Below are 53,241 nucleotides of genomic sequence, written 5' to 3' on the forward strand. Positions count from 1 at the left end.
CGAGGAGAGGGATTTTTTTTTTTAAATTTCTGATGGGACCTAACCTTTCTGCTTCATAGTCCCCTGCGTTCTGTTGAATAAAATGACACTTGTCGCGGTGAGGAATAAATTAGTGTCTTTTTCGGAAGAAAGGATATGTGTGGGTGCACGGACATTTCCCTTGCACCTTCTGAATCCTTCTATCTAGGCTAATAAATTAACATGAGACGGGTTAGCAGGAGAGAATGTTCAAAGTTTATTATGGAAGTACATGCAGGGAGGCCATAAGAGTGTGAGGCTCCAAGATGCATTGGGCATTTACGGCTTAATATGCCACTTGGGACAAAGGAGAAGGGGGGGGTCGGGTCTGGGATTTCCAAGGGAAAGAGGCAATATACTGGTAGAGGAAAAAGCAAACTCTTGCCGGACCACCCAGAAACTGGTACACAGAATGAAGATCAACAAACAGGCTTTGCTCGATTTCTGTCTGCTACATTTAATTGTATATCATGGTACCAAGGCGAATGCTCCCTTCCTTTAAGCAGTTTTTGTATCTGAACTCCTTTAGGCAGGTAAGGGGGAGGGCCCCCCCCGTCATTTATAACCAGCCTAAAATCAAAATCCCAAAAGGCATATTTTGGGATTGCAAAACTTTGGTCCCCTCCAGATATTTGTGTCGGAAGTTATAGTTTAACCGCTATATTCAGAAGGAGGATTTGATCGTTGTTTTTAGTGCAAAGTGCGTTCTTTTTTTAAAAGGGAAGTCGACAAAGATATGTGTGACTTTTATATGCCACTCCTGCATAGCCATTTTGCAGATGTTTTAGTACTTAGATTGGGATTGCCATCCTCTTCATCACCTCAAAAGCAATCAATCACCTGTTTATTCTAGATGCAATATTTTCTTAATCTCTCCTAAACATCACTGTATTTAAATTTTAAAAATTAAGTTACAGAGTGAGTTTATGTTTTTAAAAGGTCAAGGAGACTACTTAAGCCAGGATAGCCATCAGCTTGTGCTGCAAGTTGGTCTCCCCTAGAACAAAGGAGACAGACAGCCTTCTCTGGATGGTGGATGGAGGTGTTCAACTCTCCCCTGATTTATTTCCAAATAACTTCCCAGTTTTAAGATTAGATGGTACAGGAAAAACATACTTGTACAAACTGTTGCTTAATTAGAGATTGATTTATTCAGCTTTTTAGAAGCTCTCCACAGTTTACCGGTGAATGTGTGTTTTGCATGTTTGTTGTTGTTTTAAAAACTTTAACAACTTCAGCAAATTTTCTGTAAATCCAAAAGTATTCTAAAATTAAATGTTATTTTTAAAATGTGTCAATGAACTTTCATAGGTTATCCTTTAGTCTGTTTTGGTGACTTACTTGTAGATGTCAAAGGCTATATATAGCTAGCTCCTCAACTAGGTGCCAGAGAGGAAATTTAGTGGTAACCTTATGTCGAATTTCCAGTTGCATTCTAGGGCTTCAGTTAATAGTTGCTTATGTTCTGAAGGTTTTTAAAAAAAATCAGCAGCCTGTTTTAGAAATGAAAAATTTTAGGTTATTTTGATCCATTAATAAAGGCAGGCAATATTACATTGCTGTGTGGTTTTATTTTCTTTATTTTTTATTACAAAATATGTCAAGCCTATAAAAAGTTGTAAAGAATACTGCAATAGACATCTGTATATCCATCACCCAGATTTGAAACAAAAATAATCATTAGGGCTGGAGCACCAGTGTATTCATCCCCACTTCCCAACCTTCTTCCTCTACTCCAAGAGTTCAACATTACCCTGAACTTCATGTTTATTATCCCCATAAATTTCAAGCTTTAGCTTAGAGGGGATTTCTTTTACTTTATCACTAATGAAAAGTGCTTAGGTTGTATAGTATAAAGGATGTTTTATCAGATTAGCTTGGATTTTTTGTTTTTGTTTTGTTTCAAGTAGCCTTTCTAGTACAAATATGTCCTCTATCTTTAGTAAAATAACAATTTAAGCCCTAGCCGGTTTGGCTCAGTGAATAGAACCTCGGCCTGTGGACTGAGGGGTTCCAGGTTTGATTCTGGTCAAGGGCACATGCCCAAGTTCCAGGCTGGATTTCAGTAGGGAGCATGCAGGAAGCAGCCAGTCAATGATTCTCTCTCATCATTGATGTTTCTATCTCTCTCTCCCTCTCCCTTCCTTTCTGAAATCAATCAAAATATATTTAAAAAAAAACACCTCAATTTAATAGGCCCTCAAGGTGGTCAAACCTTTTCTGTAAAGGGCCCAGGTAATAAATATTTTAGTCTTTTCAGGCCACATATTATCTCTGTCATATATTATTCTCTATTTTTTTTTCCAGTTTTGAATTTTTAATTCACACAGTTTATTGTACCCTAGGAGGCCAGCAAGATTTCAGGAGAGGAGAGATGACTTCATTACTTGATTATATTGAATACAACCTTTAGGATGTTCTTTACTTGTACAGTAACTATATGAAAAAAGTTTTTATTCTATCTATAAATAGCTCAAGATAAATGTATAAACTTCTAGAGTTGAGGAACTGATAGTATGGAGAAAAATTTTAATAAGGAAATAGCTTTGATACAAAGACACACACATACACAAAACACCCTCTCCCCCTTGTATACTCTACAGGTTGGCAGAAACCCTATTAAAATCATAATATAAAGATTTTAGGATTTAAGTTATTTTTGGCATTTTAATCTAAAGTGCTTAGGCAATTTAGGTCTTAACATATCTGAAGTATTCATATATTTTAAAGTATATCATTGTATTTTTTAATAGGCCCAGACCATCTTTCCTTACACAGTAACCCAATATGACACCAGTTACCAAATGGAAAATAAAATTGTGATTCTGTATTAAATCCATAAAGGATATTTGAGAGACAGGACAACTTGGAAAATAAAGACTTCAGAGTTCATTATTCCAAGTTAAGATCATTTTAGTTATTAGCAGAGGTTACAAATAAGCTGAAGGTAAATCTCTTCGAGTTGCTGCTTATAATTTCCTTTGTTGAGAGAAGACGGTTCCACTAGTCCACTATACTATGGTGCAAGTGTTTTTGTTTTATCCTTGAAAAGGTTTTCTGTAGTTGGTATTTTGTCAGCCAGGCGTCACTCCTGCCATAGTCCTCGCAGTAGGACATGAGGTCCATGGTGCTGCTGAAACCTCGATTCTTTCACTGGAGGCTTCTAATCATAACTGCTGCGCAGTTCTTGCCTGGGTTATATTGTGGGTGTTTGCTGTTGTTTTGCTGGACATCTTTTACCTGAAGTCAGGAAGACGGTGTCGCCCAATGTTTGAGGTTTTAAGTAGAGGAATGAATCTGCCAGTGTACTGTTGCTGCTGCCACCACTGTTGAACACCCAGTATCTGTTTTTTTTTTTTTTTATATGTTTTTATTGATTTCAGAGAGGAAGGGAGAGGGAGAGAGAGATAGACACATCAATGATGAGAGAAATTCATTGATCGGCTGCCTCCTGCACGCTACACACTGGGGATCGAGTCTGCAACCCTTGCATGTGCCCCGACCAGGACTTGAACCTTGACCTCCTGGTTCATAGGTGGATGCTCAACCACTGAGCAACACTGGCCGTGCTGGAAATATTTTTTATTGATTTTTAGAGAGGAAGGGAGAGGGAGAGAAACATCAGTGTGAGTGGAATATCCATCCACTGCTCTCCTGCATGCCCTCTACCTGGAATCGAACTAGCAACCTTTGGTTACATCGGATGATGCCCAACCAACTGAGCCACACTGGCTAGGGCTGGAAAGCTTTTTACACCAAAATAGTTACATGGCTGGCTCTCTCACTTTATATATTTTGCTTAAATATCACCTTTATCAGAGAAGCCTTCCCTGACCACTCTAAAATAACAGCAGCAAATACTTATTTTCCCCATTCATTTCCTATCCCCAGGTCTGCTTTATTTTCATTTCAAATTTGTCAACATCTAATATATTGACTTGATTGTCATCTCTTCCTGACCTCCAACACACACACTTGGATGAAAGCTCCCTGAGAATAGGAACTTTGGATGTTTTGCTTTTTTCCCCCTGAAACTTGGCTATGATCACTGCTATATCCCAAATACCTAGAAAAGTATCTATCACATAATAAATGCTTGCTGAATGTTTATGGGATAAATGAATAAATTTAACACTTTTCCACAAGACCACTTTTACTCCCCTTTTAAATTTTTTTTTTCAATTACAGTTGACATTTAATATACTAGTTTTAGGTATACAGCATAGTAGTTAGACATTTATATGACTTATGAAGTATCCCCCCATAAATCTAGTACCCATACATAGATTTATAACAATATTATTGACTAGAGGCCCGGTGCATGAAATTCATGCATGGGTAGGGTCCCTAGGCCTGGCCGGTGATCAGGGCAGATCAGGGCCTCTCTTCCCCAGCTGCCGGCCAGGGCCTTCCTTTGTTCCACGCCACCCCCTGGTGGTCAGCGCACATCATAGTGAGTGATTGAACTTCCTGTCTCCCCTCAAACTCTCAAGGGGACACTTTGCATATTAGCGCTATAAACCTATGCTGAACTCTCCATCTTCCTGCTATTTTATAACTGCCAATTTGTACTTGTTTATTTTGTTTGTTTGTTTTAATTCTGACCTGAGGGTTATTTTCATTGATTTTTAGAGAAAGGAAGGGAGAGTGAAACATCTATTAGTTGCCTCTTGTTCTTGCTCCAACTGGGCATTGAACCTGCATCTTAGTTATGTGCCCTGACTGGGAATCAAACCCAAAACCTTTTGTGTACAGGACAACAGTCCAACCAACCAAACTACCTGGCTAGGGCGACTGTTTGAATTTTAATAGAACACTAGTGAGGCCAGGGAATCGATGGGTTTATTAATGTCATCAGCAGAAACCCTGCAGTTTCTAATCAGAATAGGAAAATAGTGGCTTGGTAGTACTCTTTTTTTGTAATACAATGAGTCCCTAAAGCTCCTCTGGGAGTTTTGATAACTTTTGGGAATGTGTGATCTGTGTGAATTTTTACTACTCTGTCCTGACAGCCTGAATGTATCCATTTGGTAACTTAATCACATGCAAGAGATTCAAGGTTGCTAAGAATAGTAGACTAATTGGAAAAGCTTTAAGCACATGAGAATTCACGCTACTTTATACTCTTTGGCCTCTCAGTATAAATTGGTTTTGACTTAGTTTTGTTGAACTTCTAATGATGCATGCTGTGGATTACGCGTGCATTGTTTAGGTTTCAGTACATTTGGCAAATGACAGCATTACCAAATATTACCTGGGAGTTGCTAAGTTAAATTTCCTAGGATCACACATTTGGTCTTCTGATCAGTCAAAAATATGCTAGGGAGCCCTAGCCAGTTCGGCTCAATGGTGGGTAGAGTGTCGGCCCACAGACTGATGGGTCCCAGGTTTCATTCTGGTCAAGGGTACTTACCTCAGTTGCAGGCTCGATCCCCGCCTGGGTCAGGGTGTGTGCAGGAAGCAACCAATCGATGTGTTTCTCTCTGTCTCTCCCTTCCACTGTCTCTAAAAGTCAATGGAAAAATATCCTCGATTGAGGATTAACAACAACAAAAAATATGCTAGGGAGTGGGGCATGCCAGAGTACATTGCGGTATCCTTAAAATAAAGCAACTTGGCTTGTCTAGTGATGAGGGGAAAGACAATTTCTTATTTGGCATGTCCTTCCATAATATGTGATACTTATTGGGAAAAATGAACTCAGGTCAAGAGTACATCTCTCCCTTTTGCCCAGATGTGTGTTAAATATCTTATGGGTGCTACTATGTGGACTATGGGTGTTTTTTGTTTTTAGCTTTCCCATCATTCCTCTTAGGGTGACATTTATTAAGCAATGTAATTTAATATATTTGAGTGCCTACTGGTTGCTAAGCATAGTAGCAGACTCTGGGGAAACAGTAAACTAAGAATTTCTTGCCCTACACTGCTGGTTGGTTGGTACTATAATGGTTGGCGGTATTACTAGGCCCACTTTTCAAATGAGGAAACAGACGCAAAGTGCTACATTGCCCAAGCAGACTGGCTCCGAGTCCTCACTGTACTGAAATGCCTAAGGAGGAATTAGCTTAGAAGATTACTTCCTCAGGAAGTCTTTGCCATCACCCATGCCTCCTCCATCCTGCCCTGTCCCAATCAGGACCACATGAAATCTTTGCTCTATGTTCCTAACAGTGCCTTTTACATACCCTTTCTAAACATCACCTCGTTTATAATCATTTGTTTTATGTCACCATTCTCCACTAGACCTCACTGTAAGGACAAACTGAGTTTTACCACATATAACACTTCGAACAGTGAGTGCCTGACACATAGTAAGGACTCTATGCATTAGTCATTTTTTTGTATCTATTTTTTATTTTGTTCAGTTACCCACTGGCCGGTTCGTATTTTGAACACAAATTTGGCATGTTCTTTCTACTACATCATAACCTAACTTGATCAGATGCTAAGAATAGTGGAAATGGAATTCTGAAAAATATGTGTGACATTTTTTACAAGTTAATTCTGTTAGCATCTACTCTAAGAAACTGTCAGAATTGTAATGTTTTACATAACTTTGAAAATTTAAAAAGCTAATTTTATTTCTGGGAATTGAAACCCTTAAAATTCTGTTTGCTTTAGCAGTATCACTTAGCTCCCATTTAGTCCCTATCACCAGTGTGCAGTCAAAATGTCACATTGTTCTTGTCTAAGGTATTAATGAAAAGTTCATCAGTAACATGATAACTAAAAGCTCTTGAATAACATTGTGTATTTCTTTTTATAGACCATTTAATTTGGCAGAGCGGAAAGCTAGCGCCCATTCTGTAGTAGAATGTGATCACGTACGAAAAGAAGTCAGTGTACGAACTGGAGGATTGGCTGACAAGAGCTCAAGGAAAACATACACTTTTGATATGGTACTTCTTAAGATGCTGCTACTTCTCTATTATTCACTAATGTAAAGTTAACCTAGTATACATATTTCCTCTAGGTTCTCGTGTACAATGATAAATTTCAGTTGACTTAGAGTTGTCAGTGGTTTCTAGTGAGCTGAATGAGTTAATATATTAAAAATAAAATTATTAAAGTGGGTAATTAAGAATTTTTTTATTGAAGAAATGCTTTGATTTTTTTTTAAAGTTTATTTTTATTGTTGACACTATTACAGATGTTCTCCCCTACCCCTCTTGCCCACCTTCAGCTTGATTTTTTTCCTTTATAGGTTTTTGGCGCATCTACTAAACAAATAGATGTTTATCGAAGTATTGTTTGTCCAATTCTGGATGAAGTTATTATGGGCTATAATTGCACTATTTTTGCGTGAGTGAAACTTTATTTTTCACATTGATGAAAAGGTTTAGATGTATATGTTTGGTTTTTATTTAACATTTTTGTTCATCTTGACAGATATGGCCAAACTGGCACTGGAAAAACCTTTACGATGGAAGGGGAAAGGTCACCTAATGAAGAATATACTTGGGAGGAGGTATTTGTTGCTTATAACAGACTCTGTCTCTAAAGTAGCTGAAATATAACTGAATAAAACTCGGTTGAAGGACTTTGTCTTCAAATAGAGAAGGAGTACCCATGTTAAGTGGGAATTTAGGATTAACTACTACTCTAGTAAAATTAAAGTATATGGTATGGCTTCTGTTTAAGAAACATATTGTCTCATTGGGAGAGACTGGGCCAATACATATGGTACAGTTAAGTGCTCAAGAGAGGGGGCAGAGTAGTTGGAGCAGAATATTGTGGAAAAGTGAAATGTGAGTGTGGCTTGAAGGGGAAGACCTTGCAACGAGGGAATGAATCTCATAAAGTTAACATAGCAAGGGCAGTATGGTACTTTATTAATGATCACCTTGTGTGTTCAAGAAATTAAGATTACTGCATTGTCGAATATAGTAGAGAACAAATAGTACATTTCACAACGATTTTCACCAAATGTTTCAATTGATTTAATGACTAAGTCACTTTTCAAATTATTAACATTTGGGTAGGTCCTTTTTTCCTAGAGGTTACATAGTTGAGGCATTAACTTTATATATACATGGAATTGTAACTGTAGGAGATATGGAATAGGCGTAAGGCATAGTTTCAAAATTTAGGGATTCTTAACTATTGTATTAAGGATACTTACACATTTGAGAAACAATCCTGTTTATGTCAGAATTAGGGAATATACTTTTAATGGGCCCTTTTTTCTGATTAAAATGGTGGTGGTATATATTCATGAGAAAAGTTGGAAAGGATTATTGAACTTGGCTTTATAAGCAGCTCAGTTCAGTTGGTTTTTGTGTAAAGCTCAGGCATAAAGTCTGGGAGGCATGGCAGATTAGTGGAAGGTGTGAAGAATAATTACTCTTAAATAGACTGTTGTAAATGACTTGGCTTTTCTAACATTAGGTTAGCTTTTTTTTTTTTTTAACAGTTTTAATTCCACATAAAATAAATTCCATTTATTTTAGTCCTTATTAATATTACAATTTCAGGATCCTTTGGCTGGTATAATTCCACGTACTCTTCATCAGATTTTTGAGAAACTTACTGCTAATGGTACTGAATTTTCAGTCAAAGTGTCTCTGTTGGAAATCTATAATGAAGAACTTTTTGATCTCCTTAATCCATCTTCTGATGTTTCTGAGAGACTACAGATGTTTGATGATCCACGTAACAAGGTAACTCAGTCTTTGAGAATGAAATATTTGCAAATTTTACTGTGTGATGCTTTGAGAAGTGTGTGTGTATGTGTGTGTGTGTGTGTGTGTTAAGCAATCTAATGGGTGCTTTTTAAAAATATTCTGTCAGAGAGGAGTGATAATCAAAGGTTTAGAAGAAATTACAGTACACAACAAGGATGAAGTTTATCAAATTTTGGAGAAGGGAGCAGCAAAAAGGACAACTGCAGCAACATTGATGAATGCATACTCTAGGTAAGAAAGCCATTGTCTTCCTCATTCTCCATTTTCTTTTTAGGAAAAATTACAAACTTGGGGAAGTCAAATTGGGGTGGTCAAAGTATGTGAATCACATACCTAGATTTTATGCTAGATTGCATGCCTTAGTAATTGGTTTGAGATTTATAGGGAAGCCCCAATATTGGAAGAATGCTGAAAGGAGAACAAGGACAAGTTGAACTAGAGCCGAAGCATTAAACTATTTTAAAGTAGATTTTTTTAATCCGCTAAATGAAATTGTACATGGGAGCCCAGATTAAAATATGGCTGCTATAGTTGAATTTGGGATGGAACGCTCAGAGGCTTAGATCTTCAGCCTTAAGAAGGTTTACTCTGAGTACTTTTCTGAAGCCACTGTGTATATTTAGAACACAGTTTGAAAAACCTTGGTTTGAGGAAGGATTAGAAGAAAGTCAAGTGACTTTATTTTCTTTTTTTCAACTTTATTTAGGTATGATTAACAAATTTGTATATATTTAGATTGTACAACATGATTTTTTTCCCCCAAATGGCTTCTTATTAATGTAGGAAGACGGATGATCACTAACTGACTTTCAAGGGGACAAAAGGCCATATTTGATAGCGCCCTCTATAGGATAAATCCCAAATTCTACAAATGCAGTTTACCAAGTTAGAAGTGAGTTTTTTCCTGTTGGTCTTTGAAGGAAACATCAGAGTGTAATTGAAAGTTGTGGGTTGGGAATTAGGTATTTGTGTTTAGTTCCAGTTCTGCAGTTAGTTAAATATGTGGCTTTGGGTAAATAAGTGAACTTATCTGAATATCTGTTTCCTTGAGCTACAAAATGATTATTAGGACTAGATCTCTTATTTCTTTGCTCCCTTATTGAAAATTTCTACAGTTATAACTGCAATTTTATAAGCAATTATAATTGAAACTATATAAAAATATGTATGCATTTAAAGAAAAAAAGGCATGAAAGTAATTAATATCCCAATTTTAAATTTACATTTTCCTATGATAGCTTTCCATTTTTAAAACTTAAGCTATAAATCAATCATAAAATGAAATTTCCATTCTGATTGGCTTGTAACTTAATTTTATATAGAATTTGGAGAGAAAGAGAGGGAAGGAGAGAGAGAGAAAGAGAGAGAGAAGTATTGATTTGTTCCTCTTATTTGTACACTCATGGGTTGATTCTTGTATGAGCCCTGACAGGGATCGAACCTACAACCTTGCCACATCCAGACGATGCTCTAACCAGCTGAGCTACTCAGCCAGGGCAGATACTATCTTTCTTTACTTTTGTGGATTTAGATCTTTCTTGGCTGTTTTTAATATTTTATAGAAAGCAGATAATATTTTGTATTATAATGACTTTGTAACTTGATCTTTTCTAGTCGTTCCCACTCAGTTTTCTCTGTTACAATACATATGAAAGAAACTACAATTGATGGAGAGGAGCTTGTTAAAATTGGAAAGTTGAACTTGGTAAGCATCTACCTAAATACCACTGTTTCATTCTTGTATTTTTACTCCAGCTTTATTGACAGATAAAATTATATATTTAAAGTGGACAGTGTGATGATTTGATATACATATTCTTTGTAAAATGATTACCACAATCAAATTAACACATTAATTACCTCACATTATTATCATTATTATTATCATTATTTTAGTGACAAAACTGAGGATCTACTCTCAGCAAATTTCAGTATAGTATTATTAACTGTACTAGTGTATATCAGATCCCGAGAACTTACTCACCTTAACACTGAAGGTCTTTATCCTTTGACCAGCATCTTCTCCCTATCTCCCCGACCTCTCTGCTTCCGATAACCATTATTCTACTCTCCATTTCTATGAGTTCGACTTTCTCCCCCTCCTTGCCGATTCCACATATAAGTGAGATCATACAGTATTTGTCTTGCTCTGTCTGTTTTTTTTCCAATTAGCATAATGTCCTCTAAGTTCCTCCATGTAGAATTTTCTTTCTCATGGCTGAATAATATTTCATTGTGTGTATATACCACATTTTTATCTATTCATCCATTGACAGACCCTTAGGTTGTTTCCACATCTAGGCTATTCTGAATAATGCAATGGACATGAGAGTGCAGATATCTCTTTGACATACTGATTTCATTCCCTTAAGATATTTACCCAGAAGCGGGATTGGTAGTTCTCTTCTATTACTTTATTTTTGATCCCTTCAGAGAGCAGCCTGAAATTTTGTACTTCTAGACAATATTTTTATAGTCATTGGGTTATTAGCTTTGTAGTGGGTTGTTATTATTATAGAAAACTTACTTTGCTGGTTATTTAATATATTATGTATAATATGAGAATGAAAGTCTTCGAGTCCAAATCCAGTAGAATGACAACCTTTTTTTTTTTTTTTTTTTTTTAAAATTCAAGGTTGATCTTGCAGGAAGTGAAAACATTGGCCGTTCTGGAGCAGTGGATAAGAGAGCTCGGGAAGCTGGAAATATCAACCAATCCCTGTTGACTTTGGGAAGAGTTATTACTGCTCTTGTAGAAAGAACACCTCATGTTCCTTACCGAGAATCTAAACTAACCAGAATCCTCCAGGATTCTCTTGGGGGACGTACAAGAACATCTATAATTGCTACAATTTCTCCTGCATCTCTTAATCTTGAGGTAAGCCCTTTGAACAGTATCTGCCAGTGAGGTAGCTGTAATTCTTATTTAGCTATCACATTATTTTATTTTCTTTATTCTTTTTTTAAATGTTTTTATTGTTGTTTTTTTTTTTCTTAGAGAGCAAGGAAGGAAGAGAGAGAGAGAGATAGAAACATGGATGAAAGAGAAACATCCACTGGCTGCCTCCTGCATGCCCCCTATTGGGGATTGAACCTACAACCCAGGCTTGTGCCCTGGCCAGGGATCAAAACAGTGACCTCTTGGTGCATGGGTCAATGCTCAATCACTGAGCCACATCAGCCAGGCTCTTTATTTATTTTTTAAAATTTTCTTAGAGAGCAACATCAATTGGCTGCCTCTCATACACACCCTGACTGGGTATTGAACCTGCACCCTAGGTATGTGCTCTGACCAGGAATTGAAACTGCAACCTTTTTGGTGCATGGGACAACACTCCAATTATACGAGCCACCTGGCCAGGGTGCTGTCTCGTTTTAAAAGTTCATCAATTGGCTGAATTAATTCTGTACTATAATAAAAAGAATCTGGACATTGCATGTGGACACATTTAGGAGGACACCACTGAAAAAAATGTCTTTCTCCTTCCTGACAAGAGTTTTTAATCTTAAAAAGCCAGTTGCTTACTGGCTTTTCCCACACAGTCTTCAAAGAAAATTGCTGTGGTCATTAGCAGTGTATGGTTACATGGGATTTATAGAGATTTAATTGAGGACTTAGAAGTTAAGTGAATGTTAGTGTTTAGACTGCTTAGAGAGCCGTGAAGGTGGGGTTGGGTGTGTTGGAATAGGTGGGAAAACCAAAAGAAGCAACAAAGATGGCAAAATTGACTCTTACTTTATTGTAATAATCATCTACTTTGAATGGAATTAGAAAAACTTTATAACATCTCTAACTCTCCTATCCTTAAAAAAATAATTTTATTGAGATATGATTCACATACCATAAAATTCACCCATTATTACTATGTTCACAGAGCTGTGCAATCATTACCAAAATCTAAGTTTAGAATATTTCATCACCCCAGTCTGCCCCAACTCCCAGCTTTTGGTTACTACTAATCTACTTTTCTTAATCTATTAGATTTGCCTACTCTGAATATTTCATATACATGTAATCATACAATAAGTGTTCTTTTGTAACCAGCTTCTTTCACTTACCATCATGTTTTCAATGTTCACCCATATTGTAGCATGTATCAGTACTTCATTTCTTTTGGTGGATGAGTAATATTCCATTGTATAGATATAGGACATTTTGTTTATTCATCAGTTGATTGAATTCAAAAAATTACTAGATCAAGTTATTATAAAGTTAAAGACCCTAAACATTGAGGAGAAAGAAAAAGATAGGGATGTTTTGAAAAATCTCTTTTTTAAAGGTTGGGAATAATAGTCTTAGTGGCAGATTTTCAGATTAGCTATAACCATAAATTATTACTTATGAGTTATTTTATAGTACATTTTAGGTAACAGAACTACATTCTCATAGTATCTTTAGTAATTGGCTTTTTCATCACAGGAAACTCTGAGTACATTGGAATATGCTCATAGAGCAAAGAACATACTGAATAAGCCTGAAGTTAACCAGAAACTAACCAAAAAAGCCCTTATTAAGGTAATTGTGCATTTTTGTGGAGTAATGTAATCTTGTTTGACAAATGTGAAAATAAGAAATTGCAATAATTATTAAAAGATTTGTTGAATTGCCTGTGGTAGGGCTTTTCATTTAATAATATAAACTAAATACCTTGTATGTTAAAATATTTTTTCTAATGCTAACATGTTGACTTTTCCAGCTCTATTAAATCAGCAAAATTTGAAAATATTTACATTTAAGAAGTTTATTTATTTATTTACAACTGAAGGGTAACATGTATAGTTACTATACATTAGGGTATAATTACTGTAACATTCACCCATTTTAAGCCTACAATTTAATGATTTTTGTTCATTAAGATTCCATATATTAGTGAAATCATATGTTACTTGTCTCTCTCTAACTGATTTATTTCACTTAGCATAATGCTCTCCAGGTCCATCCATGCTGTTGAAAAGGGTAAGATTTTCTTCCTTTTTATAGCCGAGAGTAGTATTTTGTTGTGTAAATGTACCACAGCTTTTCTATATCCACTCATCTACTGATTGGCACTTGGGCTGCTTCCAAATCTTGACTATTGTAAGTAACACTGCAAAGAACATAAGGTTGCAAATATTCTTTCAATGTAGTGTTTTGGGTTTCTTCAGATAAATTTCCAGAAGTGGAATCACTGGGTCATAAGGCAGTTCCATTTTTAATTTTTTGAGGGAACCCCATATGGCTTTCCACAGTGGCTGCATCAATCTGCATTCCCATCAACAGTGTATGAAGGGCTCCCTTTTCCCCACATCCTCACCATTATTTGTTTATTGATATTGATGATAGCCATTCTCACACATGTGAGGTGATATCTCATATTGACCATCTGTATATCCTCTTTGGAGAAGTGTGTATTTAGGTCCTTTGTCCATTTTTTTTTAACCTTTAAAAAATTTTTTATTTCAGAGAAGAAGGGAGAGGGAGAGATAGAAATATCAATGATGAGAGAGAATCATTGATCTGTTGCCTCCTGTACACCCCCTACTGTGGGGATGGAGCCCACAACCCGGGCAGGTGTCCTGACCAGGAATCTAAGTGTGATCTTTTGGTTCATAGGTCGACACTGAACCACTGAGCCACACCAACTGGACTAGTCCCATTTTCTAATTGGATTATTTGAGTTTTTTATGGTTGTGGTTTGAAAGTTCTTCATATATTCTAGATACTAGTCCATATCACAAACATGGTTTGTAGCTTGTCTTCTCATCTTCATAAGGACTTTGGTAGAGCAAATGTTTTTGAATTCAGTGTGATTAATTTTTTCCTTTTATGAATTGTGCTTTTGGTGTCAGTTGTAAGAACTCTATGCCTACCTCTAGATCCTGAAGTTTTTTTCTTTTGAAATTTTTGTATCTTTACATTTCACATTTAAGTTCGTAATTCACTTTGAATTGTCTTTTGATTAAGGTGTAAAATTTGGGTCAAGCTGCATATTTTTTGCCTATGGGTAGGGAGCCTTTTGGATTGCGTTAGCATCCTTTGTTGAAAAGGCTGTATTTTCTCATTTGAATTGATTTTGTACCTTTGTGAAAAATCAGTTGGGTATATTTTTGTGGGTACATCTCTGGGCTGTGTTCTATTCCCATTGATTTATACGTCCCTCCACCAATATTACACATTGTAGCTGTGTAATAACTCTTGGAATCATGTAAACAGTTTAAAAGTAATTTTATAAAAGAAAACCATTTTCTTTGTAAAGTATCTCAAAATTATCAGGCTCTGAGAAAAACTACATTGACTTTACATTTATTATTTTTAAAATATCAGGCTCTAAGTATTTATTTTATTTAGACACTTGAATTTTTGAACCCTAGTTATATTAAATCTAAAAATATTTAATAGTAATTTTTTAATATGATAAAATATTCAGCCATTTCAAATGTCAACTGTTTCATTGTATATACTTTTAAAATAGTTTGTTTTAAGGTCCAAGTAAGGCTTACCCTTTGTAATTTTTGGATTTATCTTTGGTTTCAGTACATTGATTCTCCTTTCACCTTTTACTGCCCCTATAATTTATTTGTGGAAGCACCTGTATTTTTTGTCCTTGTAGTATCTTTTGACATGTTCTATTCTTTGTATTTTTCTGCATAGCTGGATTGTGAGGCTTCATAGATTCCAGTTTCATCTTATTTATGTATTTTTGGCAAAACTGGTTCTTAGGTGGTGGTATGTTCTCCCACCAGGAAGCACATGTCTGCTTCTTTATCTTTTTATTAAGAATTGATGATATTCAATGAGTTGATCCATTAGTTCTTTAAGGGTTGCAAAATGGTAATTTTCTAATTCAATTTTTCTTAACTAATTGCTGGACTACCTCTATAATGAGGAACTTGCCTTCAGCTACCCTAGGGTATACTTCTGATAGAAAGGCAGGAAAAATGCTTGATTCATTTCCTTTATTTGACAGTTTTGAGAATAATGCATTGATTTTCTAGCTTGCTTTTTTTCTTTTCACCCAAGGATATGTTTTTTAATTTATTTTTTTTTAAAGAGAGAGACAGGAGAGGGAGTGAGGGAGGAGGGAAGAGAGCGAGAAAAGAGAGAGAGATAGTTGCCTCTTGGACAGGGAATTGAACCCAAAACCTTTTGGTGTATGGGACAATGCTCCAACCAACTGAGCCACCTGGCTAGGGTGGTTTTCTAGCTTTCTTAATGTCATTATAAACTCATGGACTTAAAATCTTTGTGTTAATCCATTGTAGCTATTATCCTCAGTGATTATCAAATTGTTTCTCCTTTGACCTGTGGGAAATTTTCCCGGTGATTTCTTGAGCTCTTTTCATTATCGTAAGCTTTTTTAGCTTCATTTTTATTTTGTTTGACAAAATGTTCTAGGTTAATCTTGAATGTTTCTTGCCTCAACTCTAGAGTCAGATACTTCTCTAAAATATCCTGATGTGTGTTTTTTTTAGTGTGAAATGCTACTTGAAGACCAACCTGGGTACTGGAGATTGTGTGGTATTTTTTTCCAGAAGCCCATATTATTATAATGAGTAAATTTAAAGGCTTTTTGAAAGCGGTTGAAAGACTGTTCTGTACAGATTAATATTGAATGAAAAGTACGGCTATTATTTTTTTATCATACATTTTTATGATTTAAAAAGATAAAAGGGCTAACTTTTTATATCGTCCCCAAACCAAATTTAAAAAAAGGTTATTCTGTATTGACACCTACAATATTCTTCTTGTGTAGGAATATACAGAAGAGATAGAGCGTCTGAAACGAGATCTTGCTGCAGCCCGTGAAAAAAATGGGGTGTACATTTCTGAAGAGAATTTTAGGTAAGCCATTAGCTATGGAAATTAATTTCCAAGAATAAGTATTTTCTGATAACAGGCTTTTGGAAGTAAAATTTAATTATTTGACAGTAAATAAAATCTTTATTTGTTGTTCTTTTTACAATGCTTGTTTTTCTTTTGATATTAACAAGTACTTATCAAACAGTTTAAAAAGATTTTGTATTAGCCCTAACCGGTTTGGCTCAGTGGGTAGAGCGTCGGCCTGCGGACTGAAGGGTCCCAGGTTCGATTCCGGTCAAGGGCATGTACCTGGGTTGCGGGCACATCCTTAGCAGGGAGTGTGCAGGAGGCAGCTGATCGATGTTTCTCTCTCATCGATGTTTCTAACTCTCTATCCCTCTCCCTTCCTCTCTGTAAAAAATCAATAAAATATATTTAAAAAAAAAAGATTTTGTATTAACTTTCCCCCCCCCCCATTTATTTATTTATTTAGAGAGAGTGGAAGGGAGAGGAGAGAGACATTGGGGTGGGGCGCGAACCTGAAACCCAGACACATGCCCTGATTGAGAATCCAACCCATGTGAGGGCTGGCGCTCTACCACTGAGCCACACCCGCCAGGGCTATTTTTTATTTTTTAAATAATTACAGATTCACATGAAATTACAAGAAGAGTACAAAGCGGTCCCATGTATTTTCCATCCAGTTTCCCCAATTGATTACCTCTTAAGTAACTTTACTACATTATCAAAACTGGGAAATTGATATTGGTACAATGTATGTGTATAAATCTATCATTTTATCACGTTTGTATATTTGTGTAGTTCAGAACTATCATCTCAAAGATCTCCCTCATATCCATGTTCTTCTCCAATAATCCCTAACCTTCAGCAACCACTAATCTGTTCACTTTTTTAAAAAAAATTTTTAAATGTCTTTTATTGATTTTTACAGAGAGGCAGGGAGAGGGATAGAGAATCAGAAACACCGATGAGAGAGAAACATCGATCAGCTGCCTCCTGCACACCCTCCACTGGGGATGTGCCCGCAACCAAGGTACATGCCCTTGACCGGAATCGAACCCAGGACCCTTCAGTCTGCAGGCTGATGCTCTATCCACTGAGCCAAACCAGTTAGGGCTCTGTTCACTTTTTAAAGCCCTGGAGTAGTTTGTTCAAAGTAAAGTTAATCAAAAGACTGTTAGCACATACCTTGGTTGCAGGCTTGATCCCTGACCTTGGTTGTTGGGGCACCTGTGGGAGGCAACCAATCTCTCTCTCTCTCTTTCTCTCCCCCTCCCCCCCATTCTCTCTAAAAAAAAAAAATCAATGGAAAAATACCTTTGGGTGAGGATGAACAATAATAAAAAAGACTGTTAGAACTAATTCTCCTTTTGCACCTCAGTTCTAACTTTTCCTTTAATGAACAATATCTCCAGCTAATAATTTGAGGAAATTTGTACTCACAAAAGAATCTGTGCCATTTAGCACAATGTGGAATAGAAAATTGTTGGTAGCTATGAAGGAACTAGAAGATAAAGAATACAAAAGACAGCATTCACTTCTGAAACTTGCTAATGCTCAAGAAATCAGAGACCCATTAAAGTGGACCGGAGTTACTTGGTCCAAAATGATGTCAATAGTGCTGAGGCTGAGGATCTGCTCTAGAGAATAGTCCTTTGCTCTCCTGAGGATTTCTGTGGTGGTTTGATAGTAGCATGTGTGTTGAGGTGTATTTGGGTATAGTAGGCAGTGAGAGGTGTAATTGCTCTGCCATACTTTAATTCTATTCTCCAGTTTTGTGTCCTGTTTATGTTCTATATTCCTGATTACAGACACTTAGGTTGTATTCCCCCCTACCTTTTATTTTATGTGAGTTGTATTCCTCCGTTAGCTTCATTGCTTCTCAAATTTTATATACACACATTTCTTCCCCTATGGGTAGGGATTCTCGGTTTCAAAACGGAGATAACGGGAAAACAACTTTAAACAAGGACAAAGAATACATTCATTTTTTGTGATTTGTGTGTATTGCTTATTGGTACCTAGGCATCACTTTCATGATAGTGACAAATGGCGAAGCTGATGTGTAACTGCCACAATTGTGTTAGAATAAATTGTTTAGGAATTAGGAAAAAAAATGCTAATTGTTAAATTCATATTAAACTTTATTTCAGAGCCATGAATGGAAAACTAACTGTTCAAGAAGACCAGATTGTAGAATTGATTGAAAAAATTGGTGCACTTGAGGAGGAGCTAAGTAGGGTAAGTATTCCAAACAATATTGAATATTATATAAACAAATATTTAAAGAAAATTTCAGAATGTGAGGGATCTATATTTTTAAGATTTTTTTCAGTATATGGGGCTGACCCATATACTGGAAATAAGTTGTATCATAATTTTGTCACAATTGTAATGAAGAAACTATTGAAAAAATTTTTAAACTATTGATTGATTTTAGAGAGAGGAACTTGGGGAGAGAGACAGATATCGATTTGTTGTTCCACTTATTTATGCATTCATTGATTGAATCTTTTTTTTATGTTTTTATTGATTTTAGAGAGAGAGAACAGGAGAGGGAGAGAGAGATAAAAATATAGATGAGAGAGAAACATCGCTTCGCTGCCTCCTTAATGCCCTCCACTGGGGAATAAGCCCACAACCCAGGCATGTGCCCTGAATGGGAATCAAACTGGTGGCCTCTTAGTGCATGAGTCAGTGCGCAACCACTGAACCACACCAAGCAGGCATTGGTTGATTCTTGTATGTTCCCTGACCCGGGATAGAACCTGCAACCTTGGCATATCAGGATGACATTCTAACCAACTGAGTTACTGGTCACAGCAGAAACTATTTTGACACATTAATGCAACATTACAAGAAATTAACTGAAATGTGTGATTTTATTGGTCAAGCTAAATAGTGAATGCTGAGCCCTAGCTAGTTTGGCTCAGTGGATAGAGCATCGGCCTGCGGACTGAAGGGTCCCAGGTTTGATTCCATGCCTGGGTTGGGGCTCGATCCCCAGTAGGGGGCATGCAGGAGGCAGCCGATCAGTGATTCTCTCTTGTCATTGATGTTTCTATCTTTCTCTCCCTCTCCCTTCCTCTCTGAAATCAATAAAAATATATATTAAAAAATAGTGAATGCTGAGACAATTTCATTAATTCTTTTATCAGATGAGGGAATGGGATGTGTGAGAAAACATCTTAAATAACTTAGATGTAAAGACCTGATCCTTTTGTGCCAGCCTCATATTGGCAGTGTTGGATAAATCCCGAAGAATTAATACCACTACACTAGACCTGTTTTATTTGTTTTTAATTAACTTACAGGAAGAAACCAGATGCCATATAAAATGTACTAACCTACCTGGTAACTTACAACTTGTTACAATTTTGCATGGAAATAATTTGGTTCTTCTAATATTACATTATGAACCAGCCAGGTGTCTCACCAATCAGTTCAGCACTTTAATTCTTTAAAAAATGTTTAATGTATTATATTTAGGTTACAGAATTATTCGTGGATAATAAAAATGAACTTGAGCAGTGTAAATCTGACCTACAAAATAAGACACAGGAACTTAAAACCACTCAAAAACATTTACAAGAAACGAAATTACAGCTAGTTAAAGAAGAGTATGTGTCATCAGTTTTGGAAAGTACTGAGAAGAAACTTCATGATACTGCCAGCAAGGTTTGTCCTTTGTTTTGATGGTATTTGCATTGAAGTAAATTACTTTGCTGTCTGTAGCATTGTGAAGTTCTATTATTCACCCCAAATTCACATTTCTGTCAATTAAAAAATGTTATTTTATTATTTTATCTAAATTTTCCTCATTGGAGATGCTAGATTAAGGAAAAAGCTTCCAGAAGTTTTGAAAATAGAACATGACTTTAATATTCCTTATGGACATTTAAAATAATGATGTAATACTTTTTTTTATGGTCATGATTGAAGTTAATCAGTAATCAAGATTTTAGGACCTTCTAATGATGGAAGTTGTTGAAAGTATTTAATTTTTTATTAGGTATACTTTTGAGGAAATAGGAACGCATAATATGCAAAAAATTTGTAGGGCAGTATAATTACTATAATTGGCAAAATCAGTTTTCCTTGTCTAGATGGCTAGGAAGGGGAAATAAACATTCTTAGGTAAATTAGCATGAGTTTAAAAATTTCTTCTGATGCAATATATAAAACTTTCAAGTTCTTAATAGGAACAATCCTTATGTAGCACAGATACTTTCGTAGACGACTTTTGTCATATCCATCTTATCAACATTTATTTTTTAAAAATAATATATAGTTGCTTGACACAGTTGAAGAAACTACAAAAGATGTATCTGGTCTCCATTCCAAACTGGATCGTAAGAAGGCAGTTGATGAGCACAATGCAGAAGCTCAGGATATTTTTGGCAAAAATCTGAATAGCCTGTTTAATAATATGAAAGAATTAATAAGGGATGGCAGTTCAAAACAAAAGACCATGCTGGGAGTTCACAAGACCTTGTTTGGTAAGTTTAAGCATTTCTAATGATTCTAATTGTGTGTTTAGTGGGAGACTAATTTCAAAAAAGGTAGTTTAATATAAAAAAAATCAGGCCCTAGCCGGCTTGGCTCAGTGGATAGAACATCAGCCTGCGGACTGAAGGGTCCCAGGTTTGATTCCGGCCAAGGGCACATGCCTGAGTTACTGGCTCAATCTCCCGTGGGGTGCATGCAGGAGGCAGCCGATCAATGATTCTCTCTCATCATTGATGTTTCTATCTCTCTCTCCCTCTCCCTTCCTCTCTGAAACCAATAAAGAAATATATTAAAAAAAAAAAAATCAGGTGACAGTGTCACTAGTTCTTCCAGTGCACACACTATGTTCAGACTAGAGATTAATACTTTCACTGCCTTCAAATGAAAACAAATCTTACTTGGGTTGTTTTTTTCCTGTTTTCTATAGAATAACATGTTTATTAAACAATAACTAAGTGTATAAACTTTAGAAGTAAAAGTCCCTTTAACCCTGACCCTGTCCCATTCTCTATAGACACTGCTGTTAAATTTCTTGAGTTTTTCGAAATTTTCTGTACATAAACATTTTGCATCTTTTTTCTTTTGAGAACATTCATCTTGAATGTTTGCTGTATTGTCAGAATATGTATATGTATCATTTTAAACCAAACCATTGTTGTTATCTTCATGGGGGGTGTGTGTGTGAACCTCCTAAGTATTAGTTTATTTATTATAGAAGTATTATCCTCATTATAGAAAATTTGGGAGATGCAGAAATGTAAAAATTGTTTAAATCACCTAGAGTCTAGTCATTTTAAGCCAAATGCTATAGATTTTGTTTATTGATTTCTAGTTTATCTTTTCTTCTATAACCTCTTTTACCTACTGTAATACTGTATATTACTTTTAGTTAGAGATTGATTTTAGAGTGTTCTAGTTCTTTGTTTACTGTAAGTTATAGTTATGGGTCTGATAGACTACAGATTTGTCAACTGTTTATAGAATACTGTAGAACAAATATAATTTATATTTAAAATGTTTCCTTGCTTATATAGTAAGACAGTTATGTTAAGTTTATTTGTTATGATGAATTTCCACAACAGAGATATAATTTTGCCAATCTCTTTGGGGTGGTTCAAACTGTATTTAAATATGTTAATGCTAAAGTTCACATTTTTTTTTTTTTTTGGTTACAGGTAACCTGCTGTCTTCCAGTGTTTTTGCATTAGACACCATTACTACAACAGCACTTGGATCTCTCTCATCTGTTCCAGAAAATGTGTCTAAACATGTTTCTCAGATTTCTAATATGTTATTAGAAGAACAGTCATTAGCAGAAGAAAGTAAAACTGTACTTCAGACATTGCTTGTTAGTAAATATTTTAAAGTATATTTGAAGGGTTACGTTTGCTAAGTCCTCAAAAACAATGTTAACTATTCTTTCATCTTAGCTTTACTTGACGCAGTGATAAACATATCACTTTAAGAGAGTAGGTTTAGCCCTATCCGGTTTGGCTCAGTGGATAGAGCGTCGGCCTGCGGACTGAAGGGTCCCAGGTTCAATTCCGGTCAAGGGCATGTACCTTGGTTGCAGGCACATCCCCAGTAGGGAGTGTGCAGGAGGCAGCTGATCGATGTTTCTCTCTCATCGATGTTTCTAACTCTCTATCCCTCTCCCTGCCTCTCTGTAAAAAATCAATAAAATATATATTAAAAAAAAAAGAGAGAGAGAGTAGGTTTATATTTTAAAGACAAATCTCTCCACTGTTTTTCTTTCCCAGAAAGAATACTTTCCAAATGCATATAATTACCTTTGACACTTGTTTCACTTATATCTTGCAACATTATCCCTTCTAATAACTCAAAAGGGTAGGTTTAGCTACAGATGAATTCAGGGGACCCATGGCCTGCCACCTAGCTCAGAAATAGTAAATTATTTTTCTCCTGGGTCCTGGAATCATCCTGCTGATGTAACATTGACTTAATCAGAAGGAGATATTAAGTGGTTAATTTAAAAACTACATTAATACAGAAATATGTGCAAGAAAAATAACTTAGAAGATAGAATTCTAGAAACACATAAAATAATTTGTGAGGTCAGATCGGTATGATCAAGCCCTTCTAGGCTATAATTGTAAGGCTGTTTTTCATAGTTCTATAGAAGCCACTAATCTAATTATACTTAATATTGCCTCCTCCATACCTGATTTGTATTATACTCTTTTATTTTGTAGTTATATGATTTATCTAGGAAGTCCTTGGCCATATCATTTACTTTGTTTTCTTCTTTGTGTAGGCTCTCTGCCTCTCTTTTTGAGTTAAATAATATTTGTTGAACATGATCCAAGTAGATGCTACAAATGTTAGCTGACATTCTGCCTAGATTCAGATCTTGTATGACATTTTTGATACATTTCTTTAATCACCCAAGCTTGACAAAGTTAAAAGATACTATTAATACTTAGTTATTTTTTTAAAAATATATTTTATTGACTTTTTACAGAGAGGAAGGGAGAAGGATAGAGAGTTAGAAACATCGATGAGAAACATTGATCAGCTGCCTCCTGCATACCCCCTACTGGGGATGTGCCCGCAACCAAGGTACATGCCCTTGACTAGAATCGAACCTGCGACCTTTCAGTTCTCAGGCCGACACTCTATCCACTGAGCCAAACCGGTTAGGGCAATACTTAGTTATTTTTAAATATATATATATTCTTTTATTGATTTCAGAGAGGAAGGGAGAGGGGGATAGAAACATCAATGATGAGAGAGAATCATTTATCAGCTGCCTCCTGCATGCCCCCCCACTGGGGATTGATCCTGTAACCCAGGCATGTGCCCTGACGGAATCAAACTGTGACCTTCTGGTTCATAGGTCAAAGCTCAACCACTGAGCCACACTGGCTGGGCAATATTTAATTTTTAGAAATTGATTCATTTACTAAGTGATCATCTGTATTTATTAATTCTTCTACCATGTTATAAACCAAGTCATAAGCATTGCTTGAGTCAGAGATGACTGCTGCTCACACAGAATAAGTTGAAATTAGAATGATAGTTCTTTCCCAAGGAATACCAGTAGCTTTTTAAGTATTTACTAATAAATTATTTTTATTTTTTTTATTGATTTCAGAGAGGAAGGAAGAGTGAAAGAGAGATAGAAACATCAATGAGAGAGAATCATTGATCGGCTGCCTCCTGCATGCTCCCCACTGGGGATCGAGCCCACAACCTGGGCATATGCTCTGAAGGAATCGAACCGTGAACTCCTGGTCATAGGTCGATGCTCAATCACTGAGCCACGCTGGCTGGGCCTAATAATTTCTGTTACAGTGTCTCACCCTTGTCCTAGTGAAAGGAGCTTACGTCAGAATATTTTTTTTCTTTTTGTAAAACTGTCAATGTACACTACATTTTCAACTTCCCAAATGCCTTGACAAGAACAAGAACCTGACAAGTTCTTCAGATATAGTAGGATATAAATCTCAAGGTCTTCAAAGTTAAATACCTCCAGCCCAAAGCCTACTTTTTTTTTTTTTTACTCTTTTAGTTCTTAATTTTTTTCTTTCTTTATTGATTTGAAAGCTATTTGATTTTAGCCTTCATGACTAAGAACCTAAATTACTTGAAATTTATTTTGTTAAACTGTACTTGTAATACTGAAATTTTATCAAATGACCATCATTTCCCCCTCTTCTGAATTCTTCTGACTTTCTTTACATTTAGACTGTTAGGAATCTGTTGTATGGTAAGTTGTCATTTTCTTAATTACTATAGGCAGGATTAAGTGACTTATGCAGAATATAAGCTCTGGGAACAAATAGGCTCTAAAGAATAGAAAATGGACACTTAGGGTTTTAGTATGTGTGTGTTTAGTTAACAAAGTATTTAAGACATTTAACTAGATTTATGGAAGCGAAAATATTATTTTTCTTTTTAAGACTTGTTTGTTTTTATTTTTAAAACCAGAATGTACTTAAGACTGACCTTCTAAGTTCACTGGAAACAATTTTATCCCCCACTGTGTTGGCTATACTGAAAATCAATAGTCAACTAAAGCATATTTTCAAGACTTCACTGACAGTGGCTAATAAGGTAATAAATGTTGTTGTTATCTCCAAATCAAATTGTTGTTTAAGAAAAAAACTATCTGAAATCACACCTGGAGATTTACATGTAAAATCCATGGGTTCTGAGAAGGAATCTAGAGGAGGGAGGAGATAAGATACTCTCTGCCATTGATGTAGTCAGCAGAATGATGGCTAAGAAAAATTAGAGGGAATGATAAAGATAAATGTTTAAGTTTGCAAAGTAACATATAGCATGCTATCATATGGTGGTTGAGGAAGATAATGCATCTATACATGTATGCATATATGCCTAGTTATACATAAAATGTCTGGAAGTATTTAAAAATGGTAGCTATCATCTCAGGTGGGATTGGGACTGGGGTTCTAGAAGCTGGAGAGAAAAAGGGACTTCACATAATGTTTTCTACCTTTTCTATTTTGTATGTATTAAAAAAATAACTTTTAATTTAAGAAAGTAATTAATTATCTTTCTTCAAAGATAGAAGATCAGAAAAAGGAAATGGATGGCTTTCTCAGTACACTGTGTGACCATCTACATGAACTACAAGAAAATACAATTTCTTCCTTGGATGAATCACAGAAGCTATGTGAAAATTTAACAGAAGAACTAAAGACAATAAAGAAAACCCATTCACAGGTATTTTATTTAGGTGATGTGGGGAGTGTAAAAAAGAAAATTTTATGATCTTTAACTTGGTAATCTCTGTCAGTGGATGACAATCTGAATGCTTTATAACTATTTTAGTAACCTGAAAATACCAAAGCCACTATTGCTTATAACAGTAATTAATATAAAATAATTGAGAATACTTTTATTGATCAGTTAATTTTTATTAATTGATTATAAATGTAATTCATGATTTATCTTCTCCATGTAAACTATTCCTTAGTGTAAAGAATGTCTAAATTTTATTAAGCTAAGGTATTACTACATGGCAGAACTCTTTGGTCAGTAAAACTGTTGACATAATTTAGTGGGTAGTGAAGGATTCCTTTTAGAGGGAAAAGTGAGGGAGAGGGAATTCATATCCATATCACCAAAAAATGAGAAGAATAACATATCCAAGATTTTTAGGTAAGAAATAAAGCAACTTTACAATAAGATTATTCATTTTCTTAATTGATACTAATGAAACTTATCAGAGAAAGGATTACTATCAGAAATTAGTAAAAATCAGTTAACATTTATTGAGCAACTTATGTGTTTAATTTCTCCCATCAGTATAAATACAGGCTTTATTACTAGCCCAGTTTTCTAATGAGGAAACAAAGAGCCCTCACAAGCATGAAGCAGTATTTTTTTTTTATATATATATTTTATTGATTTTTTACAGAGAGGAAGGGAGAGAGATAGAGAGTTAGAAACATCGATGAGAGAGGAACATCGATCAGCTGCCTCCTGCACATCTCCTACTGGGGATGTGCCCGCAACCCAGGTACATGCCCTTGACCGGAATCGAACCTGGGACCTTTGAGTCCGCAGGCCGACGCTCTATCCACTGAGCCAAACCGGTTTTGGCGGTACATCAACTCTTTATAAATAACTGTTTTGAAATGTTTAAAATTAGTAATCAAATGTTTATTTATTTTTTTTTATTTTTTTATCTTTTAAATATATTTTATTGATTTTTTACAGAGAGGAAGGGAGAGGGATAGAGAGTTAGAAACATTGATGAGAGAGAAACATTGATCAGCTGCCTCCTGCACACCCCCCACTGGGGATGTGCCCGCAACCAAGGTACATGCCCTTGACCGGAATCGAACCTGCGACCCTTCAGTCCGCAGGCCGACACTCTATCCACTGAGCCAAACCGGTTAGGGCAAGTAATCAAATGTTTAAAAACAAACAAAATACCTATGATTTGAAAAGTATTTTAGCATGGATGGTTTGATTTCCCTGTTTAAGGAAGCAAGTTTACAAGTGAGCACTAACAAAACAATTATGTAAAACTCTGAACACCTATTTACATATAAGTAAATCTGATAATATCTGCATTTTTCTCTACTCTGAGACTAGTAAAAATACTGGCAGACTTTATTCATAATCAAAGTGTTAGATATGTTTTATCAGCTGATGTCTTATTCAAAGATGGTCTGAACAGTGAATAAGGCTGGGTGCCTTTTCAACTCTTCCTTGGTTTTTACTACAAGTCCTTAGCATGTTGTGAGCCTATAAGAGCTTGTTTTTAAAGATGCCAAGTATGAGCAAAGGTAATACTCTATATTGACATTTTATTAATGTCATCCAACTAGATTCTGTAAAATGTTTCAGCTCTAGTAATTGATAACAAAATCTAATAATTTTGGACTGCTTGACTGATGCGATTATCAGCATTACTTTTTCCTTCCAGTATTGTTATCAGTTAAGAAGCAACTGTATGTATCTGTCAAAGTGGTTCTCAAACATAATGTATTTGATTAGTTAGGAGGTATATAGTTGCTAATTTTTTTTTTTAAATCCCTATAAAATCCTTTTAATATCAACCTCCACTGCTTCCCTCTATGGGAACGAGGTAAAGATCTCTGGTAAGGGATTTATATAAATCTCCTATGGAAAAATACTTCATGTCAGGGTAGGAAAAAAGTTCAAATGTCATAATTTCAATCTTTTCCCCTCCTCACACTTTTCTTACAGGAACTTTGCCATTTAATCAATCTTTGGGGAGAGAGATTCTGTGCTTTGGAGGAAAAGTGTGAAAACATCCAGAAACCACTTCATAATGTCCAAAAAAATACAGAGCAGTAAGCTGTTTTAAAATTCTATTTAACTTTTCTCTGCCTGAAATTATTTTCAGAATAAAAAGCTTCAAATAGTACAAAAACAATCAACCCAGTTTCTCATTTAACATTTTATTATGCTTGCTTTATTATTCTCATTCCTCTCATTTCCCCCCTCTAAAATATATGTATATATCTATCTTTTCTGAATTAGCTGAGAATGTATTACAGATGTAATTGCATACTTTCCAATAAATCCTTCAATGTGTATTTCCTAAAAACAAGGATACTCTCTTATATAACCATAGTGTAATTATTTTAGATCATAAAATTAATATTGATAATTGCTATTACCTAATATGCACACCTAATTCAAATTTTGTCAATTGTCTCACTAATGTTCTTTATATGAAAAGGAAAAAATTTTCCTCCTGGTCCAGGATTTAATCCAGGATCATGCATTGCATTTGTCATGTCTCGAGTGTCCTTTAATCTGGAGCAGTTGTTTAGTTTTTGTCTTTCATGACTTTCCTTTTTTCAGGACTAGAATATTTATGTTCCTCAGTTGGGGGACCCCTTTACTCTCTTTAACCTCTCCCTCCCTATCCCTCCTCCTCTCTGTTAACCACCATACTATTGTCTGTGTCTGTGAGTTTGTTTGTTTTTATTTGTTCATTTGTTGCTTTCTACAAGTTTTTTAATTGCATATGTGACTCAACGTTATATTTTTATTGAACAGAGCTGCTGTAGAATTCTGGCTAGCACCTATCTTACTACCTAACTCCCATCATCTGTTTTTCAGTCCTGTTGTTGGTACATGTTCCATTCTGAACTCTTCTTTCTTGAATCTGAATCTAGAAAGTGTTTCCAACTTTGTTTTCCTAGTGTCTAGACTTAGGATTTCTGGCTTATTCCATAGCTTTGAAGGAAATACTAGGAGTAGGATGAAATAGGAAGGGAAGGGAACTCCGGTATACTTTCTTTAAGGCCTAGGCAAGTCATTTTTCCTATCTTCCTGGCATTGTGTACATGTAAAAGAATTAATCAGGCGTAGGGCCCAGGAATCTAGGTAAGATTTATGTATACTGAAGTTTGAGACCTCCTGCTTTCGGCATTTACGTCATAGTATGCAGTCACTTCTGAATAAGTTTCATCTTCCTACTAGGTTCTGATTCCTTGAGGGGATAGATTTGTGTTGACAGTCTCCAAGTTTACCATTGAAACATTTTTTTTTCCCAATCATTTTCACTAAATCTGTGGTTGAACTTTGGTTTTTAACACACTTGCTTACTCACTTGGTTTACTCACATGGTGTACCATCTAGTGGTAATAGATGGTAACTTTCATTCCTCAGTTTAATTTTGTGGTGCTATAGCCAGGGGTGGGGAACATCTAACCCGCGGGCCATATAAGGCCCTCAAAATCATTTGGTCTGGCTCTGCCAAGGCATTAGGGGTGAGTTAATTAAATGTTTGACCAAATATAGCAGGCTAATTTTTAACTCAATAATTTTGTATGGCTTGCGAATGATGTTATAAATACCCAAATGGCCTTTGGCAGAAAAAAGGTTCCCCACCCCTGTGCTATGTGGTGACTTTGAAGGCTATTAAAGGGAACCTGACTGAGAGGAGGAAGCCACATGAATTTTAAATGTATATTTTAACTGACGTTAGTTTTATGTCAGGGTTATGTTTGTGCTATGTGTATAGTTTGTCACACACCAATATTATTTTTTAATTAAAAAAATATTATTGATTTCAGAGAGGAAGGGGGAGGGAGAGAGAGATAGAAACATCAATGATGAGAGAGAATCATTGACCAGCTGCCTCCTGCACGCCCCCCACTGGGGATTGAGCCAGGAACTCAGGCATGTGCCCTGACCGGGAATCGAACCATGACCTGGTTCATAGGTCAACGCTCAACCACTTAGCCACACTTGATGGGCTTAAATTTTTTTATTCTTTACTTTTTAATATTTATTAATTAAATTGACATTGGTCAAAATGAACATAGAGGTTTTAGGTGTGGGTTTCTAAGACCTGTATATTGCACTGTGTGCCCACCACCCCAAATCAAATCTTTTCTTGTCAACCTTATATTAGCGCCCCCTTTCTATCGTTTCTTTTAATTATTAAAAAGCTTTATAGTTAACTTTTATTTTATAAAGTTTATAATTTTTATGATTTATGTCATAAACAAGGCAAAACTGCGTAAGAACACAATGACTGTGGACCATTTAGGGACTAGAGGCTGTAGATGCCCTCAAATAACATAATCTAGTAGGAGAAATAAAACATGTGGACAGATTTCATTTTGATAATTGTATAGTTAGTACTCTAAGAGGTACAAGTAAAGCATCATATCTGAAGGAGAGCCGAGAAAGGCCTTATGAGAAAAGATATTTTCAAAGGACATCTAACAGCAGATGTGATGCCAGTCTGCTGTGAAAAGACACTGGCCAAAGCATTCCTTCTCCCGCGTGGACGACTAGTAGGAACAAGGGCTCTGGAGCCAGACTGCCGGGTTTAAATATGCCATTTGTGAGCTGTGTGATCTTGGGCAAGTTGTGTATCCTTTGAATCTAAGTTTTCCATTTTAACAATGTTGGTCTCTTTTCCTATAGGAAATCTAAGGATATAATCAGCAAAACAACTTCTCACAGTACAAAGTTTTGTGCTGATTTTGATGGCTTATCACAGGAACTCAGACATTTTAACCAAGAAGGTACACAATTGGTTGAAGAGTGTGCAAAACACTGTGATAAACTCAATAGCAACCTTGAAATAACATCTCAAGACATTGACCAGAGATGTGAGGCTCTGAACACAAGCGCACTTCGCTTTTCTGAACAGTGGCTATCTGGCTTAAATAAAAGGGAAGAGGAAATTCAGAACTTATTGGAGGTAATAACTTTGTAACTGGAACCTACTTTGGGGAAAAGAGCAATAAATTAAATATTCTTGGCTAAGGATTGGTTTAAAAACAAGACATTTAAAAATATAATGAATGACAACATTTTAAAGTATATTTTCGTTGGTATAACTTATACATGGTCTTGTTTCATGTATATGTCTCCTAGATCTCAAAATTATTTAATGCTTGTCTGGTCTGTATCTATTCTTGTTTTTGGACTTGTTAGTTCCTTCAGATAAGGGCACTCTGTCTTTTGATGTTTAATACCTTCCACTTTTATATGCCTTTTATTTTTCTTCAGTACATTCAAATCTGTTACAGCTTTAAGTATTTAGGATGTTGTTCTGGTTGCTCAGAGGATACTTGACAGGTTTGTAGGTTTGTTTGAACTTAACACTTGCATGAGCCCTTTGTTGGCTTGGTTTTTCATTCTGTGCAATAACAGGATTTCACTAATAATCTTAGGAATTAGGTAAAAGATTTTAAGTATTTTCAGCTACATAAGTTATTTTCACTAAAAGGAACCAGGGCTAATGAAGAAATAGCTGTTTTTAGGTTTGAAGCAGGAAATGAACCAAACGAGCCTAGAGATCTTGTCACAGCAAACAATAAGGAAGCTATTAAAGATTAGTGGGGTTATGTCAAAAAGACTTAGGAGCTAACCTGATGAAACTCCTCTGTTTAAAGATGGTGTAATTTGAGCATAAAAAGTTTTCTACAATAGATTAAAATACATCAAATACATTAAAACTCATGAATTCATAGGTCTTTGGAGCATGCTAGGGAAGCAATGCATTAATCTGAAAACTGGTTATAAAGAGAAACAATTGAGTATCCATCTGTCTCTCTCGAAAGAATTCTGTCTTGGATTAGCAGGGTAATGGGTGAAGAAAAATGTTTTGGTGACTACACCCAAACCCATTGATTAATCATAATGTAAAAAATACAACCAGGAATTATGTGCTTTCAGTACTACCTATGAAATATTTTTGCCAAAAAATTAAACCTAATTTAGATCAAGCTTTTGGGTCTAACTAGTTTGTAGAAAATACAGAGGACAGACAAACGTGAAAATATTGCATAGAGATAAAATTGACCAAATCCAGAATTTGAGATATTCAATAGAGCAAAGACCTGGTTTCTTCAACAACAAAAATTATTTTACAAGGAGAAAAGTATGAGGAAGGAGAAACCTGTATCAAAAGATTATGAAGACTAGAGGGCTTAAGTCCTAGTTTGTCTGGGTTGGTCCTCTTTTATACATCTTTTGTACTACGGAAATTATTACGAATGGCCCTTTCACTCTGCAAAATATTTCAGTTTGGATGACAAATTATATAGGACCTACTTAAGACATATCAACCAAATATGATAAATTCTGATTCAAACAAACAAGTTGTGAAAAACACTTGTGATAACTGGTGAATTTGAACAGTGATTAGACATTTGCTGTAAAGAAATCAGTGTTAAATTTTTTGGTGTGAGAATGGTCTTGAAAAGCTCTTCACTCTTACAGATATAGGCTGAAGTAAATGGATGAAATGATACAGGATCTGCTTCAAAAATAATCCTGAGGGGAAAAGGAGTAAATGGCCAATCTTGTTGATTAAAACCCCATTTGTTGATAAATGTTGAGGCTGGGTAGTGAATACAGAGGTGTTAATTCTCTATTTTTGCATGTGTTTATAAAACTTTTTATAGAAAATTTTAAGGTAAGGGGAAAAGATGTATTGAATAAAACACCGACAACTTTGATTTTAATAATAAAAGCTCATTTGCATTATTTACAGGTTGTAAACCAAAGTTGTGAAGCTTCAAGTTCAGAGATTACTGAAAAATTAAGTGGACATAAAGAAATTAATGAGAACCACCGTAACAGTTTTCTTGGTCAGATAAATATTGACGAAGAAAAATTAATGGCACAAAATCTAGAACTTAATGAAACCATAAAAATTGGTTTGACTAAGCTTAATTGCTTTCTGCAACAGGATCTGAAACTGGATATCCCAACAGGTACTTTAAGAGGGGAATAGAATTGGTAAAATTTTTGAAGTTGAATTCAACCTTATACAGTGCCACACGTTCAGGAAAACTAGATCCTGCCACAGCCTGATAGGAATTTACCATCACATGTAATCAACTCAAATATGGAAATATTAGAACCCTAAAATAGCTTTAACTAAGCATCCTATATAATAAAAGGATAATATGCAAATTGACCAAACAGCAGAATGACCAGTTGCTATGACGTGCACTGACCACCAGGGGGTAGACACTCAATGCAGGAGCTGCCCCCTGGAGGCCAGTGCACTCCCACAGGGGGAGTGCCACTCAGCTAGAAGCTGGGCTGATGGCTAGTGAGCACAGCGGCGGTGGCGGAAGCCTCTCCTGCCTCCCCAGCAGCGCTAAGGATGTCCGACTGAAAGCTGCCTAAGCTTTCAGTTGGACATCCCCTGAGAGCTCCTGGACTGCTAAAGGGCGCAGGCCCGGCTGAGGAACCCCTTCCCCACCAAGTGCACGAATGTTGTGCACCAGGCCTCGAGTTAGATATAATGATATAGGTGACATATACTCCTAAAAAAATTAAATAAGTCTATTTAAATGCAAAGCTTACCACATTGTGCATTTCCTTTTTATTTTCTCTTTATATTTCATTATTTTTTAAAATTTATTTTGAAGAATGAGAGAGAGAGAGAGAGAAAAACATTTATTTGTTGTCCCACTTATTTATGCGTTCATTGGTTAAATTTTATATGTGCCCCAGACCAAGGATTGAACCTGCAACCGTGGCATATCGAGATGATGCTCTAACCACCTGAACTATTGGGCCAGGGCTGCATTTTCTATGTGTATCTCTCATTTTGTCATGGACTGTTAGATTGGCATTTATGGATCACCATTTTGGGAGGTCAGAGGTTGCAAATGGCAGTGTAGGCTATACTGATTCAGGGAAGCCAGTATGGAAGAAAGTTTAACAAGCTCTTTAGCACAGGATGAGTAATTGAGTTATTCATTGGATTGTGGTAATGGTTGCCTACCCTGGAAATTTACTAAAAATTCAGTAAATTTTATGTTAAATCAATACTTAAAAGCTTTTTTAAAAAAGCAATTATAAAAGTATTTGATGCTAAGTATTTTTTCCCCAAGAGTCCTATAATATTTTTTTCAATAAAATTAGGAATATAAATGTTAAGCCAAAAGGTAAATGCTCATGTAAATTATGAGAGTATGAGTTCACTATAAAGAAATTTAACTGTTTAATATTTAGCTCCCACCAAATTTATAGTGAAATGATTATCCCTATCAAAGTGATCATGTTAGGAAAACTACTCTTATTCCAAAAATGCTGCCATTTCTCAGAACATTCTGACTCCTTTTAAAGCCTATAACACATCTTTTGAACAGCCTCAGAGATGTAAAAACTTTATGTTTTGGGGTGGGTTGAATCTTGAAAACAAATTGTGTCTATTTAAGATCAGTTGTCAAGTTAGGAAATATTATTAGTTGTAAGCAATATATGCCTAACAGGTGATAAGACTAGTATAATTTCTAATAAAAAAAAATCTTATTTACATCCCACACTTCAATTTTTTCCCACTTAAATGTTGTCTACTAAAGGTACAACACCACAGAGGAAAAATTATTTGTACCCATCAACACTGGTGAGAACTGAACCACGTGAACTGCTCCTTGATCAGTTGGAAAGGAAACAGCCTGAGCTGTTAATGATGCTAAGCTGTTCAGAAAACAATCCAGAAGATACCAGTCAGGTAAAATTTAAAGAATCATAATTTTAGAACTCCCATAAACTCTTGATGTCATTGATTTCACATGAAGAATTTTATTCTTTTCCTTTCAATCCTACCCTATCTCTCATTCATAATAGTTGTCTGACCATTAAACATGTTTCTTTTAATCTGGACATTTTTTAATAATTAGACTAATGGATAATATAATAATAACTACTTTTTATGTTGTGCTTATGTGCCAGATACGGTTCTAAGCACTGTACATATATATTTACTGAGTTAATAATTTTCTCAATAACCCTGTGAGGTGGGTGCTAGTACTGTCCCCATTTTGTAGGCGAGGAAACTAAGAATTATATAGTCCCAAGTCACAAGGATGGAGTTGCAATTAGAACCTAGACAAGCTCCACAATCTGCTCTGAAATATACTAATTATAGAATAGTTGGGAAATCAAAAAGGGACAAAGAAGAAAATAAAAAGAAACTATAATCCCAGTATTCTGAGAATACCACTTTTAACATTTTATATTAGGTACTTCTCTGTATGAAAGCATTGGGGATTATTTTCATTATTTTGTGAACTTCCTACTAATTTTGTTGAGGGTTAACTTATACAGTGGATATTGTGTTGTTTTGTCTTTTGTTTTTTAATCCTTACCCGAGGAGTGAGGATATTTTTTCCATTGATTTTTTTTTTTTTTTAAGAGAGAGTAGAGGGGAAGGCGGGGGCGGAGAAACATTGATTGGTTGCCTCCTGCTAGAGCAGCAGTTCTCAACCTGTGGGTGGCGACCCCTTTGGGGGTCGAACAACCCTTTCACAGGGTCGCCTAAGACCATTGGAAAACACATATATAATTACATGTTGTTTTTGTGATTAATCACTATGCTTTAATTATGTTCAATTTGTAACAATGAAAATACATCCTGCATATCAGATATTTACATTACAATTCATAACAGTAGCAAAATTACAGTTATGAAGTAGCAACGAAAATAATTTTATGGTTGGGGGTCACCACAACATGAAGAACTGTATTAAAGGGTCGCGGCATTAGGAAGGTTGAGAACCACTGTGCTAGAGCCTCGACTGGGACCGGAGATTGAACTTGCAACCAAGGTACGTGCCCTTGACAGGGAATCGAACCCGTGACCCTTTGGTCGGTGGGCTGACCCTCTAACCATTGAGCAAGCCAGAGCTATTGTGTTATTTTCAAAGAAGAAAACTGCCTTTACTTTTGGGAAGATTTTTAAGCCCTTGGACTTAATCACCTACCCAGCTTCTTATTTTAGGACTCAAATGAAGAAAAGGCAGTTCTGGAGCACACGATTGAAGAACCTTTAAATCAAGAGCCATCTGTAAATGCTAGTGTGGATTGTTCCTCAAGTAGTGGGGTTCCGTTTTTCCAGGTACCTGATTATATCCTATCAGATAACTCTTCCATATCTAGTATAAGTCAGTCATTTGCTATTCAACATAAAGGCATTACTCTTAGTAGGTCGAACAGCAAAATATTTTCAGCCATTCCTTTGGAATGGCTTGTTAATTTCTCTGATTTAAATTATTTACACAAATTAGATCATTGTACCAAGGGTTATCTGTAGGATAAATAAAGGCTAAAATTGACTTATTCTCCATCTTCAGTTGGTAATCTTCAGCTGTCCCTTTCTGCCTCTTACATACTCAGAATGGATACTGAGAGCAGTTGTTCCTCTTCCCTCCACCTTTGACCTGGAAGTCCTGGAGCCTTTCTCTGCCCATAATCAGACTTTGAGAGCTATGAGGTTTAACAGACTGAGAGACCAAAGGCCTCTCGAGTTATATTAGTGATTTCTTCTGCTGAGGCTTTGGCCATGTTAACAATTCCCCCATGTTTCCTGAGCTCCTTGTGTGCCTTGATCTTGTGCAGTTAAATCCTGTAATGTCTCTTACCCCCTTTTATTTACTTTTATTACTATTTTTAATCCTCACCTGAGGATAATTTTTCCATTGATTTTTAGAGAAAGTGGAAGAGAGAGGGAAAGACAAAGAGAAATATTGGTGTGAGAGAAACACATCGATTGGTTGCCTCCTGCACATGCCCTGACCAGGGCTGGGCTGGGGCGGTACCTGTAACCTAACCAAGGTACGTGCCCTTGACCGGAATCGAACCCTTCAGTCTGCAGGCCGACGCTGTATCCACTGAGCCAAACCGGCTAGGTCTTTTACCCCTTTTTAAACCCTTTTGGGAATATGGCACTATAAACTGCCTAGCACCTTTCACCTATTTTGAAGACATGAGCCTAGACAGTCTGTGAAGTATGCCCTTACATAGGACATGGATGTCTCCGTTTTACAGTTGAAGGGCTGCTTCTGACATGTTAATATACTTACACCTGTTTCTGATAGACTTGCAGGTCTTTTCACCAAGGTCTGAAGATTCCATCCCTAATTTTTAAAAAAAATATATTTTTATTCATTTCAGAGAGGAAAGGAGAGGAAGAGAGAGATAGAAACATAAATGATAAGAGAGAATCATTGATTGGCTGCCTTCTGCATGCCCCCCACAGGGGATCGAGCCCACAACCTGGCATGTGCCCTGACTGTGAATCGAATCTTGACCTCCTGGTTCATGGGTCGACGCTCAACCACTGAGCCATGCCAGCCGGGCTTCATCCCTAATTTAAGATGGTAAAACTTCTTGCTCAGATTCTATTAAATTCCTCTTTGTCTGCCTAAGGCAGTTTCATCCCCAAATTCTTACTTTTGTTTTATTCTTTACTAGTAGGGAACTCTATATTTCTCTCCATTTTTCAACCCTCTCTTATATCTTACAAAGTTAAGAAAAGGGGGAGAGTTAAAAGAAGTTAATTACTGTTTGGAAATCCATTCATTATTACTGTTTAACCAGGCTTAGTGGTTCAGCTATGGCAAGGAAGTCCCTACAGTACTGGGAAAGATTTGGAATTGGATTTTAGACCTTTAGCTAAAGCCCAGAAATTATTTTCCCCCTGATAGCATTCTTTTGGGGTGGAGGTGAGTTTTCTGGGTTTAAAACTCTAAAATAGTTTATGATTTGTCTCAGCATTGATAACTGGATCTACAATGATTATCAGCCATCTCTTTTTTTTAAAAATATATTTTATTGATTTTTTACACAGAGGAAGGGAGAGAGATAGAGAGCTAGAAACATCGATGAGAGAGAAATATCGATCAGCTGCCTTCTGCACACTCCCTAGTGGAGATGTGCCCGCAACCAAGGTACATGCCCTTGACCAGAATCGAACCCGGGACCTTTCAGTCCGCAGGCCGACGCTCTATCCACTGAGCCAAACCGGTTATGGCTATCAGCCATCTCTTAAAGCAAGTATGAGGATTTCAATGAAATATACATCTCCAAATGAAATAAATTTAAATAAAAGATAAAATAAAGTTTTTGAAAAAATGTGTTAAGGTAGCCCATATTATCAGATTCTCTGCTTAAAATAGTATTGCCCTTTTTTGCATGATAGCAAATCTTAATTTTCCCAGGATTTCTTCACAGCAGCACTATTGACATTTTGAGCTGGATAGTCCTTTGTTGTGGTGGCTGGTCCTCTGTGCTGTGTATTTTATGTTTAGCAGTATTTCTGGCTTCTACCCATTAGGAGCCAATAACACCTCTAGTTCAACAACCAAAATTGCCTTCAGGCATTATGAACTGTCCCCTTAGGGTGGGGGAGGAGGGGAAAAATTGCTCCCTGTTGAGAATCACTATTCTACAGTAAAATCTGTGACTGCATTGGAATATCATATGGAAAATTAGTATTTCTTTCCACTCCTTCCATTGGTGGTAAAATGAAGCAGGCATTCATTTCTGTTTGCCAGACAGATTGATTGTTAGTTCAAATTTGTGTTGAGTCTTTTTGGAAGTTCTCCACACTTAATTTCTTTGCTATAATCCATAGAATTTTGAAAATAAGAGTATAGCTAATATGTATCAAATGTTACTTTGTATTGACTTAATTTATCTCCTTAAATCTACAGCATAAAAAATCATATGGAAAAGACAAAGAAAACAGAGGCATTAATCCCGTGGAGAGGTCTAAAGTAGAAGAAACTACTGAACAATCTGTTACAAAGAGCAGATTACCTCTACGAGCCCAGATAAATCTTTAGTTAACTCTAGGGTTTTAAATTTTATTTTTAATAAAAATGAAAAATAAAACCCGTAACTCCAGAACCTTAAGCCTTGTGTATAGATTAAAAACAAATAGAAAATATCAAGGCAATATTGTAAATTAAGTTGAATTTAATATGTGTTCCCATTTTTTCTGTCATTCCTCTGTAGTTCACTGTGTATTAAGTTGGGTTTCATTTGGGATTTGCATTGAGTAAACGTGTATTTCTAGCTTTGGATATAAAATTGTCCTTTTATAACAAATGAAAAATATTTTTGTCTATTACTAAATAGCAAATATATAGGAGCTGCACTATTCTTCTAGGCTTGAACGGTAATTATCACCAATGCTTGGTCTTGGGAAGGACCATCTCCTTTCTTTTATTTTTTATTTTTTATTTTTTTACTATGATTGAATTATGTCTATATTTGCTTGCCTCCTTCCTTAGACTTTGCCATCCTGCCTTCTTAAGTTCACTTTCTCCCATTTTATTTGTCAATAAACCATTTGTAGAGCTCCAGATTGGTATCCATTTATTATGAGATAGCCAGAATTTTACCTTGCTATCTTTAATACTTTTTATGGTTATCTCTGAAATCACTGTCAACAATAAACATAACCCAAGGTCCTTTCAGTTTTTTAATTTGTTACCCCCTAGACATGCAAGCATTTAATTCCTTTATGAGGCCTCACACATGAGCCTCCACAGAGTTCATAAAAATCCAGCTTCTTTATAATATAGATTGCTGTTATGGGAGAACTACCTAAATCTCTGATTAATGGCTGTGTGACCCCATTTTAATGCCTGTGTCTTACACAGAAAGTCACAGTGTTCTAAGGGCTTTTTGAAGCTATTAATTATGACTATAACTTGTATTCTTTTGTTTACCTGATAAAACTTGTTCTTTGTATATAATAAAATATGCATATGTGTATTTTTTTTTCTATTGAAATCTTAATCTTTAGAAGAGCTTTGATAATTTTGATCTGGCAACCAAATTTCTGGAAGTTGAGATATTTCAACATGAAGAACCAGAACACTTAGAAGGAATTAATTAGTCCCTCCTTATCCACGGTTTTGCTTCTGTGGTTTCATTCACAGTTACCCACGGTCTGAAAATATTAAATGGAAAATTTAAGAAATAAACAATTCATAAATTTTTAAATTGTGCGCCTTTCTGAGTAGCATGGGGAAACCTTGCGCCGCCCTATCCCATCCCACTTGGGGTGTGAATGGTCTTTGTCCAGCATATCCAGTAGCGGTGTCCACAATCAGATTGCTGCAGTGTAGCAGTGCTTGTTTTCGAGTAACCCTTATTTAATGTCCTCAAGATGTAAGAGTACTGATGCTGGCAATTTGGATATGCTAAAGAGAAGCTGTAAAGTGCATCCTTTAAATGAAAAGTTGAAAGTTCTCAACGTAATAAGAAAAATATTCTGAGGTTGCTAAGATCTATGGTTACAAATTTTCTATCTGTGAAATTGTAAAGAAGGAAAGAGAAATTTGTGCTAGTTTTGCTTTACCTCAAAAACTGCAAAAGTTATGGCCACAGACAGTGTTTGATAAGTGCGTAGTTAAGATGGAAAAGGCATTAAATTTGTGGGTTGAAGACATGAACAGCAAATGTTTCAGAAAACATCGAGCCTATACGAACTCTAAGGTATCTTCTGAAATGAATAACACCGAGCTATTTACTGGGAACCAGGGATGGTTACACATTCAGGAATAGGTTTTGGACTGAAGATGTAAAAATTACTCGAGAGGCTGTGTCTGCTGATGAAGCTGCTACTGCATTTCTGCCAGAGTTGAAGTTGATTAGATTCCGTTTCAGGGCATCCACTGGGGGTGGTGGAATGTTTCCCCTGCAGGTAAGGGGGAACTGCTTTATGCACAGTGAATTTTGTGCCCAGGTTAAGTATAAATTTAGAGAGGTTTGACTTTGATAGCTAAAGAAAACCAAATCCTATTGGAGAATTAGAAAACGGGCTATTTCGAGGAATAAATTTATCTTTCAGAGGTGCTATCTTTATGAAAATGATATTTCTCTACAAAATCAGATGTCAACATAAGCTATGGATAATATCTAATAAAATAAATTGCTCTCAGTAAATCCATGATTAATAAATTTGGTTTCTCCGTTAACTTGCTTGCCCCATTATTTCTTATTTGGCAATGGATATATTTTCAGAGTTAAGCAAATTGTATTAAAATTTCTAAAATAAACTTCTGTACAGAAACTACCAAGGAAGAAGGGCCTTGGTAAAACCCCAGGCTGTAGTTCCACTCCACAGGGCTACACCGTGGTGCAAGAATAATGAGAAATAGATTGGTTCTCACAGGGCCTGACGTCCAGCTAAGTTCTCATTCCCTGACTATGTTAAAGTTATCTAGGAATGCTGATGCAACTAGTTTAATTACCTGACAGAAGCAAAAATAAATATCTGGAGAATTTAAACATCCAGAGTCTTAAATTAGCTCTACAAAGTTACATGTGCCATGTCAAAAAATAACCATTGGCAAAAATAGATAGCTTCAAGGACCCCTTCCACCTTAGAGGTAAAAAAAACACCAACCCAAACATTCAGAAACAACTTTGTCAGAATTCTGGGAACATTTACAGCAACCAAAAAATGCTGCGTCAAGAAAAAGGCAAGCTAAAAACTAGGCAAGCTTTTTAGCGTTTTACATGCCCTTGTTCCATCCCTTACCCAGCTCTGGGTGGTCTTGAAGATAAGACAGCAGCCCATGTTTTCGGAGTGACACCTTGGTTCCTGGTCCCAAGGAAGCAGATATGATAATCTAAAAAAAATTGTTCTATCTGGTGCCTCCTGTAGGAGGGAAGCAAGGCACTTTGCTTTGTTTCATCTAACTCAGAACTTGGGGGTGGGGGTGGCGGGGGAGTGGCAGGCATTTCTTTAAAATATTGTAGGGCAAATGAACAACCTGCTGCCTCCTGGGGCAAAGGATTACAGTTGAAGTAAAAAAGTGCCAACATCTTGAGGAAAAAATAGGGATAATTTATTAAAGGAAAGTAGGCCAGTCAAAAACCATTGTACCAGTATGCTGGGGAGTTGGAAAGCCTTTTTCGTTCGGGCCAAGTTGCATGCATGAGAAAGACCCTAAGCTTTTATTGCTGCCTGATACTTAGGATCAGTACAAGCAGTAAGTGATAACTAAGGCAGATTAAAATGGCCTGCGTAGGTGTTTGAAGGTGTGCTCCGACACAGCCAATAGGCAAAGACTGGGAGGATCTTTTTCTTTTTAAAAGATTCTTGTTTTAGTAATTTTAAAAAAATATATTTTTTATTGATTTCAGAGGAAGGGAGAGGAAGAGAGAAACATCAATGATGAGAATAATTGATCGGCTGCCTCCTGCACGCTCCCTACTGGGGATCGAGCCCGCAACCCAGGCAAGTGCCCTTGACCGGAATAGAACCCAGGACCCTTCAGTCCACAGGCTGATGCTCTATCCAGTGAGCCAAACCAGGGCTTGTTTTAGTGATTTTTAGGCTACTGGCATTTAAGAAAATCTCTGTCAACACACTAGCTGAACACAAGCAAAAGGAAGAGACTTCAGAGACTACATAAGTCAAAGAATTGAGACTTTACACACACACACAAAAAGTTTGCAAAAGTCACTAAACAAATTGCTACAGCTCACAATAAACAACAAATACCCTAGGCATGAAAAAACCGATTTCCAGAGTTACCACATTATAATATTCAAAAGGTTTTATTTTCAACCAAAAACTAAGAAGCATGAAAAGAAACAAAGTATGGCCCATTCCAAGAAGAAATTACATAAACCATCCCTATGGAAACACAAACATTGGACTTTAAGTCAACTGACTCAGATATGCTCATAGAGTTAAAGGGAATCCAGGAGAACAAATAGAGGACATCAATAAATAAATTTTTAAAAACCATACAAGCTTTGGCCAGTGTGGTTCAGTTGGTTGGGCATCCTATGTGCACAGAAAGTTTGCTGGTCCAATTTCCCATCTGGATACATACCCAGGTTGAAGGCCTGATCCCCCCGGTAGGGGGCATGCGGGAGGCAGCCAATTGATGATCTCGCAACAACGTTTCTCTCCCTCTTCCTTCTCTCTCTAGAAAATCAATAAAAAAATCTTTTAAAAAACACCATTAATTTGGAGCTGCAAGGTCTAACTGAAAAGAAAGAAGTCATTAGAGGTTTCCAATAGATGTGAGCCAATAAACTTGAAGCTAGGTCAATTGAAAATGTCCAGTTGGAGTAGCAGAAAGAGAAAAGTATGAAGGAAAACCAAATAGAGCCCAGGAGACCTATGGAGCACAATGAAGCATACCGACATTTGCAAAAAGGGGAGTATCAAAGGAGAGGAGAGAAAGGGGCAAAAAGAATACTTGAAGAAATAATGGCTGCAAACTTCTCAAATTTCTTAAACCACTTGAATCTACACATCCCAGCAGCTCAACAAACCAAACTGAATCGAATAAACTCAGAGACCCACAACAAGACATTATAATCAGACTGTCAGAAGCTGAAGACAGAATCTTGTAAACAGCAACGGGGTCATCAGGATAACGCCAATCAAAACCACAATGAGATACCATTTTACATCCACAAGGATAGCTATAGTGAAAAAATAAAGTGTTGAAGTTTACAACAGGAACCCTTGTACAATGTTGGGAATGTAAAATGGATCAGCCACTGTGGAAAAGCTTGGTGGTTCCTAAAAAAGTGAAACAATCACCATATGACCCAACAATTCCACTCCTATGTGTCTACCCAAGAGAAAGAAAAAAATTCCTCCACACAAATATTTGTACACAAATGTTCATAGCAGCATTATCACAATAGTCAAATGGTATTAATAGCCTTAGTGCTCATCAACGTATGAATGGGTAAACAAAAGGTGGTAAATACAAGGGATTATTACTCAGCCATAGAAATGAAGTATGGATACATGCTACTAACTATGAGGATGAACCTTGAAAATAAAATACTAAGATTAAAGAAGTGCGAGGCAAAAGTTTATATATTGCATGCTTCCGTTTAAATGGAATATCCAGAATAGGCAAATTCATAGAAACAGGTTGGTATTTGCCAATGCTGGTTGAAGTGGGGAAAGGGGCTGACTGCTTAATGAGTATGGTGTTTTCTTTGGGGATGTTGGAAATTTGTTGGCACTAGATAGATGGGGTGATTGTACAACATTGTGAATACACGAAATGCCACTGAATTGTGTACTTTAAATGGATTCATTAAAAAATTTTAATTGAGGTATAATGGACATATACCATGTAAGTTTCAAGTGTACAACATGTGATTCAATATTTGTATACATGGCACAATGACCACCAAAATAGCCTTAAAATTATTCATTTTTCTGTTATGTGATTTGACCTAAAAATAAAAGGTATTCACAATAAAAAGGGATTCCTATCATCTATTGGAGAAGAAGTAATTGAATCACAGAGGCATCAATATTGTAGGTAGAATTAATTAATAAAGAGAAAATAGTTCTTAAATGCTACAATTTAAAAATACCCTAAAAATAAAACAAAATAAAAATATCACAAAGAGGAAAAAATAAAAATGTATACATCATGTGCCCATAAAACACATCTGTTTACACTCCTTTAAAAAATAACCTAGTAGCTCTTCTCATCAGCAGCAGCCTGAGGTGATCTCTGAAAATGGTTTGCTATTCACTTGATCCAGAAAACCCCACAAAATCATGCAAATCAAGAGGTTCAAATCTTTGTGTTTGCTTTAAGGACACTTGTGAAACTGCACAAGCCATCAATGGTATGCATATCCAAAAAGCCACCAAGTATCTGAAAGATGTGACTTTACAGAAGCATTGTGTGCCATCCTGTTGTCACAATAGTGGAGTTGGTAGGTATGCCCCTGCCAAACAGTGGGGCTGAGCTCAGGGTTGGCGGCCCAAAAAGAGTGCTGAATTTTTGCTGCACTTGCTTAAAAATGCAAAGAGTGATGCTGAACTTAGGGGTTTAGATGTAGATTCTCTGGTCATTGAGCACATCCAGGTGAATAAATGTTAAATGAAAGCTCCCAAGATGTGGCACCGAAGTTACAGATTAACCCATACATGAGCTCTCCCTTCCACACTGAGATGATTCCTATTGAAAGGAGGAGATTGGAGGCTATGTGGAAGAAAAAGATATCCCAGAAGAAACTGAAGAAACAAAACCTTATGGCCCAGGAGTAAATTCAGCATAAAATAAATGTTAATAAATGTAAAAAGAGAGGACCCTGACTGGGTAGCTCAGTTGGTTGGAGCATTGTCCTGTTGCACCAAGGTTACAGGTTTGCTCCCTGGTCAGGGTACCAGGGCACATACAAGAAACAACCAATGAATGCATATTTAAGTGAAACAACAAATCGAAGCTGATCTGGTAAGAAAAAAAATAGTCACAAAAGAAAAAAATTAGGTATAAGTTTACTCATTCACACCAGACGGCTATTGTTGTATTGGCTGTTGCCATTGTTTTTATTTGACAATCTTAGGGCAAAGAGGTCAGGTATTGCATGTTTTAAAAATTCTGGTGGCACACCAGTGCGCAGTGGCACTCTGGCTGAAAATCACTGTGTTAGATCATAAAACAAATCTCAATCAATTGAAAAGGACTGAAGTTGTACTGAAGTTTGTTTCGCAGCTACAATGGAATGAAATTAGAAATCAGTAACAGAAGGACATTTGAGAAATTTATAAATATGGGCAAATTAGACAACACACTACTAAATAACCAATGATCAAAGAAGTCACAAGAGAAGTTAGAAAATACTTTGAGGTGAATGAAAACAAATACACAACATACCAAAACATATGGGATGTCGATAAACAGTACTTAGAAGGAAATATACAGTGGTATATGCCTCCATTTATTCCCAACTTCCTTAGCTCTAGGCAGCCACTAATCTACTTTCTGTCTCTTATAGATTTGCCTATTCTGGACATTTCATATAAATGCAGTCATCAAATATATATGGTCTATTGTGTCTGTCTTCTTTCACTCAGCATAATATTTTCAAAGTTCATCCATACTGTCGCATGTCTTAGTACTTTATTCCTTGTTTTCTTTAAAAAAAAACTTTTTAAAAATTGATTTTTAGAGAGAGAGGGAGGGAGAGAGAGAGAAACAACAATGCTAGAACAAAACAATGATTGGCTGCCTCCTGCACGCCCCCTACCTTGGCATGTGCCCTGTTTGGGAATCAAACCAGCAACCTTACTGTGCATGGGACAACGTCCAACCAACTGAGTCACACCGGCCAGGGTGTGTTCTTTCATATATATATATGGCTAATATGCTAAGTGTCCATCCAGGTAATGACATCACGTAGTAACGCCCGGCTTCCTCTCCCTGGCGACTAGCCTCCTTGCAGTTTCTTCAGCCCAGGAACACAACTTGCTTTATAGCCAGGTGGAAACATTTCACACTGTAACCAAACGTCTGTGAAGTGTTTTCCCGTGCCTCATCACATTTCATCCTCACAGAAGTCCTGGAGTAGGTAGATAGGAGACTCAGTGGAATCCTATTTTCTTTTCATTAGCCAGAAAATAGAGATTTAGAAAGTTTAGAAACTTGATCCAACTGAAGAGAAGAAATGGTGGACCTTGAAAATGACTTCAGGTTTTCTCACTGTGCACAATATAGTCAAACACTGATGCAGTGAAATAGTTTACCCTTTGTTCTCCCTGCGTGATCTACAATAATAATCTGCTTTGTGTTGATATTTATTGCTGTGTTGCTGACAATTACCTGAAAGAGAAGTTGGGGTGTTTCGCCGGGCTGGAAAAAGTTTAGCTAAATCAGAAAGCAGGTCTAATTAAGTAAGTTTAGTCTATACCTATAAAAGGCTAAGTTGACTCATGCATGCGCGATACCTACAAAGCTCTACAAAACTCTCGCTGGTGCCAATCGCATGTGTGTGTTTCGATCTGTCATTGTCAATCGTGAATTTGGTTGACACTTCTATTATAGAGAAAGGGCGAATAGTGATATTTCTTCTAATTAATTTTCTTTCAATGTGCACGAATTCGTGCACCAGGTCACTAGTTATCAAATAGTATTCCATTGCTTGCATATACCGCATTTTACCTATCCATTCATCAGTTGATGGACATTTGGGTTGCTTCCACTTTTTGGTTTTTATGAATAATTCTGCTATGAACATCTGTGTGCAAGTTTTTGTGTAGACATATATTTTCATTTCCTGGGTATATACGCAGGAGAGGAATTACTGGGTCATGTGGTAATTTGATGTTTAACCTCTTCAGGAACTGCCAGATTGTTTTCCAAAGTAGCTCCTTCATTTTACATTGCCATCGCAATGTATGAGGGTTCTAAATTTCCATATCCTTACCAACATTTGTCAGTTTCTGTTGGTTTTTTTTAAAAAATGATTATAACTATCTTAGTGGGTATGAAGTGGTACCTTGTTGCGGTTTTGATTTGCATTTCTCTGATGACTAATGATGTTGAACATCTTTTTCATGTGCTTATCAGTCCCCTGTGTATCTTCTTTGGAGAAACATCCATTCAGATCTTTTGCCAGTTAAAAAAATTAGGTTCTCTGTCTTTTTATTACTGACTTCCACACTTTTTAAGTTGAGCAAATAACTATCATAAGCCCCACCTAAAGCTCCATGCTCAGTGAAATTCACTCGCACTATGATATGATGCAAGATACACTGTAGTATGTAAGATGTGGACATCACTGAAGTGACATCATGGTGACTATTGTTCAGAGCTCTGATTTCATTCATGACATGAATAAGACATTTTCTTTGGTCATATTAGCATTTTGTTAAGTTAGTAGAGCCCTAAACCCCCCACTAATAAGTTACATTTTGTCAAATTTTAAATAAAATGTAATATAATAGTTTGATATGTGATTAAATAAATGGTTTAGTCATTTCAAAAACTGAAGATAATAACAATTTTAGTGTAAGTAAAAATAGAACCAATTGTTATAGTTCAATCATTGATGCTTTTTCCTCTGTGTATATTTAATTGTTGAAAATAAGTTGCAAAAAATTTACCTAAGTTCCTAGCAGATAAATTAGAGGTGAGAACCACCTTCTCTTCTTAGAAAGTTTGGTCTCTTGCAGAATAGCAGTGGCTAAAATAAATGGTGCCAAATTTTTGGAGTGAGTCTTGTTTAATTCAGAATATAATTAAAATCTCATGTAGCTTTATTGGTTTTAGTATCCAGCAGAGAAAAAATATTGAAACTCCAAGAGATTTTGAATTAAATAGCTACAACAGTTTTGTTTTATTGGTTCTGACTGTGTGAAAAAAATTATAAGGACAACTTTGGAAAAATCTTGTTCTTTTAGAGCCCCAAATGACTTTTAAAACAATAAAACAAACTATAAAACCTACACAAGTGATATTAAAAATTATGTAGTTCAATAAATGTGACATTCACAAATGTGGTTGTAATTTTTTTTTTAACTATAGCAAAATGAACATGGATCTGACGATTGGATTTAGAAGAGGTAGTGTTATATAGCTTAAGAGAATTAAGTGCTTCAATTTGCTAGTGAGGATTATGTAGCTGAGATGGAATGTTATACCAATGCCTTTTAAGATCTCCATTCACATCACAGAGTCTGTGGCTAAATAAAAGAAAGGGATGATACTTCCTTTTCCTAATTACTGATAATTTCCCTGGCATTTCCTATTTATTTTTTAAGCTTTGTAGAGTTATATCTTTTTGGTGGCTGAGTCATACACAGAACAAATTATAAATCTATACTATTTTTTAAAATATATTTTTATTGATTTCAGAGAGGAAGGGAGAGGGAGAGAGAGATAGAAACACCCATGATGAGAGAGAATCATGGATCGGCTGCCTCTTGCAAGTCCCCCACTGGGGATCGAGCCCACAACCCGGGCATGTGCCCTTGACCGGAATCGAATCTGGGACCTTTCAGTTCGAAGGCCAAAACTCTATCCACTGAGCCAAACCGGCTAGGGCAATCCATACTATTTTTGAAGATGGAGAATGAAGGCTGACGAGTACAGGCATTAAATGAATTGTGATAATTGCAATTACTCGATAGATGGAAGGGGCAGAAAAACAAAGACGAGGGAGAAACATTTTGTGAGAGAATAATAATCACAGTTATCTGAGTTCAAATCATTGAAAACCCAAACATAATAAAAAAAAAAATACTTTTTAACTGATCTCAGAGAGGAAGGGAGAGGAAGAAACATCAGTGATGAGCAAGGATGTTGAGAAAAGGAATCCTAGTACATTGCTGGTGGGAATGCAGACTGGTGCAGCCACTGTGGAGAACAGTATGGCATTTCCTCAAAAAATTAAAATGGAACTCCCATTTGACCCAATGACCCCCCCTTCTAGAAATATATCCTAAGAAATCAGAAACACCAATCAGAAAGCATATATGCACCCCTATGTTCATAGCAGTGCAATTTACAATGGCTAAGATTTGGAAACAGTCCAAGTGTCCACCAGCAGATGAGTGGATAAAAAAATATGTGGTACATCTATCCAATGGAATACTATGCAGCTGTGAAAAAGAAAGAACTCTTACTATTTGCAATAGCATGGATGGACCTGGAGAGCACTATGCTAAGTGAAATAAGCCAGTCAGAGAAAGATAAGTATCACATGATCTCACTCATATGTGGAATCTAATGAGCAAAATGAACTGATGAACAAAGTAGATCCAGAGACATAGAAGCATGGAACAGACTGATGGATTTCAGAGGGAAGGCAGGGATTGGGGGGTGAGTGGGGAGTGATTAACCAGGGAACTTATATGCATACTAGAGGCCCAGTGCACAAATTCGTGCACTGGTGGAGTCTGGCTGGCCCACCCCGATTGGGGCCGATCGGGCTGGCCGGGGCCACAGGCAGTTGGCCAGCCGGCCCCACCCCCTGGCCAAACTCCTGGTTGAACTCCTGGTTGAGGGGACAATGTAATATCCTATACATATTTGCCTTTTATTATATAGGATAGGCATAGCCCATGGGCACAGACAATAGAGTGGTGAAGGCCTGGGAGGGGCGGGTGTGGAGTGGAGGAGGTCAATGGGAAAAACAAACAAACAAACAAACAAACAAACAGGACATCTGTAATACTTTCAACAGTTAAAAAAAAAGAAGAAGAAAAAGAAACTTCAATTATGAGAAAGAATCATTGATCAACTGCCTCCTTTGGGGGAAGCCCACAACCCAGGCATTTGCCCTGACCTGGAATTGAGCAGAGAGCTCCTGGTTCATAGGTCCAAGCTCAACCACTGAGGCACACCTGCCAGGCCTAAACATAACTTTTGAAGGCACCTTTGAGCTTCAGATAATAACTGTCTTTTTTTTGTCCCCCAATTCTGTGTCTGTCCTTGGGGCACAGGAGTGCACATGTTACTTCTTTAATCTCCCAGCACCTGCCTGAATTCTCTATCAGGCCATGTGATGAGAGTTATGACTGGTGGAGAGGGCACAATATCAGACCAGACCACAGAGGCACCAGTGATCCACAAAAAGCCTTTCACAAATGGTTCCCAGGGACAATATACCACCTGAACTTGTATGCAGACTCAATAAATAATTCAAATAATTTTTACCTTAAGAAAGTGAAAGTTTTCATTTTTTAACATTATTCCCCTCTTTATAGACACATATCTGAGGGCATATATATGTGTGTGTATTGAATTATTTGAAAGGAAGTTGCAGATATGATAACACTTCACCTCTAAATAGTATGCTTGCACCTCCCAAGAATAAAAACATTTACCCACAATACTAATATCACTACTAACACAGTGAATATTAATTTTTGTTGTTGTTAATCCTCACCCAAGGATATTTTTTCCATTAATATATTTTTTAGAGAGAGTGGAGGGAGGGGGAGAGACAGAGAGAGAAATATCGATGTGAGAGACACATCGACTGGTTGCCTCCTGAACATGGCCAGGGGGCGAAGGATTGAGCCTGCAATGGAGGTACGTGCCCTTGACCTGAATTGAACCCCCAACCCTTCAGTCCAAGGGCTGACGCCCTAACCATTGAGCATACCAGATAGGGTGTGAATATTAATAATGTCACCTAACATACAATTCATATTCAGTTTTTGCCTATTTTCTCCCAAAATGCCTTTTGTAAAGGTTTTCCTTTTTAATCCAGAAGCCAATCAATTGGGGTGATACTATGAAACCTTGTGAAAATCCTCATCCTCAACAATGTTTCATTCAATGGTTTTGGTGATTAATGATGACTCTTTCTTGAATGAATTATTACATTTCCTGATTTTTTTTCAATCTTTCTACATTTGTTAGCTGGCATTCTTTCAGCGTCACCATCCACCATCTCTTTCTCTGCGTAGCACTACAGAAACTCAGATACCATGAACTGTTATAGTCAATGTGTTATAATCCAGAATGTGTTTTTGATGCTTCAATCACCCCAAATTTGGCCAATGAAGACCCTTCAAGGCGGTTCCTGGTTTCTCTCTGCAGTTTCTGGTAGGAAATGCTCCAGTGTACCTCATACTTTTCCTGCCCCAGACTTAGAATCAGCCACTTCTCCCGGGACCTACTTTGCTATGAATAGGTCACACATCCACATCCTTCAGTTCCCCAAATATTCATGAAGTATACAGCACAGATTCCCTCCAACTCCACCTCTCTCCTCATCGACAATAATATTAGTTTTTTGCATATCCTCCCAGAGAGTTTATATAATAAAGCAAAGGCACAGATAAATATTCATACTCTCTCCCAAAGTTTTAACTCCAATGATAGCATATTACACTCACTGCATTTGTCTATACTTGTAGCTCTTGTCTGTCCTCAGATTCTGAAAGATGTCTACGATCCCAACCCAAAAAGATTCAGAACCTTTAGGCTAAGTCTTTTTAAAAAATATATATTTTTATTGCTTTCAGAGAGAAAGAGAGAGGGAGAGAGAGATAGAATTGTCAGTGATGAGAGAGAATCATCAGTCGGCTGCCTTCCGAATGCCCCCCACTGGGGATGGAGCCAGCAACTCTGGGAATGGTTAGCTGGCATCCTGGTTCACAGGTCGACACTCAATTACTGAGCCACACTGGCCGGGCTAGGCCAAGTCTTAAATTTTCAGATGAGAAAAGCTGGGGGAGGGTGACTTGACTAGGTGCATTGTCAACTATTCGTCCCTCTATAGCAGCGGTTCTCAACCTGTGAGTCCCGACCCCTTTGGGGGTCAAACGACCCTTTCACAGGGGTCGCCTAAGACCATAGGAAAACACATATGTAATTACATATTGTTTTTGTGATTAATCACTATGCTTTAATTATGTTCCATTTGTAACAATGAAAATACATCCTGCATATCAGATACTTATATTACGATTCATAACAGTAGCAAAATACAGTTATGAAGTAGCAACGAAAATAATTTTATGGTTGGGGGTCACCACAACATGAGGAACTGTGTTAAAGGGTCGCGGCATTAGGAAGGTTGAGAACCACTGCTCTATAGGCTCTTGGATAACTACTCATTCTTCAAACATCACTTCCATGCCTCCTTCTCCAACTAGCTGATGTCCCCTGATTACAAGGTTTCAGATCACGAGGCATTTCTACTTCATGGCACATCATAAGTCACTGTATGAAAACTTGTTTCCTGCCTCGGTGAGGACAAGAACCAAATCTGTCTTGCTCACTGCTGGCACACAGTAGTTACTCGGACAAAAATGTGCGGAGTGAAATTCGAACTCGGTGAGTCTGGCTTCCAGTCCACGCTTCTTCCTACTGCAGTCCCGCCGCGGCTGGAGAAATAATTCCAAGACGTAAATAAATAAATAAATAAAATCTCAATAGAAAAAGCTGGGAAGCCTTTTCATTTCTACGATTAATGGAGGACCTTAGCTGAAACTGCTCACCGCTAGGTGTGACGACCGCAGGAGGGCGTCAATCAAGAAATGCCCCCTTGCCCCGCAGGCGAGTGGAGCTGCACAGAGCCGAGGCCACACCGGGTAGCGGCACAGCTTCAATGGAAAACACGTGCAAAACGGAAAAGTGGGGCTGCGCGCAGCTGCGATCCCCTAGGACACAGGGAGAGGGGACGTGGGTCGGAGAAGACGGCACAGTTTTTGCCTGGAGCCCTATCACCCAGGCTCTCCCTGATTCCTGCCGGAAGAGGCTGAGTCCGGGCGGGAACCCCCAAAATGAAACGGGCTAGGGCGGCCAAGAGTCCGGAGCACCTGAAGTCTAGTTGGCCTTACTCCACTGGGGACGCAGCTAAGGGCCGTGGATCCCTCTCCTTGGAGCTGCCCCAGAACCCCAGGGCACGCTCTCCCAAGAGCCAGAGACGCCCCGGGCAACAGCTCGTGCCACCGTTACTCCAAGGAGGGCGCCGACCAGGGAGGGTTCTCTCAGGCCTGGGAAGGCGCGGCCCTGGCAGTGGCCTCGACGCTCGCCAGGATCGAGTCCAGTTACCCCTCGCCTGGGGCCGGGCGCCGCCCCCCTGGGCTCCGGCCTGGATCGGTGCCCCTGAGTTTCAGCAGAGATGCCTCCCGGCTGCGCTAGGACTGCCTGGGTCCGCCTTCCCTGCAGCTGTTCCTTCCCGTCTCCCCCGACGAACGCGGCCCCAGTCTTCCTTCGAGGGCGTCCG

At 37.0% G+C, this 53,241-nt stretch overlaps 1 protein-coding gene across 1 annotated transcript; it reads left to right on the forward strand.

Moving 5' to 3' along the window:
• Positions 1-6,779: 6,779 nt before the first annotated feature.
• Positions 6,780-39,518, forward strand: KIF11 (kinesin family member 11; the record flags this gene model as incomplete). Its single annotated transcript, XM_014531555.1, has 21 exons — positions 6,780-6,917; positions 7,223-7,320; positions 7,408-7,486; positions 8,493-8,678; positions 8,809-8,933; positions 10,317-10,407; positions 11,338-11,580; positions 13,123-13,218; positions 16,436-16,524; positions 18,657-18,744; positions 19,993-20,181; positions 20,795-21,002; positions 22,188-22,360; positions 24,964-25,089; positions 25,564-25,722; positions 27,721-27,827; positions 30,427-30,706; positions 32,507-32,729; positions 34,335-34,486; positions 35,756-35,872; positions 38,469-39,518. Coding segments are annotated over 21 exons (3,099 nt in total), but the record flags the coding sequence as incomplete, so codon positions are not given.
• Positions 39,519-53,241: the final 13,723 nt, after the last annotated feature.

The sequence above is a fragment of the Myotis brandtii genome, unplaced genomic scaffold, assembly GCF_000412655.1.
Source record: "Myotis brandtii unplaced genomic scaffold, ASM41265v1 scaffold810, whole genome shotgun sequence".
In the NCBI taxonomy this organism is placed as follows: Eukaryota; Metazoa; Chordata; class Mammalia; order Chiroptera; family Vespertilionidae; genus Myotis; species Myotis brandtii.